At 46.6% G+C, this 71,843-nt stretch overlaps 1 protein-coding gene across 1 annotated transcript; it reads left to right on the top strand.

Moving 5' to 3' along the window:
* Nucleotides 1–16,537: 16,537 nt before the first annotated feature.
* Nucleotides 16,538–48,688, top strand: TBC1D21 (TBC1 domain family member 21). Its single transcript, XM_038419303.2, has 11 exons — nt 16,538–16,859; nt 20,294–20,401; nt 23,504–23,607; nt 25,773–25,867; nt 31,883–31,993; nt 33,405–33,505; nt 36,483–36,579; nt 37,651–37,748; nt 40,838–40,954; nt 48,468–48,557; nt 48,644–48,688. The coding sequence occupies exons 2-11, from the start codon at nt 20,297–20,299 to the stop codon at nt 48,686–48,688; spliced, it is 963 nt and encodes a 320-aa protein (XP_038275231.2). The 5' UTR covers nt 16,538–16,859; nt 20,294–20,296.
* The last annotated feature ends 23,155 nt before the right edge of the window (nt 48,689–71,843 follow it).

Raw genomic sequence — 71,843 nt, 5'->3', positions numbered from 1 at the left:
GTGGGGTGACATTAGAGATCAGATTTTCAAATGAGTATCAGATTAGATTTTCAAGGACTCAGCTGTTGTTTAATCACTTAAATAAGGGCCAGAGTTTCAATATTGCTGAGCACCCAGTAGCTCCCTTAGTGAGGCTCATGGCCAGATTTTCAAAGATCTCTGCACCCAATTTGCTCTGCTCATTTGAAAATCTGGCCACTTATTTGGAGCTGAAATTCCTTTGGAGGGATAAAGAATAATCTAGTTCCAGACTGGGACTCAGGAGACATTGGTTCAAGTCCCAGCTAAGCTACAGATATTTTACACAGTCCTGGACAAGCTGTAGACAGTATGTCAATGTTGCAGCTAAGAGCGAGCCTCCCAGTCCATATACACAGACTCATGCTACTGTGGTGCAAGCTAATGCACTTAACACTAGCAGTGTAGATGTGTGGCGCAGGCTCTCAAGCTATCCTGACCTCCTGGGCTCGAAATCATGAGCCTCAGCCTGAGCTGCAATGTCCACACTGCTAGTTTTAGTACACGAGCTCCAGCCATGCTAGTGCAAACCTGTCTGCCAGGACTGAGCAGCTCACCTTCACTTGCAGTGTAGACATACTCTTAGTGTAATGCTGACAGACCCCGGTTGTTGGCGGGCGGGCGGGCGGGCTGAAACCTGGGACCTCTGGAACTTAGTGCATGAGCCTCTCTCTCTCCCCCCCCTCACCCAGATGTGACAGAACACCACACCCAGGAGGTATGTGGGTTACATTAGCAGAAGAATTTTAAAGATCTTTAGGCACTTAATGCCCATTGATTTCAATGGGAGTCAAGTAACAAAATATCATTAAAAATCTCGCCCTTCATCTACCCTGTGCCTTAGCTCCCACTTTGTAAAACGGGGATTAACACTTCCCTACATCCCAGCAGGGCTGTGAGACTAACTTCTATTAATGATAATGAAGTTATGAAAATCCAAACCCTTATGATTAGGGATGTAAAATATTAAACAGTTAACCAGTAAGCATTAGTCTTACCGGTTAACCCACCCTAACCATTAGCCCCCAACCCTGGGCTGGCTAGCTGACCCTCGCCCCAGCCGTATCAGCTGTCCAGAGCAACCCCGACCCCAGCCCCGGACGGCCAGAGTGATCCCAGCCATGCACTGGCGGGAGCGACCCCAGACCTTATCCCTTTAATCGGTTAACCACTTAAATGATATAATTTTAATAACTGAACCAGTTAACCTTTTAAAGGATATTAACATCTGTACTTATGATTAATCAAAGGAAAATATTTGCCAACAATTCACAGGCTTAAAAATGGGTCATTAGTAAGGCTACGGTTTTGTCAAAGTGGTCGCGGAACTCATGAAATCCATGACTTCCAAAGACCTCCATGATTTCAGCCCCGCAGCTGGGAGCTTCAGTGTCCCACTGCCTCCAACAGTAGCAGGGAGCTGTGAGATACCCCCACCACATGAGGCAGCAGGATCCCCAAGCTCTGAGTTGCCATGGGCAGCAGGTGTACCCTGCAACTCTTGCTGTCGTGGCAGGGCAGGGGGCTGCGCAGCAGCTGGGGAACCCAGCAGCTCCGTGCCACTGCGGGCAGCAGGGGGACTCTGGAGCTCTGAACCCTTACAGGTGGCGGGGGCCCCTAGAGCTCCCAGACACCCCACAACTGCCCAGTCCCTTCCCATTTTATCATGGATATTTTTAGCAAAATCATGGGCTTCTGTGAATTTTTCTTTATTGTCCGTGACCTGTCCATGACTTTTACTAAAAATATCCATGACAAAATCTTAGCCTTACTCATTAGTGAATAATCTTGAAGACATTTTGATCAACATGCAAGAAGAAATATTCAGAATTAGAGCTCCTTGGATTATTTTTTTGCAAGAAAGCATTTTCTTGTTGGAAATAATGGTTTTGTTAGACAAGTATATTAGAAATTGTACTATGAGAAAGTGTGAGTAGCAGCACCTAATTTACCTTCTTTGTTCCATTCATTATTTTGCATACTTCGATCATGTCTTTTCTTATTCATCTAACCATCACTGGAGTGAAGTTCTGGAACAGCCTTCCAAGGGGAACAGTAGATGCAAAAACTACCTACCTGTGGGACGGCCTACAATGGCATGTGGCCCATCAGTGACTTCTAGTAGCAAATATCTCTAACAGACAGAGTTGGGGCACTAGATGGGGAGAGCACCACAATTTGGGGACCACTGGGTTAAAGGAAACCAATGGTACTTTCTTACCTTCCATGGATGTGATGTAACATGGTAGGCCAGACCTTCAGCTGGTGTACACCAGCATTGCTCCATTGAAGTGGATGAAACTACACTGATTTACACCAGCTGAAGGTCTTACTCTGTATGGGTAAAGTGCTTCGAGATCTCAAACAAAAAATGCTTCTGAAAAGGCTAGCATCATATACATTGAATGTATCATAATCTTGCTGGAAATGCTAGATTTATTTACATGTGTTTGTGAAAGGGGGAGAGAACAGTGACTGTATTACCATAAATTCATCACAGTACTGTTCCATTCCACTGCTGATGAGCCATGCAAACACTTGCCAATAAATCTTTGATTTCAAGTAGGCAAGGTGATGCTACTTTCCTTTATGCTCTGTAAATAAAATATAGCCCCTTTCAAGCATACGATTACCTATATTCACCATCTGTTGATTTTTATTTTGTTTTAACTTGGCCAAAAATGATATCTGCAAAATAGACATATCAGCTCTGAAGCCAGGCACCCTCCCTCCATGATTGCTCTGGCAGTTCATGCAGGGAAGCAAAAGACCAGCGATGATTAAGGGGCTAGTTCGGATTGCATCATGATTGTTGAAGAGCCGTGCTGTTTGACAGAAGGCAAATGGGTCCTGTTAGGTCTGTGTAGATGTCAGGCACAGGGAATGGATGGGGAAATCTCCCTAGGAGTATTTCACCGAGCTGCCTGAGAGATTGCACTTGTCATAGATCAACCTTTATAACAATGACAGCTTTATTAGAAAGACGAGGACAAAGGGTTGCAAAGTGCTTCCTCGCTTTTTTTTTCTCTGGCACTCTTTCTTTTCCACAAGACCCGTATCTTCACCAGGAAATTCATTTGAGATCAGGGCCCTATTGTTCCTGGTGATGCAGATTCTAATGAGAGACAGCCCTGACCCAGAAATGCTAACAGTAATAGACATGAGAGACAAAGAATATAGAGGCTCAGAGAGGTGGAGTGCATGGCCAGGGTCACCGTCAAAGCCTGGAACAGACCCCAGATCTCCTAATTTGTCGTCTAGTCCCTTGTTCACTCGATGATCCAGCCAACTCAATGTCTAGTGAACCACTTAATGGCATTATGCTGAATAAGGAAAGGTCATGCTCTGTATGCTAGCTAGTGATGGGTTATGCCTTCCAGGCCTAGGGTTTAACCACAGCTAGTTGGTGCCTTTCTGCACCTGAGATGTGCTTGTATACCATGGTCAGGCAGCCATCATCTCGGTCAGGTATGCTTGTGTACTATGGTCGGTTAGCCATGATCTGTGTCAGGTCACCTAGCTTGATGGTTAGAAACCAGGTTTAAAAATGGTTATGTTTCCTAGTCCAAACAAAGCCCTGGGATTTTCCACAGTTCAGTTCTACATATTGGGGGAGCGTTGCTTCAATTTGTCCCACCTAAGCACATGACTCCAAAATCAGGACCTTAAAGAAAAACACCAAATATTGCAAGAGCTGTGATAAAATCACAAGAGATGGCAACTATGGACTCTTAGCTTCTAACTGGTCTGTCCCCATATTAGACTTTCTTCAGAGACACCAGCACCTTGTGGGAGAAGTCTCTGAGTTTGGCTGGATAGAATCCATTATGTAGCCCCTCCGCTAGTTCTGGCACCATTGATTTCCAACCACCATCATCACACTGATTAATTAGAGGTCAGTGGGATGAGACAGTGATAGCCAGAGTGATGGGGTAATGCATAGTGGCATATTTCACCCTCACTGACTTGCAGTCTTTTCGTATCCTGTTTTTTCAGATGAGAAGCATCTGGTGTATCCTTTATTTTTCAGCTCTTTGGGACATGGTCTGACTTTTTGTTCTGTGGCTGTGTGGTGCCCAGCACAGTGGGCTCCCTGTCTATGACTATGGCTCCTAGGTGTTACCACAATGCCAGTAAATAATTTCATGGAGGGCCAGATTCTCATACCCTCATGCTTCATAAGAAATTCTATGGACTTCCTGTGAAAGAAGAGGTAATCAATATGTGTAAGGTTATCAAAATCCAGCCCAGACATAGCACTGTTCTCATCTCTCCTCCATTCCTCCTACTTGCCTTGCTGGAATGGTGACATGGTACATCACACTATGTGGCTAATGTGACTGAACCTTATTTAAATCTAACGTGACTGGAGCTTATTTTTTCAAGGCAGGGGGGATGCAACTTGATGATAAGGTAGCTGGAAAGTCCTAGGCTAGGACTACATTAGGAGCACTTCCCAGTATAGCTACACAGGTGTACTATCCCGTGAAGCACTCCTAGTGTGACTGCAGCTGATAATAGCTAAATGGTGCTTTTGCTGGAATCATTTATCCCAGTGCAGTTTTGCTGCTATAAGCAGTGTCTAAACTAGGGGGCTTTTGCATGCACAGCTATATCAAGGAGTACTTGTGGCACCTTAGAGACTAACAAATTTATTAGAGCATAAGCTTTCGTGAGCTACAGCTTATGCTCTAATAAATTTGTTAGTCTCTAAGGTGCCACAAGTACTCCTTTTCTTTTTGCTAATACAGACTAACACGGCTGCTACTCTGAAACAGCTATATCAGTTAGGGTTCCCATCTCTTCACACCTCTTACTGGAAAAGCTATACTGTAGACAGAGCTCTAGTCACCAGTGCAATCCAACTCTTCTATTGAGGTTGCAAGGGTCAAATCTATTTCAGGAGATTCCTGTCAAGAGTGAGGAATGCCAGAGCCTACTCTTGTGTAGATGGGTTGTGGAAGTGATGGCTGCTTTCAGTTTGTGTCATCGCTTGCCTTCAGCAGATAGACCCCCCAGTATAAGCTAAGGAAGATTGTCACTTTGTGGGGCAGTGTTACTGAGTTGTCAAATACTTGGGAAGCATCGCAGATGGCACTGAATGAAGTTCGAAAGCTGTATATCCTCATATAGTAGCAGCTGCTGGCATGTTTCAAGTACATAAAATATTGTTACAAGGAGGAGGGAGATAAATTGTTGTTCTTAACCTCTGAGGATAGGACAAGAATCAATGGACTTAAATTGCAGCCAGGGCAGTTTAGGTTGGACATTAGGAAAAAATTCCTAACTATCAGAGTGGTTAAGTACTGTAATAAATTGCCTAGGGAGGTTGTAGAATCTCCATCATTGGGGATTTTTAAGAGCAGGTTGGACAAACACCTGTCAGGGATGATCTCACATGGATGATCGGGGTGGGTAAACTTTTTGGCCTGAGGGCCACATCTGGGTGGGGAAATTGCATGTAGGGCCATGAATATAAGGCTGGGGCAGGGGATTGGGGTGTGGGAGGGAGTGCGGTGTGTGTGGGGGGGTGCGGTGTGCAGGAAGGGATTAATGTGCAGGAGGGATGCGGGGTGTATGAGGGGGTTCGGGGCAGGGGATTGGGAGCTCAGGGCAGGGGGTTGGAGTGCAGGAGGAGTGTGGCAGGATGTTGGGGTGCGAGGTGTAGGAGGGGTGGGGGCTCTGGCCCGGCGTTACTTACCTGGAGCAACTCCGGGTGGCAGCGGCATGCAGCAGGGCTAAGGCCGGCTCCCTGCATGCCCTGGCCTCGCGCCATGCAGCTCCTGGAAGCGGCTGGCACCACATTCCTGTGGCCCCTGGTGAAGGGGGGCAGAGGGCTCCGCGCACTGCCCTCGCCTGCACGCACCACCACCCGCAGCTCCCACTGGGCGCGGTTCCCCATTCCCGGCCAATGGGAGCTGTGGGGTGGTGTGCCTGCAGGTAAGGGCAGTGTGCGGAGCCCTTTGCCCCCCACCCCCAGGGGCTGCAAGGACATGGTGCTGGCCACTTCCGGGAGTAGTGCGGGGCCCACAGTGCCATGGGGGTGGCAGTCCTGCAGGCCGGTTCCAAAGCCCTGACAGGTCGGATCCAGCCTGCAGACCGTAGTTTGCCCAACCCTGGTCTAGATAATACTTAGTCCCACCTTGAGTGCAGGGATTTGGACTAGATGATCTCTTGAAGTCCTTTCCAGTTCTATGATTCTATGTTCAGTGCTCTCTGTGAAGACATGAGGGCATCAAGCATACTATGAACCTGTGGATCAAGAGAACTCCAGTTTTACCAACTCTGTGGCTCAGCAGTGAAACATGGGCACTGAGGAAGGATAATGAGCACTGGATTGATGTTTTCAATGCTCGGGGCCTTTGTCAACTGCTCCATATTAAGTGGCAGGATGAAATGAGCAATGAAGATATTCATAGCCTAATCCAGCAACCACCTCCATCATCATTACTTGTTTTAGACAGCTTTCTTGATATGTATATTTTATTAGGATGGAAGATCAGAGAATGTCACTTCATAGCCGGAAATCATATGGGCACCAAAAGCTTCAGTGGCATGATAAGATTGCCAGTGGTGGAGGTTGACTGAACATCCAGACTTCCTTAAGGACCTAGCTATAGATGGATCCTGGTGGTGCTAGATCTGCAAGGAGGCTACATCTTTTGGGATTTGCCAGGATGATGATTTAACTGAGTTGTATCCCTGCTTTAAATGGAAAACTCAACTCAACCTGCAACTGACCCTTCTATGACAAATGGCGCTTGTTTCAGTTCTCAGGGACTGTCTCTTCCATTGTGGAGACATAAGTTCACATCTCCCAGGCTTTACTTTAAGGGTCAGATCATCAGCGAGTAGATTGGCCTAGCTCCATTGTAGTCAATATGAAGCTCAGTTGTCTGCTAGAACTAGCTCCACTCAAGTCAAGAGAGTTATATTAGCAGAAAGTTTGGCCCGTCACTTTGTGGTGTGTGTGCAGCCCAGCAATGCTCAGAAGTCACAGTTTTGGGAGCCATCTCCCCAGCTTCACTTTTCTTTGTGAAATAGCTGGGAAAGTGCATCATTTTTTTCATTAAAAATTCATTTAGGAGCAGCTCTGTTTCACAACACATAATTAACTAAGCTCTCCTTCTCCATTAGTCATCCCCAGAGTTTGCAGGGATCTTGCTCATCTCTTTTCCTCTTCATTTCACTCTCTCTCAACCCTTTTGTAACTCGCTCTGGCATCTCTGGAGATGCAGGGGGCCGGAGCAGCAGCTGGTGCAACTCAGCTCCACTCTGCATAAGTCAGTAGAGCTGTGCTGATTTACACCAGCTGAGGATCTGGCTCAGATATTTCATCTGACAGCTGAAGGGGAGGGAAGAGATAGCTTCCCTTTCTCTCCTACTATTCTCCTGCCCCCAAGATGCACATTTCTCAGTTCTCCTCTGGAGGGATGGCCTCTAGGGGTGAGAAGGGTCAGCTGGACTCATGCCCCATACAGTCCTCTGCTCCTCTGTTTGGACTAGCTACAAGGGAGACAATTATTGATCCATCCATAGGCTATGTCTACTCTCCTCACTAGTGCTGGAGGTATGTAGGCAAGGGGTAGCTTACGGTGGACACTCACGTGTTCCCACAATACCAGACATTCCAGTACTTCAGGGAATGCTGTGGGCCCACCTCTGCTGGTGTGACTCTGCTGTGTGACCTCACATGCACTGTGCCTGCAAAGTTACATTGCTTGGGGGGGGGAGGAGCCATCTGTAAGAGTGCACTGTTCCACCCCTGTAGGTGTGACCTCACACGAACAGTACTTTTGAGGTCATGCTGAAAGGGGGAGGAGTGGCACGCTATTAAAAATGGTGTCCCCCAGGCAATATCAGACAAAATCAAGTCCAGTTTTGTCCCAGAGCCAGACAGGGGACAAACCACCCCAAAAGAGGATTGTCTGGGTCAACCAGACGAGTGGTATCCCTAGGGTAGCTACACGCCACAGTGAAAAGCAGGCTGTGTCCACACTTGTGGTGGGTAGCAACACATGTCAATGAAAGGCTCTGGCCAGGGGGAGGTAGTGGGGACAGGCTCTGGCAGTAGGGAGCTGGCAGAGCCTTTCTCTGCTACCAGAGTCTTTCCCTGTGTCAGACTCTAGCAGTGGGGCAGTAGCGAGACACTACACTGCTAAGAACATAAGAATGGCCATACTGGGTCAGACCAAAGGTCCATCCAGCCCAGTATCCTGTCTACCGACAGTGGCCAATGCCAGGTGCCCCAGAGGGAGTGAACCTAACAGGTAATGATCTAGTGATCTCTCTCCTGCCATCCATCTCCACCCTCTGACAAACAGAGGCTAGGGACACCATTCCTTACCCATCCTGGCTAATAGCCGTTAATGGACTTAACCTCCAAAAATTTATCCAGTTCTCTTTTAAACCCTGTTATAGTCCTAGCCTTCACAACCTCCTCAGGCAAGGAATTCAACAGGTTAACTGTGTGTTGAGTGAAGAAGAACTTCCTTTTATTTGTTTTAAACCTGCTATCTATTAATTTAATTTGGTGGCCCCTAGTTCTTACATTATGGGAACAAGAAAATAACTTTTCCTTATTCACTTTCTTCACATCACTCATGATTTTATATACCTCTTTCATATCCCCCCTTAGTCTCCTCTTTTCCAAGCCAGAAAGTCCTAGCCTCTTTAATCTCAGTTTAATGACCAAACTCAGGATAGCCTTCTAGGGGCACAAAGCTCTAAAGATATAGAGCAGGTTGCACAGAGGAGCCAAGAGGCCAGTGAAGAAGCTTGGCAACATGTGACCTCCAGAAGAGGTAAGCGGAATGTCCGGGTTCCAGTAACACAGACACAGGTAACTAACCGCTTTCATGTTCTCTCCACAGGTACCAATGCGGAGAATGGACCAGATGATATGTCTGGGGGGAGAAAGCAGAAGGAGACTCCGCTGGTTGGGAGGCATGAGATGCGATGTCCTGAGGTTGGGGGTTCCACGACCACCACTCCCAAGAGGAGAAGGCGGGTGGTGGTGGTCGGGGACTCTCTCCTCCGGGGGACTGAGTCATCTATCTGCCGCCCTGACCGGGAAAACCGAGAAGTCTGCTGCTTGCCAGGGGCTAAGATTCGTGACGTGACGGAGAGACTGCCGAGACTCATCAAGCCCTTGGATCGCTACCCCTTCCTGCTTCTCCACGTGGGCACCAATGATACTGCCAAGAATGACCTTGAGCGGATCACTGCGGACTACGTGGCTCTGGGAAGAAGGATAAAGGAGTTGGAGGCACAAGTGGTGTTCTCATCCATCCTCCCCGTGGAAGGAAAAGGCCTGGGTAGGGACCGTCGAATCGTGGAGGTCAACGAATGGCTACGCAGGTGGTGTCGGAGAGAAGGCTTTGGATTCTTTGACCATGGGATGGTGTTCCATGAAGGAGGAGTGCTGGGCAGAGACGGGCTCCATCTTACGAAGAGAGGGAAGAACATCTTTGCCAGCAGGCTGGCTAACCTAGTGAGGAGGGCTTTAAACTAGGTTCACCGGGGGAAGGAGACCAAAGCCCTGAGGTAAGTGGGAAAGCGGGATACCGGGAGGAAGCACAGGCAGGAATGTCTGTGAGGGGAGGGCTCCTGCCTCATACTGGGAATGAGGGGCGATCAACAGGTTATCTCAAGTGCTTATATACAAATGCACAAAGCCTTGGAAACAAGCAGGGAGAACTGGAGGTCCTGGTGATGTCAAGGAATTATGACGTGATTGGAATAACAGAGACTTGGTGGGATAACTCACATGACTGGAGTACAGTCATGGATGGTTATAAACTGTTCAGGAAGGACAGGCAGGGCAGAAAAGGTGGGGGAGTAGCACTGTATGTAAGGGAGCAGTATGACTGCTCAGAGCTCCGGTACGAAACTGTGGAAAAACCTGAGTGTCTCTGGATTAAGTTTAGAAGTGTGTGCAACAAGAGTGATGTCATGGTGGGAGTCTGCTATAGACCACCGGACCAGGGGGATGAGGTGGATGAGGCTTTCTTCCGGCAACTCACGGAAGCTACTAGATCGCATGCCCTGATTCTCATGGGTGACTTTAATTTTCCTGATATCTGCTGGGAGAGCAATACAGCGGTGCATAGACAATCCAGGAAGTTTTTGGAAAGCGTAGGGGACAATTTCCTGGTGCAAGTGCTAGGGGAGCCAACTAGGGGGAGCGCTTTTCTTGACCTGCTGCTCACAAACCGGGTAGAATTAGTGGGGGAAGCAAAAGTGGATGGGAATCTGGGAGGCAGTGACCATGAGTTGGTTGAGTTCAGGATCCTGACGCAGGGAAGAAAGGTAAGCAGCAGGATACGGACCCTGGACTTCAGGAAAGCAGACTTTGACTCCCTCAGGGAACAGATGGCCAGGATCCCCTGGGGGACTAACATGAAAGGGAAGGGAGTCCAGGAGAGCTGGCTGTATTTCAAGGAATCCCTGTTGAGGTTACAGGGACAAACCATCCCGATGAGTCGAAAGAATAGTAAATATGGCAGGCGACCAGCTTGGCTTAATGGTGAAATCCTAGCGGATCTTAAACATAAAAAAGAAGCTTACAAGAAGTGGAAGGTTGGACATATGACCAGGGAAGAGTATAAAAATATTGCTCGGGCATGTAGGAAAGATATCAGGAGGGCCAAATCGCACCTGGAGCTGCAGCTAGCAAGAGATGTCAAGAGTAACAAGAAGGGTTTCTTCAGGTATGTTGGCAACAAGAAGAAAGCCAAGGAAAGTGTGGGCCCCTTACTGAATGAGGGAGGCAAGCTAGTGACAGAGGATGTGGAAAAAGCTAATGTACTCAATGCTTTTTTTGCCTCTGTTTTCACTAACAAGGTCAGCTCCCAGACTGCTGTGCTGGGCATCACAAAATGGGGAAGAGATGGCCAGCCCTCTGTAGAGATAGAGGTGGTTAGGGACTATTTAGAAAAACTGGACGTGCACAAGTCCATGGGGCCGGACGAATTGCATCCGAGAGTGCTGAGGGAATTGGCGGCTGTGATTGCAGAGCCCTTGGCCATTATCTTTGAAAACTCGTGGCGAACGGGGGAAGTCCCGGATGACTGGAAAAAGGCTAATGTAGTGCCCATCTTTAAAAAAGGGAAGAAGGAGGATCCTGGGAACTACAGGCCGGTCAGCCTCACCTCAGTCCCTGGAAAAATCATGGAGCAGGTCCTCAAAGAATCAATCCTGAAGCACTTAGAGGAGAGGAAAGTGATCAGGAACAGTCAGCATGGATTCACCAAGGGAAGGTCATGCCTGACTAATCTAATCGCCTTTTATGATGAGATTACTGGTTCTGTGGATGAAGGGAAAGCAGTGGATGTATTGTTTCTTGACTTTAGCAAAGCTTTTGACACGGTCTCCCACAGCATTCTTGTCAGCAAGTTAAGGAAGTATGGGCTGGATGAATGCACTATAAGGTGGGTAGAAAGCTGGCTAGATTGTCGGGCTCAACGGGTAGTGATCAATGGCTCCATGTCTAGTTGGCAGCCGGTGTCAAGTGGAGTGCCCCAGGGGTCGGTCCTGGGGCCCGTTTTGTTCAATATCTTCATAAATGATCTGGAGGATGGTGTGGATTGCACTCTCAGCAAATTCGCGGATGATACTAAACTGGGAGGAGTGGTAGATACGCTGGAGGGGAGGGATAGGATACAGAAGGACCTAGACAAATTGGAAGATTGGGCCAAAAGAAATCTAATGAGGTTCAATAAGGATAAGTGCAGGGTCCTGCACTTAGGATGGAAGAATCCAATGCACCGCTACAGACTAGGGACCGAATGGCTCGGCAGCAGTTCTGCGGAAAAGGACCTAGGGGTGACAGTGGACGAGAAGCTGGATATGAGTCAGCAGTGTGCCCTTGTTGCCAAGAAGGCCAATGGCATTTTGGGATGTATAAGTAGGGGCATAGCGAGCAGATCGAGGGACGTGATCGTTCCCCTCTATTCGACACTGGTGAGGCCTCATCTGGAGTACTGTGTCCAGTTTTGGGCCCCACACTACAAGAAGGATGTGGATAAATTGGAAAGAGTACAGCGAAGGGCAACAAAAATGATTAGGGGTCTAGAGCACATGACTTATGAGGAGAGGCTGAGGGAGCTGGGATTGTTTAGTCTGCAGAAGAGAAGAATGAGGGGGGATTTGATAGCTGCTTTCAACTACCTGAAAGGGGGTTTCAAAGAGGATGGCTCTAGACTGTTCTCAATGGTAGCAGATGACAGAACGAGGAGTAATGGTCTCAAGTTGCAATGGGGGAGGTTTAGATTGGATATTAGGAAAAACTTTTTCACTAAGAGGGTGGTGAAACACTGGAATGCGTTACCTAGGGAGGTGGTAGAATCTCCTTCCTTAGAGGTTTTTAAGGTCAGGCTTGACAAAGCCCTGGCTAGGATGATTTAACTGGGACTTGGTCCTGCTTTGAGCAGGGGGTTGGACTAGATGACCTTCTGGGGTCCCTTCCAACCCTGATATTCTATGATTCTATGATTCTATGATCTCTCCTCATATGGGACCCGTTCCAAACCCCTAATCATTTTAATTGCCCTTTTCTGAACCTTTTCTAATGCCAGTATATCTTTTTTGAGATGAGGGGACTGCATCTGTATGCAGTATTCAAGATGTGGGCGTACCATGGATTTATATAAGAGCAATAAGATATTCTCTGTCTTATTCTCTATCCCTTTTTTAATGATTCCTAACATCCCCTTTGCTTTTTTGACTGCTGCTGCACAATGTGGTGGACATCTTCAGAGAATTATCCATGATGACTCCAAGATCTTTCTCCTGATTAGTTGTAGCTAAATTAGCCCCCATCATATTGTACGTATAGTTGGGGTTATTTTTTCCAATGTGCATTACTTTACATTTATCCACATTAAATTTCATTTGCCATTTTGTTGCCCAATCACTTAGTTTTGTGAGATTTTTTTGAAGTTCTTCACAGTCTGCTTTGGTCTTAACTATCTTGAGCAGTTTCGTATCACCTGCAAACTTTGTCACCTCTCTGTTTACCCCTTTCTCCAGATCATTTATGAATAGGTTGAATAGGATTGATCCTAGGACTGACCCTTGGGGAAAACCACTAGTTACCCCTCTCCATTCTGAAAATGTATCATTTATTCCTACCCTTTGATCTCTGTCTTTTAACCAGTTCTCAATCCATGAAAGGATCTTCCCTCTTATCCCATGACAACTTAATTTACATAAGAGCCTTTTATGAAAGGAGACTTAAGGAGCTTGGCTTGTTTAGCCTAACTAAAAGAAGGTTGAGGGGAGATATGATTGCTCTCTATAAATATATCAGAGAGATAAATACAGGAGAGGGAGAGGAATTATTTAAGCTCAGCACCAATGTGGACACAAGAACAAATGGGTATAAACTGGCCACCAGGAAGTTTAGACTTGAAATCAGATGAAGGTTTTTAACCATCAGAGGAGTGAAGTTTTGGAATAGCCTTCCAAGGGAAGCAGTGGGGGCAAAAGATCTATCTGGTTTTAAGTTTCTACTCGATAAGTTTATGGAGATGGTATGATGGGATAATGGGATTTTGATAAGTAATTGATCTTTAAATATTCAGGGTAAATAGGACTAATCCCCTGAGATGGGATATTAGATGGATGGGATCTGAGTTACCCAGGAAAGAATTTTCTGTAGTATCTGGCTGGTGAATCTTGCCCATATGCTCAGGGTTTAGCTGATTGCCATATTTGGGGTCGGGAAGGAATTTTCCTCCAGGGCAGATTGGAGAGGCCCTGGAAGTTTTTCACCTTCCTTTGTAGCATGGGGCATGGTTGACTTGAGGGAGGCTTCTCTGTTCCTTGAAGTCTTTAAACCATGATTTAAGGACTTCAATAGCTCAGACATAGGTGAGATTTTTCATAGGAGTGGGTGGGTGAGATTCTGTGGCCTGCGCTGTGCAGGAGGTCGGACTAGATGATCAGAATGGTCCCTTCTGACCTTAGTATCTATGAATCTAAAACCTTGTCAAAGGCTTTCTGGAAATCTAAGTACTCTATGTCCACTGGATCCCCCTTGTCCACATGTTTGTTGACCCCCTCAAAGAACTCTAATAGATTAGTAAGACATGATCTCCCTTTACAGAAACCATGTTGACTTTTGCACAACAATTTATGTTCTTCTATGTGTCTGACAATTTTATTCTTTATTATTGTTTCAACTAATTTGCCCGGTACTGATGTTAGACTTACTGGTCTGTAATTGCCAGGATCACCTCTGGAGCCCTTTTTAAATATTAGCGTTACATTAGCTATCTTCCAGTCATTGGGTACAGTAGCTGATTTAAAGGACAGGTTACAAACCATAGTTAATAGTTCCGCAATTTCACATTTGAGTTCTTTCAGAACTCTTTGGTGAATGCCATCTGGTCCCGGTGACTTGTTACTGTTAATTTTCTCAATTTATTCCAAAACCTACTTTAGTGTCACTTCAATCTGTGACAATTCCTCAGATTTGTCACCTACAAAAGATGGCTCAGGTTTGGGAATCTCCCTAATATCCTCAGCCGTGAAGACTGAAGTGAAGAATTCATTTAGTTACTCTGCAATGACTATCATCTTTAAGTGCTCCTTTTGTATCTCAATCGTCTAGGGGCCCCACTGGTTGTTTAGCAGAACAGCTAGCCAAACTCCCCCCCATCCCAAAAGTTTCCCCAGTTCCTAATAAATCTAGACCCCATCTCTCTACACCATCGTCTCATCCACGCATTGAGACTCTGAAGCTCTGCCTGCTTACCTGGCCCTGCACATGGAACTGGTAGCATTTCTGAGACTGCCACCATAGAAGTCCTGGATTTCAGTCTCTTTCCTACCAGCCTAAATTGGGCCTCCAGGATGTCTCTCCTACCCTTCCCTATGTCATTGGTACCTACATGTACCACGACTACTGGCTCCTCCCCAGCACTACACATAAGTCTATCTAGATGCCTCGAGAGATCTGCAACCTTCACACCAGGCAGGCAAGTCACCGTACGGTTCTCCCGGTCATCACAAACCCAGCTATCTATGTTTCTAATGATTGAATCTCCCATTACTAACACCTGTCTTTTCCTAATGACTGGAGTTCCTTCCCCCGGAGAGGTAACCCATGAGAGGATACCCCAACATTCATCTGGAAGAAGGATCCCAACTATCGGAAGGTTTCCCTCTGTTCCCATTGACTACTCTCCTTCTCTGGGCCTTTCATCCTCCTTAAGAGTGCAGTGGCGGGACAAATCTACAGTGCCCCGGAAAGCCTCATCAACATATCTCTTTGCCTCCCTTAGCTCCTCCAGTTTCATCACCCTGGCCTCCAAAGCCTGTACACGGTCTCTGAGGACCAGGAGCTCCTTGCACCGAATGCATACATATGCCACCCACCCACAGGGTGGGTAATCATACATGCTACACTGAGTGCAATAAACAGGATAGCCCCCACTCTGCTGCTGGGCTTCTGCCTGCATTTTCTCCTGCAGTTACCTAGGTTAATGATAGGGTTTTTGTTTAAATCAAGAAGTTTTGATTACAGTTTAGTGTAAAAGTTTTAAAGAATGGCAAGTGTACCTTGCCCCCTTCCAAACTCCCTCTTGAAACTCCCTGTTAGCGGCCCCTGTTCGCAAAGCTCCCTGGTCACTAAAAATAGTATGTAGACAGGGAGACATGGCTTGGAAAAGTAGAGATCCATGCAGGATACATACCCCCAGTCTTCAGGAGTGTCTTTACTCTGCTTGCCTAAGTCATGACTCACCATCTACATGGCTATTGATACCCACACTAGGTATTACTAGCTGGGTTGGTACTCTACATGCCACCGAAAGAAGCGTGCAGTGTAGACATACCTTAGATTCAAAGGCCAGAAGGAATGATTATGATCATCTAATCTTACCCACAGGTGACACAGGCCAGAGAGCTTCAGCCAGTGACTCCTGCCTCACCTCATCTTTCTATGCCTCCGTTTTCCCATCTGTCAAAGGAGGGTAATGATACTTACCACCCTCATAAAATATTCATGGGAAAAGGCCTACCTCCTGTAACAACTGTGTTCCTGCCCAGATGATCCACAGTCGAGCTTTGTCCTTTAAAATATCCCCAGCAGGTCTGTTAATACCCCAATGATAGGGCAGTTTGCACCTTTGAGATCAGGTTCAGGCTTCCTGCAGACTCAGGAAAACATCACTGCAAGGGTTTCTGTTCCTTTCACCTTTGGTAAGTAAGTTTTGTAACCATAAGTGTGGAGAGACTCAATTTTTTTCTTTCTAAATTTAAGGTTGATTCAGGTTTATTTTTTTAACAGAGAGCCTCGAACCCAACTGTGCAGTAAATTCAAGAAGAACAATTCTGCTGCAGTTCACACAGCCTCATAATCACATTATAGATGGAATATGGCCCAAGACTGACCCGATCCATTGTAAACAGGACATCAGCAACCCAACAGAGGATGATAAAGTTAGTCACCACTAAATCCTTGGCTGGGGTAAGATCTGAGCCAGTGTCTAGAGATGAGCTCTGTGATACATGAAGGGTGGGAGTAGCTCCGTTTTATGGACACCCACCCAGCCAATTATCTATAAAACCCTGTTAGTAGCTGTTCTCTACTTGCTTTACTTGTAAAGGTTAACAAGCCCACAGGTAAAAGGAAGGGAGTGGGCACCTGACCAAAAGAGCCAATGGGAGGGCTAGAACTTTTTAAAATTGGGAAAAAACTTCCCTTTGTCTGTGTGTTGTAGTTCTTGAGGAAAGAGGGGAAAAGGGAACAGTTATGCTATGAGAAGCTGAAAGCCAGGTATGAAAAACCATTAGATCATACCTAAAGATTGCTTATCTGAAATCCCAGAAATGTAAGTAAATTAGGAAATGTCTAGGAAGATATGATTATGGTTATTTCTGATTATTTCTTATTGGCTTGTGGACTCCTCTGTGCTAACCCCAAATGCTTTTTGTTTTACTTGTAACCTTTAAGCTGGACCTCAAGAAGGTTATTCTTGATGTTTTAATTTTGTAAGTGGGTTTTTTAAATCTAGCAAAAGCCTAAGTTCCAGATGTAATTCCTTTCTGTTTGTTTTTAATAAAATTTACCTTTTTTAAGAACATAAGAATGGCCCTACTAGGTCAAATCAAAGGTCCATCTAGCCCAGTATTCTGTTTTCCGACAGTGGCCAGTGCCAGGTGCCCCAGAGGGAATGAACAGAACAGGTAATCATCAAGTGATCGATCCCGTGTCGCTCATTCCCAGCTTCTGGCAAACAGAGACTAGGAACACCATTCCTGCCCATCCTGGCTAATAGCCGTTGATGGACTTAAGAACCTAAGAACAGTATTGGATTTTTGTTGTCCTAAGACGTTTGTGCACATGTTGTTTAATTAGCTGGTGGCAACAGCTGATTTTCTTTGTTTTTCTTTCTCAGCTCTTCCCCAGAGATGGGGTGAAAGGGCTTGAGGGTACCTCATAGGAAGGAATTCCCAAGTGCGCCTTTCTAGTTTCAAAAGGGTTTTCTGCACTTGGGTGGTGGCAGCATCTACCCATCCAAGGTCAGAGAGAAGCTGTAACCTTGGGAGTTTAATACAAGCCTGGAGTGGCCAGTATTAATTTTTAAAATCCTTGTGGTCCCCTACCTTCTGCACTTGAAGTGCCAGAGTGGGGAATCCGTCTTGACAAGCTGTTATAGAATGTCCTTTGTAGAAACCCTTTGTGATGAGTGACCTCATATTCCTATGACATCATGGTAACTATCAGCAACCAGCTCAGTCTGTTTCTGTTCCTGAGACAGGAAGCACCACCTCTACAGGACTCTTGGAGTGGGCAGAGACAGGACAACCTTTTTTAAAAAAAACCATACACTTAAAAAAACGTGCTACGAAACCCCCAACTTGTTTGGTTTGGTTTCATATGCTCATCTGTCTTGCAGGGCTCTGGTAGGAATTGCCAAGGGCAGCTGGAAAGGGCTATGGAAACCATCTCCCCACATGTGAGCGTCTCACTAATCAAATCTCTCACATCCCTGCTGGTAAGTGAATTCTTCCCTATTCAAGTGGACTTCCATCCCAGACCATAAATCCACAGCCCAGGAAGATCAATGGAAAGATTCCCTTTGACCTCAGTGGCAGTTGGAGCAAGCCCCAGAAAACCAGCCACGGTGCCTGTGACATTATTGACATGAACTGGGACCGTATAGAACATTATTGCAACCAAGGCCCTGTGGTGGCACCAAAACTTGTAGAAAGGGGGTCAAATAAGGTGTCCAAGACAAGGTTATGGTTTGCTGGTTATGATTATGTTATCTGTATGTATGTATCATTTTTGTATTTAAAGATATAAGTATTAGCTCTATACTGGCTGTATTTCAAACTTGTGCTTTGCTTCTGAGGGACAACCCAGACAAGTGGGTGTCAGCTCTACCTAGCCTGCTTGATGGCCCATTAAGGACCATCAGCTATACAAGTGACCCATTGAGAGAAGGCAGATACACCTTGTGACTCAGCAAAGTATTCAGGGACTTGCCCATGTGACTCCAAACTCCTTTTCGCTGTAATTTTGCATAGTAAGAACAAAGAGGTGTTCTTACACTTGGAAAAGACTATAAAAGGCTGATGCTTCATCTCCATCTTATCTTCAATCCTGCTTCATACCTCTGGATGAAGTTTGCTACACTGAAGCTTTGAACCAAGGACTGAAAGATCCACCCCAGCTGTGGATGTACTCCAGAGACTTGATTTGAACCTGCAGTTTATTCCATCACTGCTACAAGCCTGAATGAACCAAGAACTTTGCCATTACTGTGTGTAATTGATTCCATTTAACCAATTCTAGCTCTCATCTATATCTTCTTCCTTTTATGAATAAACCTTTAGATTTTCAATTCTAAAGGATTGGCAACAGTGTGATTTGTGAGTAAGATCTGATTTATATATTGGCCTGGGTCTGAGGCTTGGTCCTTTGGGATCAGGGGATCCTTTTTTCTTTTACTGGGGTATTGGTTTTCATAACCATTCATCCCCATAATGAGTGGCACTGGTGGAGATACTGGGAAACTGGAAAAAGAAAAGGAGTACTTGTGGCACCTTAGAGACTAACAAATTTATTAGAGCATAAGCTTTCGTGAGCTACAGCTCACTTCATCGGATGCATTTGGTGGAAAAAACAGAGGAGAGATTTATATACACACACACAGAGAACATGAAACAATGGGTTTATCATACACACTGTAAGGAGAGTGATCACTTAAGATAAGCCATCACTAGCAGCAGGGGGGGGAAAGGAGGAAAACCTTTCATGGTGACAAGCAAGGTAGGCTGAGCGTATAAGGGAATTGCTTGTGTGACTTGTGGTTAGCCAGTGGGGTAAGACCAAAGTCTGCTCTGTTTGGCTGGTTTGGTTTGTCTTAGAGACGGAAAAACCCCAGCCTTGGGCTCTAACTGCCCTGCTTGAAGCAATTTGTCCTGAACTGGCACTCTCAGTTGGCTCCCTCCAGAACCAGCATTGTTACAGTGCCTCTAATAAAGGTAGTTTAATAAAGACATATAAAGTCAAGGGGCTTCCTCCAGAGCAATGTTTGTCTCACCCTGAGACAAACAACTGCTTGCTTTGCCCTCGACTTCCTGTATCATCAAGACATTTGGACTCTCTATGCATCAGTTTCCTGTCTTGAAAATAGAGATCACAAAGCTATTATAAGGGGGACCATGGAAGAATTGAGATAGAATGTACTTTCATCACTAATATTCTCTATATGGAACCCCTTACCTCTTGATCTCAAAACATGAGTTTAAAGCTAACACGCTGGGGATTGAACCAGGGACCTCCAGAACTAAAAGCATAAATGGCTACAGCTGGAGCTAAGGCTATGTAGCTGGGGGCTGTAACAGACTCTCATCCTGAAGGCAGTCAGAAGACTTTATAAATTTTTGATGAGACGAGCTTTACAGTCACTTTACCTGCTACTAAAGTGCAGCCACATCTGGGGTGAAACATAGCAACTCTTTAACAGCACAGAGCAACAGTACGTAACAATTTAGGCCAGGACATGAAGGATAATAACTTTTCAGCTGAAGTACACAGGGAATGAGGTAAGTACAGTGAAATCGCCTAAGGGATAATTTGACCAGGATGCTGGGTACCAATTCTGGAATTTTCCCTGAGTTTTTAACATCCACAGCAGGAGGGACCTGGAGTCGATATCTCCCTGGCTTTCAGAGATTTTTAAGGACAAATGAGACCCGTGTGCTTACCTAATTCTTGATTTGAGTTAATTCTGAGCTCTCTTTCTGTCTCCAGGGGATGAAAAAGGTGCCTATCGACAAGGCCGAGTGGGAAGGGTATTTTGATGAGAGTGGCTACCTGGTGAAATCTTGGGATTTTATTTCATCCAACATCCTGGACAGGGTGAGCAGGGTCTGCTCTGAAATACGACAGTCAGCAGGGAGGACTATGCATGGTGGGCCTTGTATGCCCCAGACCTGAGGCAGGGTCTCCGGTTGCAGCAAAGAAACACTCAGGCTGGGCACAAAGGTGGCGTCAAAACTTCTGTATCCTCCCATAGTCCTGAAGCCATACTGGAGTCAGGCTGGACCCTTCCACCAGTGTAAGAGAGAGCAGTCTGCTGCCAATGCAATGCCCCTTCCACATACCTTTTCCCCAGGCCACAGCCTCTGCAGCTGGTGCAGGGAAGGATCATGTAGGAGCAGCTACACTGGCTCTTTGCCAGCCATGCTTCTCCCTAAGCAAGGAGCATCCTCCAGGGGGAGGCACGAACCTTCTCCTTCACAAGGAAGGATCTGGTGTTATTTCAGCAATGCCAAACTCTATAAAGGGATTAAGGCTCATTTCAGGACAGCTAATCCACCTGAAGGGTTGGTGACCTCACTGGCCATCAGACCTTAGAGGTACCACATGCTGAGGTTGCTATGATGATTTGGAAGCCAAGCATTTTTTAAAAGAAACGCATTGATCATTTCAAGTTTGTGCATAACTGGACAAAAAAATCACTGTGAAAAATATTATTTTTTCACTGGTTTCCCAGTAAAGCACAGGAATTTCTGGCCCACTCCAATACAGCCATTATGCTTATTTGGCTTTTGCATTTTGGAGTTTGTTTACAAATGACTCACTTTTGCCTAGTGAGAGAGAGCGTATTTTATTACAAAATAACTTTTTTTTTTAAAAAAAAGCACTAAAAATAGCTTTTAATTTTCATGAAAGCAGTCATGGAAATCTGAGCTGACTCCGGACAGCTTTTCAGAGAACTGTGACAATGTCCTGGTTCCCTTTTGGCTTTGCCAGTAGTGAGAAATCTTAGTGCTCAGCCTTAAATGCAGGTAGTTAGCTTTTGTGCTGGCTCCTGCAGACACTATCCTCCCTTGCACAACTCCACTGACCTCAGTTAACTTGCACAAAATCTGATGTCTGCATATTTTGTATTTTGTTCTCCTTGTGCCTGTGCTGCAAGATCTCACTTTGGGACTCAAAGATCACCATTGCAGTGCTCTGAGCTCCTGGCTATGCTGTGCCCAGAGAAGGGTTACAGCTAAGTCTGTCAATTAGTCACAGTTAACTCATGCAATTAACTCAAAAAACTTAATTGTGATTTAAAAAATTAATCACAATTAATTCCACTGTTAAAAAAATAGAATACCAATTGAAATTTATTAAATATTTTTGGATGTTTTTCTACATTTTCAAATATATTGATTTCTATTACAGCACAGAATACAAAGTGTATATGCCTCATGTTATATTATTATTTTTATTACAAATATTTGCACTGTAAAAATGATAAACAAAAGAAATAGTATTTTTAAATTCACCTCATACAAGTACTGTAGTGTGATCTCTTTATCATGAAAGTGTAACTTACAAATGTAGATTTTTTTTGTTACATAACTGAACTCAAAAACAAAACAATATAAAACTTAAGAGCCTAGTCCTACTCAGTCCTACTTCTTTTTCAGCCAGTCGCTAAGACAAACAAGTTTGTTTACATTTACGGGAGATACTGCTGCCTGATTCTTATTTACAATGTCACCTGAAAGTGAAAACAGATGTTCACCTGGCATTTTTGAAGCCAGTGTTGCAAGGTATTTACAGGCCAGATATGCTAAATATTCGTATACCCCTTCATGCCACCATTCCAGAGGGCATGATTCCATGCTAATAATGCTCATTAAAAAAATGCATTAATTAAATTTGTGACTTAACTCCTTGGGAAATAATTGTATGCCTCCTATTCTGTTTTACCTGCATTCTGCCATATATTTCATGTAAAAGTAGTCTCGGATGATGACCCAGCATACATTCGTTTTAAGAACACTTTCACAGCAGATTTGCCAAAATGCAAAGAAGGTACCAATGTGAGATTTCTAAAAATACCTGCAGCGCTCAACCCAAGGTTTAAGAATCTGAAGTGCCATCCACAATCTGAGAGGGATGAGGGGTGGAGCATGCTTTCAGAAGAGTTAAAAGAGCAACACTCCAATGCAGAAACTACAGAACCCAAATCACCAAAAATGAAAATCAACCTTCAGCTGGTGACATCTGACTCAGATGATGAAAATTAACATTCATCAATCCACTCTGCTTTGGATCATTATCAAGCAGAACTTGTCATCAGCATGGACGCATGTCCTCTGGAATGGTGGTTGAAGCATGAAGGGATATATGAATCTTTAGTGCATCTGGCACATAAATATCTTGCGATGCCAGCTACAACAGTGCCATGTGAATGCCTGTTCTCACTTTCAGGTGACATTGTAAACAAAAAGCGGGCAGCATTATCTCCTGCAAATTGTTACAAAACTTGTTTGTCTGAGTGATTGGCTAAAGTAGGACTGAGTGTACTCGGAGGCTCTAAAGTTTTACATTGTTTTATTTTGAATTCAGTTATTTTTTGTACATAATTCTACATTTTTAAGTTCAACTTTCATGATAAAGAGATTGCACTACAGTACTTGTATTAAGTGAATTGAAAAATACTATTTCTTTTATTTTTACAGTGCAAATATTTGTAACAAAAATAAATATAAAGTGAGCACTGTACACTTTGTATTCTGTGTTGTAATTGAATTCAATATATTTGAAAATGTAGAAAAACATCTAAAAGTATTTAAATAAATGGTATTCTATTATTGTTTAACAGTGCAATTAATCATGCAATTAATCACGATTAACTTTTTAAAATTGCTTGACAGCCCTAGTTATGGCTAGAGCTAATTGGAAAATGCCAATTATTTGTCTTGGGAAATTTTAAAAAGGATTTTTTTTGAAATTTCCTGTGAAAATGTTTCAGTTTTGTTGATGAAAGAAATGAGAGTAAAAACCAAGAAACTTTTGAGTTTTACACCACCATTTTCAGTAAGAATGATCAGTGACAACTTACCCAAGATTTTTGCTTGTATACCAAAGCCGTTTATCCCATCCCCCTCCCCATCCCCCTTAACTGTCCTTTGTGCCAATAAAAGCCCCCTGTATTCACCTTGCAATCCCTTTCAGGGTCTGGATCCAGCAGTGAGATCAGAGGCATGGAAGTTTCTCACTGGCTACTATTCCTGGAGGAGTTCACATGATGAGAGGCTGACCGTTGACAGTATGAGGAGGTATGGATTTATCTGTTTGCAGTGTCCTTCTATATCGGGCTCCACAAGGACGCAGATGCAGCTGGTGGTTTCACAGGCATCCCTGAAGATTTGATGATGATGATGATGCAGATTATGGTAGAATCTTGTGAACCCCAAACAAAGATCAAGGCCCCACTATGCTGGGAGCTCTGCAGACAGGAAGCAAAGAAGAGAGCTCACAGTCCACACGTCAGACAGCGCACCACAGGGAGAGAAGACAGACACTCCAGGGTGAATGGGTTAGGAGAAAGATATCATATAGTTGAGCAGAAACCCATCTGTCCCAGCTTGCCACTTGCCAACTGAATGTACCCCGATGAAGGCTAATCATCACGGTGGGTTCCATATAGGGATTTAACAGGGTAAGATGGTGGCTTTGCAGATATTGATGGGCCACACTTACATCAGCTTTGAATGCGGTAGAACAGATTTAATTAAAACAGGTTCTTAATCTGGTGACTGCATTCTCTCTGTGCATGGGGCCCCTGGAGATGAAACTCAGGACCCCTATTGTCCACAGGTATCAGCCCCAAGGTGTGATCCCATAGCAACTGTGCTGAGCTTCTCTTTTGGTTTCTTCCCTTCCAGCCTCAGGTCTGCCCTCTATTCGGTACTGGTGAGGCCTCATCTGGGGTACTGTGTCCAGTTTTGGGCCCCACACTACAAGAAGGATGTGGAAAAACTGGAAAGAGTCCAGCAAAGGACAACAATAATGATTAGGGGGCTGGAGCAGTTGACTTATGAGGAGAAGCTGAGGGAACTGGGATTATTTAGCCTGTAGAAGAGAAGAATGAGGGGGGATTTGATAGCTGCTTTCAACTACCTGAAAGGGGGTTCCAAAGAGGAGGGTTCTAGACTGTTCTCAGTGGTAGCAAATGATAGAACAAGGAGTAATGGTCTCAAGTTGCAGTAGGAGAAGTTTAGGTTTGATATTAGGAAAAAAATTTTCACTAGGAGGGTGGTGAAGCACTGGAATGTGTAACCTAGGGAGATGGTGGAATCTCCTTCCTTAGAGGTTTTTAAGGTCAGGCTTGACAGAGCCCTGGCTGGGATGATTTAGTTGGGGATTAGATCCTGCTTTGAGCAAGGGGTTGGACTAGATGACCTCCTGAGGTGCCTTCCAATCCTGATATTCTATATTCTAAGAAGGTGGGGAGGGGCTAGTGGCTTGGCTTCCTATGGTAACCCAACTTCAGGCCTAACACCCCTGAATGCTGCAGTTACTTTTAGAATTTCTATTTTGCAACATTTTCTTGAGCCTTCCCTTTTCCCTGTCAAACTGTAACTGCTACATGGAGAACCCTGGCCTTCCACCCAGGTTGCTAGGGTGCACGCCAGAGCACCTAGGAACTTCACAGTGACGGCTGACAGAGAGTCCAGCAGCCAATTTATCATCAGTGTAAAAATATGTATATAGTGCTATCATCCCTTTCTGCTGGGTGGCTGTACAAATGTAGATAAAAGACTATTCCTGACCAACAATCTACAATGTAAAAGACTGACTTTCCGCACACTATGCTGCTAGATACCAGCTGAGCATAAGGCCCCAGATCTTCTTGCTCCTAAAGCACAGCCTTTTATCTCTTGAGCTAATGGAGAATCTCTATCAGTTGTTAGCAGTACAGGGCTTAGGATGTGTAAACTATGCACTCTGTCCCGCTCTTGTGGTGGCTAGGTCAGCTGGTGATTGATGAGCCTGCCACAGTAGTGTCTAGAAGAGACAGCTCTTTTACCTCAGGATGTAGGGCTCATATATTAAGATCCACAGGTCACACGTTGAATCTCCACTGCCAATGACCTACACAATGCTGTCAGCATTACCAATATGAAGTTGGACATTACCAATATGAGGTTTGCAGAGGGTAGAGATGCACGCGCACATGCCAGTTTGTTGCAATATTACCTAGACAACCAAAATTAAAATCTTGGTAAAATTGCTCATTTTTGGCAACCTAGTTGCAAAACTGGTGGCAATTTCTAAATAAAACAGATCAACTGCTCTTTCCTACCCCCCTGATTTCCTTCATTTACTGTGAATCTTCATTTACCAGGCACTGATGGTACAAAACTCTTAACAAAGCCCTTATGAGTTATGCTCCATTCTTGCAGCATATTCTCAATAGCTACCTCCTGCATTCTTTCAGGAAAAGTTACGGGGCCTTGTGCAACATGTATGACAAGATCCAACCGTTACTAGAGACAGAGCACAGGGACTTCATGCAGGTCTGCAGCTTCATCAGTAAGTTGTCACAGGGTTGAGCTGGGTGTTTCTAGGGGTAACGGAGCAGGGAGGCAGCAGATAGATGAGTCAATGTGATTTGCCAGGTCGCTAGCCCCTTGTCACATGGATCTCCCTAAGCTCCAGTGATCTTCACTGGAGATTCTGACTCAAATGGCTCAAGTACTGTGATCTGTTTGCCTTTCAGAAGCCTAAGGACACCTGTAGTTTCATTTCATTCTTCTACCTGAGCACAAGCCTTACTCAGGAGAGGTCAGCTTAGCTTGGAGCATGATCATTTTCCATCTCATCAGTTAAGCAGTATTGGACATAACTTTATCTGGAGGCAGACCTCCAGGTGCAGCCAGGAATATTATTGCTATGATGCACTAGGTATCACTAAAAGAAAAGGAGTACTTGTGGCACCTTAGAGACTAACAAATTTATTTGAGCATAAGCTTTTGTGAGCTATAGCTCACTTCATTGGATGCATTCAGTGGAAAATACAGTGGGGAGATTTATATACATAGAGAACATGAAACAATGGGTGTTATCGCACACACTGTAAGAAGAGTGATCACTTAAGATGCGCTATTACCAGCAGGAGGTGGGGGAGGAAGAAACCCTTTTGTAGTTGTAATCAAGGTGGGCCATTTCCAGCAGTTGACAAGAACATCTGAGGAACAGTAGGAGGTGGAGGGGTGGGAATAACATGGGGAAATAGTTTTACTTTGTGTAATGACTCATCCACTCCCAGTCTCTATTCAAGCCTAAGTTAATTGTATCCAGTTTGCAAATTAATTCCAATTCAGCAGTCTCTCATTGGAGTCTGTTTTTGAAGTTTTTTTGTTGAAGTTTTGCCACTTTTAGGTCTGTAATCGAGTGACCAGAGAGACTGAAGTGTTCTCCAACTGGTTTTTGAATGTTATAATTCTTGACGTCTGATTTGTGTCCATTTATTCTTTAATGTAGAGACTGTCCAGTTTGACCAATGTACATGGCAGAGGGGCATTGCTGGCACATGATGGAATATATCACATTGGTAGAAGCACAGGTGAACGAGCCTCTGATAGTGTGGCTGATGTGATTAGGCCCTATGATGGTATCCCCTGAATAGATATGTGGACACAGTTGGCAACGGGCTTTGTTGCAAAGATAGGTTTGTGGGTTAGTGGTTCTGTTGTGTGGTGTGTGGTTGCTGGTGAGTATTTGCTTCAGGTTGGGGGGCTGTCTGTAAGGAAGGACTGGCCTGTCTCCCAAGATCTGTGAGAGTGATGGGCTGTCCTTCAGGATAGGTTGTAGATCCTTGATGATGCGTTGGAGAGGTTTTAGTTGGGGGCTGAAGGTGATGGCTAGTGGCGTTCTGTTATTTTCTTTGTTGGGCCTGTCCCGTAGTAGGTGACTTCTGGGTACTCTTCTGGCTCTGTCAATCTGTTTCTTCACTTCAGCAGGTGGATATTATAGTTGTAAGAATGCTTGATAGAGATCTTGTAGGTGTTTGTCTCTGTCTGAGGGGTCGGAGCAAATGCGGGTGTATCATAGAGCTTGGCTGTAGACAATGGATCATGTGTTGTGGTCTGGATGATAGCTAGAGGCAAGTAGATAGGAATAGCGGTCAGTAGAGTTCCGGTATAGGGTGGTGTTTATGTGACCATCATTTATTAGCACTGTAGTGCCCAGAAAGTGGATCTCTTGTGTGGACTGGTCCAGGCTGAGGTTGATGGTGGGATACAAATTTTGAAATCATGGTGGAATTCCTCAAGGGCTTCTTTTCCATGGGTCCAGATGATGAAGATGTCATCAATGTAGCACAAGTAGAGTAGGACCATTAGGGGACGAGAGCTGAGGAAGCATCGTTCTAAGTCAGCCATAAAAATATTGGCATACTGTGGGGCCATGCGGGCACCCATCGCAGTGCCGCTGATTTGAAGGTATACATTGTCCCCAAATGTGAAATAGTTATGGGTGAGGACAAAGTCACAAAGTTCTGCCACTAGGTTAGCTGTGACATTATCGGGGATACTGTTCCTGACGGCTTGTAGTCCATCTTTGTGTGGAATGTTGGTGTAGAGGGCTTCTACATCCATAGTGGCTAGGATGGTGTTTTTAGGAAGATCACCAAAGGATTGTAGTTTTCTCAGGAAGTCAGTGGTGTCTTGAAGATAGCTGGGAGTGCTGGTAATGTAGGGCCTGAGGAGGGAGTCTACATAGCCAGACAATCCTGCTGTCAGGATGCCAATGCCTGAGATGATGGGGCATCCAGGATTTCCAGGTTTATGGATCTTGTGCAGCAGATAGAATACCCCAGGTCGGGGTTCCAGGGGTGTGTCTGTGCGGATTTGTTCTTGTGCTTTTTAAGGGAGTTTCTTGAGCAAATGCTGTAGTTTCTTTTGGTAACCCTCAGTCGGATCAGAGGGTAATGGCTTTTAGAAAGTGTTGTTGGAGAGCTCCCTAGCAGCCTCTTGTTCATATTCAGACCTATTCATGATGACGACAGCACCTCCTTTGTCAGCCTTTTTGATTATAATGTCAGAGTTGTTTCTGAGTAGCAGCCGTGTTAGTCTGTATTCGCAAAAAGAAAAGGAGTACTTGTGGCACCTTAGAGACTAACAAATTTATTAGAGCATAAGCTTTCGTGAGCTACAGCTCACTTCATCGGATGCATTTGGTGGAAAAAACAGGAGAGATTTATATACACACACACAGAGAACATGAAACAATGGGTTTATCATACACACTGTAAGGAGAGTGATCACTTAAGATAAGCCATCACCCACAGCAGGGGGGGGAAAGGAGGAAAACCTTCCATGGTGACAAGCAGGTAGGCTAATTCCAGCAGTTAACAAGAATATCAGAGGAACGGTGGGGGGTGGGGTGGGGGGGAGAAATACCATGGGGAAATAGTTTTACTTTGTGTAATGACTCATCCATTCCCAGTCTCTATTCAAGCCTAAGTTAATTGTATCCAGTTTGCAAATTAATTCCAATTCAGCAGTCTCTCGTTGGAGTCTGTTTTTGAAGCTTTTTTGTTGAAGTATAGCCACTCTTAGGTCTGTGATCGAGTGACCGGAGAGATTGAAGTGTTCTCCAACTGGTTTTTGAATGTTATAATTCTTGATGTCTGATTTGTGTCCATTCATTCTTTTACGTAGAGACTGTCCAGTTTGGCCAATGTACATGGCAGAGGGGCATTGCTGGCACATGATGGCATATATCACATTGGTAGATGCGCAGGTGAACGAGCCTCTGATAGTGTGGCTGATGTGATTAGGCCCTATGATGGTATCCCCTGAATAGATATGTGGACAGAGTTGGCAACGGGCTTTGTTGCAAGGATAGGTTCCTGGGTTAGTGGTTCTGTTGTGTGGTGTGTGGTTGCTGGTGAGTATTTGCTTCAGATTGGGGGGCTGTCTGTAAGCAAGGACTGGTCTATCTCCCAAGATCTGAGAGAGCGATGGCTCGTCCTTCAGGATAGGTTGTAGATCCTTGATGATGCGTTGGAGAGGTTTTAGTTGGGGGCTGAAGGTGATGGCTAGTGGCGTTCTGTTGTTTTCTTTGTTGGGCCTGTCCTGTAGTAGGTGACTTCTGGGTACTCTTCTGGCTCTGTCAATCTGTTTCTTCACTTCAGCAGGTGGGTATTGTAGTTGTAGGAATGCATGATAGAGATCTTGTAGGTGTTTGTCTCTGTCTGAGGGGTTGGAGCAAATGCGGTTATATCGTAGCGCTTGGCTGTAGACAATGGATCGAGTGGTATGATCTGGATGAAAGCTAGAGGCATGTAGGTAGGAATAGCGGTCAGTAGGTTTCCGATATAGGGTGGTGTTTATGTGACCATCGCTTATTAGCACCGTAGTGTCCAGGAAGTGGATCTCTTGTGTGGACTGGTCCAGGCTGAGGTTGATGGTGGGATGGAAATTGTTGAAATCATGGTGGAATTCCTCAAGAGCTTCTTTTCCATGGGTCCAGATGATGAAGATGTCATCAATGTAGCGCAAGTAGAGTAGGGGCATTAGGGGACGAGAGCTGAGGAAGCGTTGTTCTAAGTCAGCCATAAAAATGTTGGCATACTGTGGGGCCATGCGGGTACCCATCGCAGTGCCGCTGATTTGAAGGTATACATTGTCACCAAATGTGAAATAGTTATGGGTCAGGACAAAGTCACAAAGTTCTGCCACCAGGTTAGCCGTGACAGTATCGGGGATACTGTTCCTGACGGCTTGTAGTCCATCTTTGTGTGGAATGTTGGTGTAGAGGGCTTCTACATCCATAGTGGCTAGGATGGTGTTTCTGAGGCTGTGGATGGCATTGTGTTCTGCGGCTGAGGCTATGGGGCAAGAGATGCTGCTTTTCCACAATTTCAGCCCATGCACGTCGGCGGAAACACTCTATGTGGAAGTCCAGTCTGTTGTTTCGACCTTCAGGAGGAGTCCACCCAGAATCCTTCTTTTTGTAGTCTTGGTAGGAAGCTCTCTGTGAGTTAGTATGTTGTTCAAAGGTGTGTTGGAAATATTCCTTGAGTCAGAGGCATCGAAAATAGGATTCTAGGTCACCACAGAACTGTATCGTGGTGGTAGAGGAACAGAAGGAGAGGCTCCGAGATAGGACAGATCTTCTGCTGGGCTAAGAGTATAGTTGGATAGATTAACAATATTGCTGGGTGGGTTAAGGGAACTACTGTTGTTTAAAGCCCTCCTCACTAGGTTAGCCAACCTGCTTGCAAAGATGCTCTTCCCTCTTTTCATTAGGTGGAGCCCGTCTCTGCGTAGCACTCCTCCTTCTTGGAACACCATCCAGGAAGGGGTAGTGATCCGAGGACTTGATGAGTCTCGGCAGGCTCTCCGTCACATTGTGAATCCTATCTCCTGACAAGCAGAAGACTTCTCGGTTTCCCCGGTTGGGGTGTCAGATAGATGACTCAGTCCCCCTGAGGAGAGAGTCCCCGACCATCGCCACCCGCCTCCTTCTCTTGAGAGCGGTGGTCGTGGAACCCCCATCCCTAGGACAGGGCATCTCATGCCTTCCAATTGGTGGAATCTCCTTCTGTTCCCTTCCCTCAGATGTATCATCTAGTCCACTCTCCGCATTAGTATCTGTGGAGAGAACATGAAAATGATTGCTTACCTCTATCTGTGTTGCTGGTACATGGACGCTCCCCTTTCTTCCACTGGAGGTCACATGCTGCCAAATTTCTTCACTGTCCTCCTCTCCCCACTGGGCAGCCTCCTCTGAATCTTCAGAACATTGTCTATAGAAGCATATCCTGACGTCTGTCCAGGAAATCTTCAGTTTCACTTATGCAACGCAGGGTCGATATTTGTTTCTTCAGACCTTCAACCTTCTCTTCCAATATGGAGACCAGCTTGCACTTTGTACAGACAAAGTCGCTTCTGTCCTGTGGAAGAAAGACAAACATGGCACATCCAGTGCAGGTCACAACAGCTGAACACTCCCCATCCATATTACCTTCCTTCTACGAGCTTCCTCAGGAGTTGTAGTAACTACTCAGAGAAGCTGACAAGATGTAAGCCTCAGTGGGTTCTCCCCAGGCAAACTCCCTCTGTTAGCCTCTCTGCTGTTCGCCGCTCAGCTGGTTCGCAGCTGACTGGCTTTTTATAAGTCAGGTCCACTCAAGGCTCACATGGAACAAAGCACTCCCAATTCACACTTTTCAAACAAACAACCAATCAAGCAGACGGTCAAACTGTCAAACTGTCCCTACAACAGACACTCAGATACTCACCAACACAGCCTCCCTAATGCAGGCCTTAGCGTACCTCCTCTCAGACAGATCCCAGGCAAACTCCCTCTGTTAGCCTCTCTGCTGTTCGCCGCTCAGCTGGTTCGCAGCTGACTGGCTTTTTATAACAGTCAAGCCTACTTAAGGCTCACCTTGAACAAAGCGCTCCCAATTCACACTTTTAGGAGTCTGTAAGTTCCCCTTCTCCTCAGGAGGGCTGCATGATCTGAACCAGTGATGCAGTTTGCTCCAGGCACCTTCCTCCCATAAGGGAAACAAGTCTCTTTCTTCCACAACAGATTCTGACCTGCAGAGACTGTACCTCCGAGATTCACAAGGCTATGCCATTGTGGACAAGAAACGGCTGGAGAAGATCCTTCTGCTAAGTTATGTATGCAACCTGGAGGCTGGTGAGTGTTGGGGCAGCAGCACACCTGGGCATCAACAAAGGATCCTTATGATGTCACTGAGGCCATACGTCCCATTTGGGCTGGGACAGTCCCTTTTTTAAGCCCTGTCCCAACTGTCCCAACTTTTTATTTGAAAGGTGGGTATTTGTCCTGTTTGCTCTTGCTGACTTGATCAGTTGGCAAAAGCAAATTGGTCAAATGCCCTCTTTTGTCACAAAAGTGGGGTGCAGTGCTGAGGGGGCAAGCGGAGATATCAGCATCCCGCAGGGGGGAGATAGGGCTTGTGGGAGGAAGCAGTGTAGAATTCCAGCATGCGAGGCCCCCTCTGTAGGGTTCCAGCTTCTGGCAATAGCATGGGGGGGGAGCTTCTGGTGAGCAGCTGCCGGTGTCCCGTTTTCTCTTTAGGAAATATGGTCACCCTACTGAGGCTCATTTCTGAAAGAGGGACATGCTGGTGCTTTCCACTGAGCGAGACGGCAGGATAGGCGAGAGGTGTGCAGAATGGCAGGGGGGAAATGACGTGTAGAAGAATAGGAGGTGGCAATTGGGCCAGGGAAATCATGGGAAGTGGGGTGACTAGGGGGCTGGGTGGTAGTGAAAGAGACATGTCTGTATCACTTTCAGGTTTCCTGTTCAAGCATAGCCAAAATCCCTCCTCCCAGACTCTCCCAAACCAACTGGTGACATGCCAGCCATGCCACAGAATGCACTCCCGGAACATGCCCAGACACCACAGTTATGGGCACATTACAAGGACCTGGTGAAACAGAACACAGCGCCCCCCACCCCGCTTGTGTGGTCCCTGTCCCTCAGGGACCAACTAAGCTCCCACAAGCTGTGTCAAAAGCACCTTTTCTTATTCTGTGCAAGGGCAAATCTCTCAGGGTGTTAGGGAACTGTGCATTGTGCACTCATGCAGGCTGTCTCACAAAGAGGCGAAGGCTCACATGAGTCACTGGAACTGAACTCCCCTGTCCCCACTCCCAGCCAGACCCCTCCCAGAGACCCCTACCAGCCAGAGCTGCGACCCAGGGATGGAGTAGGGGAGGGGCTAGCAATGGCACTACCCAAACTATGGATAAATAAAGGACTTTGATCTCCACTACTGCCCATGTGACAGGGCAGTGAGCCCCTGGGTTAGACCCTGTGACCTGTACCCCATGCCTGTGTTTCAGTCCCTTCTGACCTGTTCATTTCCGGAATTTATTGCCCCTCCTTCACTTAAGAGCATGGGGCCTTTCATTGTCTTGGTGAGCTCCGTCCACAAATCCCCATTATTGAGTGGGAGGAGAGCTTCCATGAGCATGTTAACCTAATCCCCAGGGGCATGCTGTTTCATAGCATGTTTCTGGACTGCTGCAGTAGTCTGTTTGCACATCTGAGTGTGTCTGTGTGTTCTCTCTCCTGGCAGAGTACCAGCAGGGGTTCCACGAGATGCTCCTGCTATTCCAATTGCTGGTGGAGAAGGAACATGAGGTCTACTGGCTGTTTCACTTCTTCCTCCAGAAAACAGTAGGTCAGAGGGTTTGTAGGGCCCCGGCTTTGTGCCCTCACTGGGCCATCCAGTTGATCAGCATGCAGCAATGCTCCCTGGAGGCAATCTGCCTGACCTGACCACCCACACCCAGCTGTGGCAGACACCCCAGAGAGAAGAGGGCCAGCCTGACTCCCTCCTGGTTTGCAAGCCTGCCCACACTTCGCCAGTGATAAGTCACCCAACTCAACTTTTCTTCCCAGCCACCCTGCTCCACCCCCTGTATGACAAATGGCATGACTTGACCCATGCCCCGCCTGCCAAGCCACACTGAGGAGGGAGATAGAGCCAGCCTTGCAGGACATGCCCAGGCTGCTGGTGGAAGCCGGATAGTTAGGGAGGTGGTTACATCACCAGAAGACCTGGAACAGCAATTTGGCAAAACATCCCCATCAGTCAGAATGAGGCGTAGGAGGGGAGTCGACTCTTTCCTAGCTCCTAATAACCCAATAGACCAAACTCACCAGAACTGAAGTAAAGAGGCTCCTGGGTTTTGTAGTTTTGCACATTCTTGGATAAAACCACCCCAGGAAAACTGCAAACAAACGTCCAGTAAGACATCCTCACCTTGACTTCTCACCATGCTTCCCAGGGCATTGCATCCCTCCAAGTTGGCAAACTAGAGGCAGTGCCCCCTAGCTGTCTCAGAAAGACAGACCATCTTGGACACCACACAGGCCAGGTGTCTATGAGCATCATGCAAGCAGAGGTTATACCTAATGTATGTTTAACTCTAGACATATTAGTACATGCTTACAGAAACAGAGAAACATAAGCAACAGTGTGCACTGATTTCAGAGTAGCAGCTGTGTTAGTCTGTATTTGCAAAAAGAAAAGGAGTATTTGTGGCACCTTAGAGACTAACAAATATATTTGAGCATAAGCTTTTGTGAGCTACAGCTCACTTCATCGGATGCATTCAGTGGAAAATACAGTGGGGAGATTTATATACACACACAGAGAACATGAAACAATGGGTTTTATCATACACACTGTAACGAGAGTGATCACTTAAGATGAGCCATCACCAGCAGCAGGGGGGGTGAAAGGAGGAAAACCTTTCATGGTGACAAGCAAGGTAGGCCATTTCCAGCAGTTAACAAGAACATCTGAGGAACAGTGGGGGGTGGGGTGGGGGGGAGAAAAACATGGGGAAATAGTTTTACTTTGTGTAATGACTCATCCATTCCCAGTCTCTATTCAAGCCTAAATTAATTGTATCCAGTTTGCAAATTAATTCCAATTCAGCAGTCTCTCGTTGGAGTCTGTTTTTGAAGTTTTTTTGTTGAAGGATAGCCACCCTCAGTCTGTAATCGAGTGACCGGAGAGATTGAAGTGTTCTCCGACTGGTGTTTGAATGTTATAATTCTTGACGTCTGATTTGTGTCCATTCATTCTTTTACGTAGAGACTGTCTGGTTTGACCAATGTACATGGCAGAGGGGAATTGCTGGCACATGATGGCATATATCACATTGGTAGATGCGCAGGTGAATGAGCCTCTGATAGTGTGGCTGATGTGATTAGGCCCTATGATGGTGTCCCCTGAATAGATATGTGGACACAGTTGGCAACAGGCTTTGTTGCAAGGATAGGTTCGTGGGTTAGTGGTTCTGTTGTGTGGTGTGTGGTTGCTGGTGAGTATTTGCTTCAGATTGGGGGGCTGTCTGTAAGGAAGGACTGGCCTGTCTCCCAAGATCTGTGAGAGTGATGGGTCGTCCTTCAGGATAGGTTGTAGATCCTTGATGATGCGTTGGAGAGGTTTTAGTTGGGGGCTGAAGGTGATGGCTAGTGGCGTTCTGTTATTTTCTTTGTTGGGCCTGTCCCATAGTAGGTGACTTCTGGGTACTCTTCTGGCTCTGTCAATCTGTTTCTTCACTTCAGCAGGTGGGTATTGTAGTTGTAAGAATGCTTGATAGAGATCTTATAGGTGTTTGCCTCTGTCTGAGGGGTTTGGAGCAAATGTGGTTGTATCGTAGAGCTTGGCTGTAGACAATGGATCGTGTGGTGTGATCTGGGTGAAAGCTGGAGGCCTGTAGGTAGGAATAGCGGTCAGTAGGTTTCTGGTATAGGGTGGGGTTTATGTGACCATCGCTTATTAGCACCGTAGTGTCCAGGAAGTGGATCTCTTGTGTGGACTGGTCCAGGCTGAGGTTGATGGTGGGATACAAATTGTTGAAATCATGGTGGAATTCCTCAAGGACTTCTTTTCCATGAGTCCAGCTGAATTGGAATTAATTTGCAAACTGGATACTGTTAACTTAGGCTTGAATAGAGACTGGGAGTGGATGGGTCATTACACAAAGTAAAACTATTTCCCCATGTTATTTCCCCCCACCCTCCTCCACCCCACTGTTCCTCAGATGATCTTGTCAACTGCTGAAATGGCCCACCTTGATTACAACTACAAAAGGTTTTCTTCCTCCCCCCCTCCTCCTGCTGGTAATAGCTCATCGTAAGTGATCACACTCCTTACAGTGTGTATCATAACACCCATTGTTTCATGTTCTCTGTGTATATAAATCTCCCCATTGTATTTTCCACTGAATGCATCCGATGAAGTGAGCTGTAGCTCACGAAAGCTTATGCTCAAATAAATTTGTTAGTCTCTAAGGTGCCACAAGTACTCCTTTTCTTTTAGTGTGCACTGAGTTTGTGTCTAGTGGCTGGTCCACTGCTGCTACCAGCTACTGGGAGTGTACCTTTTGTTTAAGCATAGCGATCTATAATACAATTCAGAAGGTCCCAGTTTGAAACCCAGTTGGTGACTCATGCAGGGGCTTGTTTCACATAGATCTTGGTAGTGTAAACCCTGGCCAGATTCATTCCTGGGGTAAGGCCAATGGAGTTATGAGAAGGATGAATTTGGCTTCATGGATTTAACAGGAGGCTATAGCCAACCTGGGCCATCTGATCTCTTCCTGTCCTTCAAGCCTTCCTGAATTGTCTCTTCCAGGAGCACAGCTGTGTTGTGAACATTGGGGTCGGGAAAAATCTGATAATGCTGAAAGCCGTGATAGCATTTATGGATCCCGTCTTTGCAAAGCACTTGGGTAAGTCCTGCTACTCTACCTCCCCACCCAGAAAACAACAAAGCAAATGCTACTGGAGCTCAGATAATTTCCAGGCGTTGGAAGCAAAACAAAGGACCCATTTGCACAGTGACAGGTTTTACCTAGGTCTGCCATATTTTGTGTGCATGGAGGCTGAGGCCCTAAGCAGGGGTCCCACATCCTGGGTTTCCTGGCATTGGAGCAGGATGGTGAATCTCCACCCTCCCCATCCACTTTTTCTGTCTTTCTCTATCACTATCTTGTGAATTTCACATGGATGGGTAGGGGGAGTGGTCCTCTGGCATTCCATAGAATCACTGAGCTGTGGGGATGGAAGGGACCATGCAAAGTCATCAAGTCAAGCCCCCTGTGCTATGGCAGAACCAAGTAAACCAAGACCATCCCTGACAGGAGTTTATCTTTTAAGGCTCCTTTCCTGCACTAAGCTGTCCTTTCCTTAGACTAGAAAGGCCAGACCTGGCTTCCTTAGGGATCTATTGATGTCACCATGGTGGAAAATCCAAGCTCTTCCTTCCCCTCTAGGTCCTACACTGTACCTCCGTGGCACTCCCTGGGACATTACATAGATTTAACTAGGAGGCTTGAGAATGATTAAGGTTGCCAACACATCCCAGTTTTCATGGGAGAGTTCCAATATTGAATATTACACATTCTACAAGTCACGGGGATGGGCCGTCAGAGTCTCGGTATCTTTTGGGGCCTGTGCAATATCCTCTTGTTATGACATAGCATGGAGTTGCCATGATAATGCCTTGACATTGCACGGCAATGTAACAGCATCCCATTCTGTGACAATGTCACTATGTGCTGATGCTGCATTGCCTGATGATGATGAGATCTGGCAACATGGTGATGCAATGTCCAGGCGTTGCAACAGGATGTTTGCTCTGAAGAACCAACTTTTAAAGGTGGCAACCTAACATGTATTGCAGCAAATAAAGCAACTGAAAAGAGAGTCCCAATATGAGACTTTCTGATTTACACCTACACAGACTGGATGGTAAGGTGTGTCTCGGTCCCTGACCTGAGCTTGCTTTTCTCATCCTCTAGAAGGGAAGGGCAGAGTTGTGCAGTCGCTGTTCCCCTGGTTTTGCCTCTTCTTCCAGCGAGTCTTCAAATCCTTTGACGATGTCTGGAGACTGTGGGAGGTGAGAGCTTTCTGACATTCTGTGGCTTTCCTGGCACCTGGAGGCATGACGGATACCCAACATTTGTAACTTTCCTTTCCCCCTACAAAGTGCAAAGAGTCTCAGCCAGAGATGCTGCCTAAGTGACTTCAGGGCAATGAACTAATCATCCCTTGTAGCATTTCTGTGATTGAGGACCGATGACTTGGCCCACTCCAGAGTGGGACTGGAAACTAAGGCTGGTCACAAATGTTCCCTCTAAATTGTTTTTTGATTTTTTTTTTGATAGAAAAAAATCTTCATAAGAAGTGGCTGCTTTCCTTGGGAAATTTTGAATTTTTGTTGTTATTTTTGAAAAACCAATATCCTGAAAGCTGAAATATTTCATAGATTCCAAGGCCAGAATGTACCATTGCGATCCAGTCTGACCTCCCTCCAGAGAACTTCCCCAAAACAATTCCTAGAGCAGTTTGATTTGGTAATACTGTCCTAGTGTCTCATGGGAGTTGTAGTTCTAATGCCTCTTGTACCCATTCTTCTTTAGGAACCTCTATGGGTCTACATCTCTCATAATGCACCATATCCAGGGATTCCCATTATGCACTACTTTTTCTCTTCAAGAGGGGAGACTGTGATGCATCATGGGATATGAAGTCTGCCTAGGAAGCCTGGCCTATAGAAAACTGTGGACTTTGACTTTGGAGTCCCGGGTTCTATTTTAGTCTTTTTCACTAGCCTGCTGGGTGACCTTGGGCCCCTTCCTGTGCCTCAGTTTCCCCATCTGTAAAATGGGAGTAGGATATTGCCCTCATTTGTAAAGCACTTTGAGACATGCTGATGAAAAGCACTTAGATAAAATCTAGGAATGTTTATGGTGATTTTTGAGACTGGGAGAATGAGGCAGCTGGCTTCCATAAGGCATCTGCAGCAGCATTTCCAAATAGAAATATTTTGGGTTTTGGCTGAAAAGTTTCAGTTTTGTGAACATTTTCTGTAAAATGAAACCCCATGTCCTGACCAGTTGTGTTGAAAACTCCAGGTGGTGGAAGGCTAGAGGGCTGAGCTATGCAAAATTCTCATAAGAAGAGGTTTTGTTATAAACCTGACACATGGGCTGAGAAATGTGTGATCCTTCAGGTGAGCTTAGGCTGGGCTTTGATGGGACCTGAGTTGACTTATTTTCATAGCTCCAGGAGGAGCCATTGTGGTCATCTGGTTTGACCTCCTGAATCACACTGGCTAGAAAACCTTGCCCAGTGAGTCCAGCATCAGTATGGAATGATCCTAGTCTGCTTTTGCTCCCACAGCTGCAAGAGGCAGTTTCTTCTGGTATCTTCCAGCCAGACTGGGAGATGGGAATAATGGAAACCTCACTAGACAGCATAGCATCTTGGGAGGTCCCTGATTCAATTTTGCAGGCCAGAGAGGTAGAGCCCTGCAAGGATACAAAATGTGGATCTGCATCCATCAGGATCAACCCGCGATCAGACCCGCAATCCGCTAGCCAACTTTTACCTGTATCTGCCTTACATCTGCAGCAGCAAGCTGTCTCACAAGGGCTAGCGATGAGGGGGAGGGGCAGAGAGTGGGCAGTGCGGAGTCTTGCAGGGAAGAGGCAGCACGATGGTGGTGACTGGGGATAAGGGGCAGTGTGGGGGTGGGGTCTTGAGAAGGGTAGGGTTGCCTGACATCTGGTTTTCAACTGGAACATCCTTTCGAAAAGGGACCCTGGTGGCTCCAGTCAGCACTGCTGACCAGGCTGCTAAAAGTCAGATTGGCGGCACAGCAGGGCTAAGGCAGGCTCCCTGCCTCCCCGGCTCTACACTGCTCCCAGAAGCAACTGGCATGTCCCTGTGGCCCCTAGGCACAGGTGTGATCAGGGAAGCTCTGCGCACTGCCCCAGGGAACTGCGGCCAATGGGAGCTGTGGGGTCAGCGCCTGCGGGTGCGGACAGTGCACACCGTGTATGTGTCCAAGTTCCAAGGTGAAGGGAGGATTGCTGCAGCAACAGGATTCTTGCCACCAAACCAAAGCGCTCACTTAGTGTCCTCATTTCCCAGCCCTCTCCCTGGTGGTTTTCATATCTCAATTGGTATTTGCACATAGCTCCCTCTCCATGCTCGCCTTTCCTGCTGAGGTCTCAGGGCTGTGTCATGGCAGGGGAAACTCTGTCTGGGGTGGGGAGGAGGGTGTCTGAACAGCCTGCACAGAAAATGCTGGAAGTGAGATCATTTGGCCAAGTGAGTCTCCAAAAAAATATCAAAAGCCACTTTGCCCTTGGGCAAAACCTAGAATCAGTTCACCCAGCAGCAAATGCAGCTCAGACCAAGTAGATGAGTTCATTGCAAGATGAACAACCAATATTGGTATATGGTTAATTTGCACTTGCTTAATATATTGGAGTCTGTATGGACCCAGCAAGTCAAGGGGCTCTGTGCTATTGGAGGTGCCATGTTTTGGCTGAGATGTCAAGTCAAGGGTCTCGGCACTTGTTTTTGATAAAGAGCCCCTACTACTTATTTTGCAAGAGGAGTAGCATTAGCTGCAGTGTTATCAGCCAAGATCAGGGCCCTATTGTGCTAGGCGCTGTCCATACAGCAGAAGACAGGACCTACCCCCTAAGTGTGTATCCTCTAAATTGATCCCTGCTTTACATTCAGGTGGGAAGCTGAGGGTCAAAGAGGATAAGGGAATCTGTGGCAGAGGTGGGAATTGAAGCCAGCTCTTCTCAGTCCCATTCTTGTACCTAAACCACAAGCCCAACCTTCCAAATAGATACAGTCCCCCTCCCTAAAATTACTCCTGTAATTTCATGTGCAGCAACTGTTTCTCCATTTCCCCTATTTATTTGTGTAGTGTTGCTGCATGCTCTGAAATAGCTGCCTTGTTCCACCATACAAGAGGCTGCATTTCAATGGCAGATGACTCAGTGATCTCAAAGATATAGTCTACGAAAAGCTTTGGGATCCTCCAGCATAAAAGGTGCTATAGTCTGCTAGTACATTTTGTTCCTGAGACAAAAGGTTCAGAATCTGCTGGGTTTGGGTGGAGCATGGGAATCACCTCTGATGTTTTTCACTGATTCTGGTCCATGGTCTGTTTCTTCCAAGGTATTCCTGATGGGGATGCCCTGCAGAAATTTCCAAGTGATCGTGGCCTACACTATGCTGCAGAATGTCAGAGACCAAATCCTCCAGGAAAATATGGGTGGAGATGACATTTTAATGGTGAGCCAGCCAGCAGGGAGCCTGGTGTGTAACACAGTCCCTCCTCCCCCAGGAAATCAGTAGATAAGGAGGGGAATGGGATGCACTGCATCATCCTCTAGGAGAGGGATTCAGTTCAAGCCCTTCTCAATAGCAATAGAGGGTTGTTGCTATCAGGCTGCTGTTTGGTGCTCCGACTGAGATGTGTTGGTGGGTCTCAGGCCAGGTCCTAGTGGACAGCTAACTATATCACCAGACACACATTTCTGCTTGATATGGATCAGCCCCCTTGTTGGCAGAGAGGCCAAGCAATGAATGTGATTAAAAGGACACGCTCACCCGCTGAGATGGGCCTCCCCACTCAAGGATGGGACATATTGGCAGGGAACACTGAGGGAAGCATGCACTTCCACAGCATGAGCTCTGCCTGTCCTGGGTGCCATTCTCCAAGGTACTCAAGTGGCACTTTTCTCAGGCACTCAGTTGCCTTTAACAAATGTGAGTTCAGTGTTTTTAATGGACATGAGCCCAAATATGAACACAGGATCCTAAACTCCCTGAACTTTGGAGATGTTCAGACCGGGAACCAGATCCAAAGTCTGCAACTTGGTCCTATCCTGATATGCAGAACTTGAAGGAAGCTTGGCATCAGATCTGATTCCTGGCCTGACCTTTGTGAAGAGGTCCCATTTCAATTTTTCAAGCTGTAATCTCTGAGAATGAATGGGGAAGGACAAAGAGGGGGAATTTTCAAATTAAAAAAAAATGGAATTAAGAATCTAGATCCCTGGTTCCTTCCTAATGCAGCAGATTAGTTCTTCAAGAGGATTTATGAGGAAGATTTATTATAGGCAGAGCTAGTATTGCTGCCTGGAGTTAAGGTTATCCAACACTTTCTTTTATATGGCCATTTTTACACTTGCTCATTCCTTTGCCAAACTGTAACTATTCTGGCTGAAATTTCCCATGCGAGTTGTCAGCCTCAGGCTGATTATTTTTGGAAAGTTTCAGCAAAAGCATTTCAGACATTTCTGAGAATAAGATTAGGGAAAGATACATTGTTTTGCCCATGTTAAAAATTCTCACAACCATTTTGTTGAAGCTCTCCCCTCCTCTCCCCTCGTGCTTTGGGACTAGAACTTGAAATCTTACTAAAAGAGGCAGGGGTCCTGTGGAAAAGATAGCAGGTGATCATGTAATTAAAGACTGTATCATAATGCATACACACAAGGGGGGGCCAATTCAGGGTGCTCAGAAACCTTAATTCTGGCCCATCCTAATGTTTGAGTAACAGTCTTAGTATTCTTTTAACGTAGGTTTGCATGTGTAATATAGGATAGGTTCCATGAAGGAAATGTGGGGGAGGGACAGGAGTGATGGCTGTGTTCAGCATTTAAAGATCTGAAATACCAATAAAGGAAAAGGATTGTTTGGATGATCAAAAGAGAAATAAATAGGAGTGAAATGAAATTAGATTAAAATCAGATGAAAGCCAACAAAGGAAAATGTCAGAGTGACTCTCCTGACAGTCAGATCTGTGAGGCTGTGGAGTAGCCTCCTTTGGGAAATGGTAGGTCTTCCAGCACTAGAGCCATTTGAAACTGGGATGCATAGTAAAGTGGTGGTGAACTTTCCTCTAGGGTACAATCTTGTGCCAACAGGGGCATGGACAAGATGTTACCTAACAGCTCTTTCCTGCCTCTCATGTCTAAGATTCCCTGATATGACCTTTTCATGATTGCCACTTCTCTTGACCCCCCCTCTAGTTTTGCAGTTGGCACCCCTAAAATTTGCAGATGGTGTAAAAGATGAGGTGGTTCAGTTCAGAACCCATGAACATGGATGGTTGTCTAAACCTCCTCCAGACTGACCTGAACTCACTGGCTCTCCAAGCATCTTCACTGACTAGCATGTCCTGTTGAATGTGCAGTTCTTTTCATTAATATTACAGTGGGAACACTAGAGATTGGGGTCCTGTTGTGCTAGGCACAATAAGAGATACTCCCTGCCCAACAATCTAAACAGGCAAGAGCTAGGAGGGGAAACAGAGGGACAGGGACTTGCCCAAGGTCACCCCGCAGTCAATGGCAAAGGTGGCATAGAGGCCCAGGATTTTCATACAAAAATGCTGAGTTTTCTAAACTGAAGCGTTTGCAGCAAAGGGCCAGTTTCCACTGGACACTCGGTGGGAAGGTTTCTAAGGTCCAGGATGGGATTTCTGGTCAAAACCACGGGGAGCAAGTGACCCACTTCAGACCACTCATAGAATCATAGAATATCAGGGTTGGAAGGGACCTCAGGACGTCATCTAGTCCAACCCCCTGCTTAAAGCAGGACCAATCTCCAACTAAATCATCCTAGCCAGGGCTTTGTCAAGCCTGACATTAAAAACCTCTAAGGAAGGAGATTCCACCACCTCCCTAGGTAAGGCATTCCAGTGCTTTACCACCCTCCTAGTGAAAATTTTTTTCCTAATATCCAACCTAAACCTCCCCCATTGCAACCTGAGACCATTACTCCTTGTTCTGTCATCTGCTACCATTGAGAACAGTCTAGATCCATCCTCTTGGGAACCCCCTTCAGGTAGTTGAAAGCAGCTATCAAATTCCCCCTCATTCTTCTCTTCCGCAGACTAAACAATCCCAGCTCCCTCAGCCTCTCCTCATAAGTCATGTGTTCCAGTCCCCTGATCATTTTTGTTGCCCTCCTCTGGACGCTTTCCAATTTTTTCACATCCTTCTTGTAGTGTGGGGCCCAAAACTAGACACAGAACTCCAGATGAGGCCTCACCAATGTCAAATAGAGGGGACCGATCATGTCCCTCGATCTGCTGGCAGTGCCCCTACTTGTAAAGCCCAAAATGCCATTGCCCTTCTTGACAAGATGAAGTGAGCTGTAGCTCACGAAAGCTTATGCTCTAATAAATTGCTTAGTCTCTAAGGTGCCACAAGTACTCCTTTTCTTTTTGCGGATACAGACTATCACGGCTGCTACTCTGAAAAACGGCACACAGTTGACTCATAACCAGCTTCTTGTCCACTGTAACCCCTAGGTCCTTTTCTGCAGAACTGCTGCCTAGCCATTCGGTCCCTAGTCTGTAGCGGTGCAGGGATTTTTCCATCCTAAGTGCAGGACTCTGCACTTCTCCTTGTTGAACCTCATCAGATTTCTTTTGGCCCAATCCTCTAATTTGTCTAGGTCCCTCTGTATCCTATCCCTACCCTCCAGAGTATCTACCACTCCTCCCAGTTTAGTGTCATTTGCAAACTTGCTGAGGGTGCAATCCACGCCATCCTCCAAATCATTAATGAATATATTGAACAGAACCGGCCTCAGGACCAACCCTTGGGGCACTCCGCTTGATACTGGTTGACAACAAGACATGGAGCCATTGATCACTACCCATTGAGCCCGACAATCTAGCCAGCTTTCTATCCTCCTTATAATCCATTCATCCAGCCCACACTTCTTTAACTTGCTGGCAAGAATACTGTGGGAGACCGTGTCAAAAGCTTTGCTAAAGTCAAGGAGCAACACGTCCACTGCTTTCCCCTTATCCACAGAGCCAGTTATTTCATCATAGAAGGCAATTAGATTAGTCAGGCATGACTTGCCCTTGGTGAATCCATGCTGACTGTTCCCGATCACTTTCCTCTCCCCTAAGGGCTTCAGAATTGATTCCTTCAGGACCTGCTCCATGATTTTTCCAGGGACTGAGGTGAGGCTGACTGGCCTGTAGTACCCCAGATCCTCCTTCTTCCCTTTTTTAAAGATGGGCACTACATTGGCCTTTTTCCAGTCATCCAGGACCTCCCCTGATCACCATGAGTTTTCAAAGATAATGGCCAATGGCTCTGCAATCACATCTGCCTACTCCTTTAGCATTCTCGGATGCAGCGCATCCGGCCCCATGGACTTGTGCTCCTCCAACTTTTCTAAATAGTCCCGAACCACTTCTTTCTCCACAGAGGGCTGGTCACCTCCTCCCCATGCTGTGCTGCCCAGTGCAGCAGTCTGGGAGCTGACCTTGTTCGTGAAGACAGAGGCAAAAAAAGCATTGAGTTCCTTAGCATTTTCCACATCCTCTATCACTAGGTTGCCTCTCTCATTCAGTAAGGGGCCCACACTTTCCTTGACTTCCTTCTTGTTGCTAACGTACCTGAAGAAACCCTTCTTGTTACTCTTACCATCTCTTGCTAGCTGCAACTCCAGGTGTGATTTGGCCTTCCTGATTTTACTCCGGCATGCCCGAGCAATATTTTTATACTCTTCCCTGGTCATTTGTCCAATCTTTCACTTCTTGTAAGCTTCTTTTTTGTGTTTAAGATCAGCAAGGATTTCACTGTTAAGCCAAGCTGGTCGCCTGCCATATTTACTATTCTTTCTACACATGGGGATGGTTTGTCCCTGTAACCTCAATAAGGATTCTTTAAAATACAGCCAGCTCTCCTGGACTCCTTTCCTCCTCATGTTATTCTCCCAGGGGATCCTGCCCATCCATTCCCTGAGGTTGTCAAAGTCTGCTTTTCTGAAGTCCAGGGTCCATATTCTGCTGCTCTCTTTTCTTCCTTGTGTCAGGATCCTGAACTCGACCATCTCATGGTCAATGCCTCCCAGGTTCCCATCCACTCTTGCTTCCCCTACTAATTCTTCCCAGTTTGTGAGCAGCAGGTCAAGTAGAGCTCTGCCCCTAGTTGGTTTCTCCAGCACTTGCACCAGGAAATTGTCCCCTACACTTTCCAAAAACTTCCTGGATTGTCTGTGCACCGCTGTATTGCTCTCCCAGCAGATATCAGGGTGATTGAAGTCTCCCATGATAACTAGGTCCTGCAATCTAGTAACTTCCGTGAGTTGCCGGAAGAAAACCTTGTCCACCTCATCCACCTGGTCTGGTGGTCTATAGCAGACTCCCACCACAACATCACCCTTCTTGCTCACACTTCTAAACTTAATCCAGAGACTCTCAGGTTTTTCTGCAGTTTCATACTGGAGCTCTGAGCAGTCATACTGCTCTCTTACATACAATGCAACTCCCCCACCTTTTCTGCCCTGCCTGTCCTTCCTGAACCATTTATATCCATCCATGACAGTACTCCAGTCATGTGAGTTATCCCACCAAGTCTCTGTTATTCCAATCACATCATAATTCCTTGACTGTGCCAGGACTTCCAGTTCTCCCTGCTTGTTTCCCAGGCTTCTTGCATTTGTGTATAGGCACTTGAGATAACTTGCTGTTTGTCCTGCTTTCTTAGTATGAGGCATGAGCCCTTCCCTCTTGCATTCTCCTGTTCATGCTTCCTCCCATTTTCCCACGTCCCCACTTACCTCAGGGCTTTGGTCTCCTTCCCCCAGTGAACCTAGTTTAAAGCCCTCCTCACTAGGTTAGCCAGCCTGCTTGCGAAGATGCTCTTCCCTCTGTTCGTTAGGTGGAGCCCGTCTCTGCCTAGCACTCCTCCTTCTTGGAACACCATCCCATGGTCAAAGAATCCAAAGCCTTCTCTCCAACACCACCTGCGTAGCCATTCATTGACTTCCACAATTCGATGGTCTCTACCCAGGCCTTTTCCTTCCACGGGGAGGATGGACGAGAACACCACTTGCGCCTCAAACTCCTTTATCCTTCTTCCCAGAGCCATGTAGTCTGCAGTGATCCACTCAAGGTCATTCTTGGCAGTATCATTGGTGGCCATGTGGAGAAGCAGGAAGGAGTAGCGATTTGAGGGCTTGATGAGTCTCTCCGTCACATCGTGAATCCTAACTCCTGGCAAGCAGCAGACTTCTCGATTTTCCCGGTCGGGGCGGCAGATAGATGACTCAGTCCCCCTGAGGAGAGAGTCCCCAATCACCACCACCTGCCTCCTTCTCTTGGGAGTGGTGGTCGTGGAACCCCCATCCCTAGGACAGTTCATCTCATGCCTTCCAGTCAATAGCCTAGTGATCAAAGCACTCACTTGGGACACAGCAAAGCAGGGATTGAAACCGCAGTCTGTCACATCCCAGGGGAATAGCCCCTGAGCTATTCTGGGGTGGGGGTCTGTCTCTCTGGTTCATCCTGATGCGGGATGAGATTTTTTTTTTATTATTTCAAAATTTTTCACAGAACAGGAAAACTGTTTCCTACTCAGCTCTACTCCTTAGGTCTTAGAAAGGCCTTAACCTCCACGGGGCCAGGTGACCTCTCCCCATTGTAGAATGTGCCAAAGATCTGCAGGGCAGAGTGGAAAGGAGACTGCTGCCTTTGGGCTGTATATCTTATCAAAGCAGAATCTCTCATGAGATTCCCAACCCCTGTCAGGGATGATCTAGGTTTACCTGGTCCTGTCTTAGTGCAGGGAGTTAGACTAGATGTCCCATCAAGGTCTCTTCCAGCCCTGCATTGCTATGATTGTAATCCCTGGTGGGAAGTAGGAGTGGATGAAATTATGAAGAGGAAATGTGAGAATAAAAAAGTGAAGCAAATGTCAAAAATGCATAGTGTTCAGGCTTGGATGAAGATACAGGTAGCTCCTGGTAGCTGGGTCACCCAGTCGTAGCTGCCACATTAGATACCCCCTGCCCTTGTTAGAACATTTAGCAGGCACACAATGGCAGCAGAGCCAGGTTTTGAGCAGTGGCGGGGTTGGGGGGTGATGGTGCCAGCCAGGGGTGAAAGTAATGGAGGCCACTTATGGGGCGGGGTGGCTCTGGCCCCCGGAAGGAGCAGGGCCTCGGGTGGAAGGGGCGGGGCTGGGGGTCAGCATCCCCCAGCCAGCCCTTCCAGTCCAGCTGGCCCGCACTGCCCAGGGCTCCCATGTTGATTTAAAGGGCCTGGGGCTCTGGACGCTGCTGCTGCCGTAGCAGCAGCGGCGTCCAGAGCCCCAAGGCCTTTTAAATCGCCAGCTCCAGGGCAGCTGCTCCCTTTGTCCATCGGCGGCCGGAGGGGCCAAAAGGGGCAGGAACATTAAAGCGCCGCAGGGTCCTTTGCCGCGGCCCCGCCAACAGGGGGTGCGCAGCAACATTAAGGCACCACAGTGGCAAAGGATCATCCTTAAAGCGCTGCTGCAGCAGCGCTTTAATGTCCCTGCCCCTTTTGCCTTCTCTGTCGGCGGCCCTGCTAGGACGGACCCTACTGGCAGGGCCACCGGCATGGGGAAGGGGCAGTGACGTTAAAGCACTGCCGCAGCAACACTTTAAGGACAGTCCTTTGCCGTGGCAGCGCTTTAACATTGCTGCCCCTTCCCCCCCCCAATCAGTGGCCCTGCCGATATGGATCCTACCAGCAGGGCACCAACAGGGGAGGCAAAAGGGGCAGGGACATTAAAGCGCTGCCGCGGCAACGCTTTACTGTGGGCTGGGTATGGGCCAGTGTGGTTCTTACTGGTACGCAGTACCGGCCCCTACCGGCTCGTTTTCACTCCTGGTGCCAGCTTCAGTGATACCTATTGGCTTGAAAAGGCACTGCACATACAGCTAACGGATACCAGGGGAGCAGCCTCCTGCCCCCTATTTGCTCTACCCTGGTTGGTGGTGTCTCTGCTCTCCTTTCCCCGCGTAGGTCTGTGGGAACATCATAGACCTGGATGCAGATGAGCTGATCTCCAAAGCCTGCTCCACGTACAAACTGCTCATGGAACACAAGGAAAAGGTAATGGACAGAGGCTTGTGCTGGCGGGATGGGAGCGCTGGGAGAATCATCTCGTCAATGTCTCACCCAGACCCTTTTCTCCACAGGTTCCAGATGAGCTGAAGGAGTTCTTCCTTAAGGGAGACTCATAGAGACAGAAGAGTTAGCAATAAATGTGTGTGTGACCCGGAATGGGCATCAGAGTTTGGCCCTGGCTGCTGCACCACCCTGGCAATATAAACAGACTCCACCCTTGCCCCCGGAGTTCTATCAGTTCGGGGGTGGGGCAGGACTGACATAGGTAACGCCGCTGGAGAGGAAAGGGCTGCAGCTGGAGTTCACTGGCATTTGGAGGGAAGCCCGCAACAGGAGCTGCTCTGCTGTACACCCACAGGGCTACCAGCCCTAGACCAGCTCCGAATCCTGGAGGTGCGAGAGTGGCATAAAGCCACCATAGTAATCCCTGGGGCTCCTCGGGCCATGCCCACTCCTTGGTGTGTCCGCCCATGTGGCATCAGGCAGAATTGAGCCTGCAGTTCACCTTGTCTCTCATGCCATGAGCCAAAGCCCCCTGGTATGAAGAGGACTTCCATAGGCTGCAGCAGGCTATGGGTGGCTCCGTGCTTTGCGAATGCCCCAGCTGAGCAGACAGCTCGTGGCACGAGAAGGTGACCAATTCTACTATCCCCAGGTGCTGTTAGTAACCCAGGCAAACCAGGTGGTGGGCACCTCTATTAGAGCCCTGCCACTTGCCCTGAACCAGACGGGACTTAACTATGAGTCAGTTCCGGTCAGGGGGAACAGCTGGACCTTCTTGGGCTTGGGTCGATGTGGCAGCCCATTGCAGAGACAGCATGCCAAGGTGTGGCGGGACGCTCAGCACAGTGAGGCGGTGGCCAGCAGGAGCAGGCTACGTGGCTACTACCATGCAGGCACATGGCTACTACCACCAGCTAACCCAATGCACAGGAGGAGCAGAGATGTTCCAGGGCAGAAGGCAGTGGCAGTGCTGACTCAGGTTCAGGGAGAAGGATCAGGGTCAGGTAGGGTGGACTTGTGTCCAGTTTGGGTCTGGATCAGGCCTATAAATTAGGCCCAAGCAGCTCTCTAACTTGTACTGCGTAAACAGGCAACTTGTAACCTTGCAAGGGTCCCTTCAAAGATCAGGGCCTTCCAGCCCCCCAATCCCATTTCTTCCACCTGTTTGGGCAGCTTTCCTTCACCCTGGGGCACCACTGGGATCCTGTGCTGTTTGCACTGGGTTCCCAGCAGGACACAGCAGCTTTTCTGGGTGTGCAGCCTTCTCCCGACTGGGCATATAATCCTAGCCAAACTCCCTACTGTAGTGTCTGGGAAGGGAGGGGGCTAGTTGAAGGTAGTTGAAGGGTGCTATCAAATACCCCCCTCACTTTTCTCTTCTGCAGACTAAATAAGCGCAGTTCCCTCAGCCTCTCCTCGTAAGTCATGTGCCCCAGCCCCCTAATCATTTTTGTTGCCCTCCTCTGGACTCACTCTTATTTTTCAGATAGTCTGGTCTTGGGCAGCAGCACCTGCCCTTGCCCCCCGTTCTTCCAGGATTGGGCCCCCACAGCTCTGCCAGTGCACCTGAGTCCTACCCAGTGGCTTGCTCTTTGTACTGTGGTTCTGAGCCTCTGCTGAACTACAGCAGTGCTCCTTGTAGGCCCTGGGACCAAGCACTGGATGCACCAATCCTGCCTCCTGCCAAACTAGTCCACATGCAGGCTTTGTCTTGCCTCAGTTTCCCCTTCCCAGCTCTGCTACTATTTCTCAGTCACAGCCTGCCCTCCAACACCCGCTGCTAGAGCCCATGGTAGGCAATGGAAAGACCCTGGTTGACTTCAATGGGCTCTGGATCAGGCCATTAGTCCAGTGCCAGGACTCTCAGACCATTCCATCAGTTCTGATCGTACTTGTTGGGGCCATTTTGACTACAGTGAATCCTAGTCCCCCGGGGCAGCCCTAGTATGCCGGGTGGAGGGGGGAACCTAGGTACAAAAAGCCACAGTGCTGCCTAACACCCGCTCACATTTGGTTGGGAATCTTAACGCATGTCAAAGCTGGTTCTGATCTGCCCATGTCACTTTAATATCCAGCCTGCTGCAGACACTTTATTGAGAGTCACCCATGTTCATTTAAGGGGTTGACAGAAAGTCAAGAGCACCCTGCAGAGCTTCTACTTTCCGCAGCCATTCCAACCCCACTGCTCTGCTCTCTTTGCCTTGCTGCTTCACATGCCGTGGGGAGAGCAGATGGCAGGTTCTCAGGTGCCTCCCTGTACCAACAAAATAAACAAAGCCCGGGAAGGAGCACTGTAACTGCAATGGAGCAGGGCTGCCCACTGATCTGCAGTGTGTTCTAAGTGACATGCCAGGCACCTGCGCCCTGCAGGAGACTCTCCTCACAAGGGACAGGGATGGACAGGAGATGCTTTTGGAGTGACTCAGGATGCTGGAAAGCCACTAGAGCCCCAGCCAGGTGGCACAGCAGATCGATCCTGTGAAATGGGCTTGGTCGCCTTCCCCTGGCATCCATCCCACAAGGTGCTTGGTGGCTTAATGGGAGGCCTGGGGGCACTGAAGTCAGTAGGGGATTTCCCCTTCCAGAGGGCTAACCCTATTGGTTGGGCTCCAATTCCGTCTCCTTCTGGAAAACTCCTCTGGAACCAGGCAGGCATGAAACCTGTAGGGGTTCTGCAGAAAGGAGGCAGTGCACTCTGACAGGCCTATGTGTCCCCAGGCTTGCAGCAGGCTCACTCCTAGGAGGTGCTCACACCTCCTTGAAGCCTTCCACCATCTCTCCTTCCCCTTCACCTCAACTTAGACCTTGTGTAAGGCTGCGTTGTCACATACAGGGATTGAACCCACAAGCTGTTCAGTGAAAGAGTAACAGCCTCCACCCTCTGAGCAAAAAAGCCAGCTATGGTAGAGCAGGGGCAGACTCATAAACTTATATGCATGGTCTGGCCACTAGAGTGGGACAACAAGCCACAATGCATTCGCCTGGGGCACATTTGCATCAACCCTCATGTGAGATACATGCTCTGCTTCGCCTCTTTCACTCCCTGACTAAACAGATTGTCCCCAGCTTAGGCTCTGCTTCCTTTATGCTTCACCTCTTCTCTTCCCACACCCTCCCATCCCTCTGAGCTCTGGCTGGCTGGGTTGTTCCCAGCTATGCATTGGGCATAGCATGGGCAATGCGTGCCCTGAAGTGCCGATGAGCTAAATAGGCAAAGGGAAGATCATTACCCCATAGTGAACTGAGGCATACTGACTTCTCCAGGATCCCAGAGGATGACCTGAGCCCAGCTTAACCACATCATCACTTGTGGCTACCACAAGACCAGCCTTCACCTCCTAATAAAACACTGGTGGAAATAAAACCACCAACCACTAGCATGGGAGGGGTAATCCCCTAGCCACCATCCCCTGGCTGTCTTCCATGCCTTTCTCTTCATACTGCTCCATCTCCAGCCAGACATCATGTGCCAGCGAACGTCACCCGTCTGGCATATTGTTGCTGCTAACTATCTTTTCATGCTTCTCAGCTTCAAGGGGCATGTATCAACATCAAAACAACTTTTGAGTCGACAGGTCAGCATTTTGGCTTGCACTGGAAGGTGTTCCAAATGTTCTGCTGAATCTGGTGTGCAATGATCACACCGGTACTGGTGTGAGAGTGCATGTTGGTTCATGGCTTTTGCCATGTTTCTTTGGTGTGCAGCAGGGAAGCATTCTCACCCTGGAACTATTCTGTTGAGTTATCGACTGGATATTAGCACATGCCACTCCACACACTGGAATCAAGGTTGGTCAAGCAATGTTCACCAACCATTAACAATGCTGCCCTGCTTGTGGAAAAGTCAGAGAATTTCATCCCTGCCCTCCAAAGTCTCCAAGATGTCACCCAGGCTCTGGGGTTGAACATTTCCTGGCAGAACACCAAGATCCAGAAGTTTAGAGTTGGGCACCAGAACCCCCAGTGCAGGTTGGTGGCGAGTACCATGGAGAATGTTGATGAATTCATCTGCCTAGGCTGCAAGGAGAATTCAAACATTCACAGCAAACTGAACATTCTTTGATGAGTAGGTCTCGCCACCTCCTGCATGATGTCCAGGTCTCACCTATGGACATAAAAATGTCTTTCTTTGAGACCAAGTTGAGGATCTATCAAACGTATGAATTGCCTGTATTGCTAGATGGATCAGAAGCCCAGACCCTTTCACAGGCAGACTTGGAGCAGCTAGAGTCATTCCAGATGTGCGGTCAGTGCCAAATCCTGAGAATAAAGTGGTATGACTTTGTGCTCAATGTCACAATTTCGAGAAGATCTGGCCTTCCTACCATTGCTCACTGTATTCAGAAGCAGTGTTGTGTGCTATTTGGCCATGTTGTGATGATGGACAAAAACAGCCCAGCACAGCGTGCTCTCAAATTCTCCACCAACACACGAAGGGATGCACATCTTGGCCTACCTGGTTCCACACACAGGGCCACCACAAAGATTTGTGGATTAGTAGAAGTGAACAAAATCTGGGAACTTCCCTACATGATGCCTAGTGTGACGCCATCAACCGTGGTAACTGTGATAAAATGCAACTCTGTGTTAATATTCATTGGATACCTCTGGAACATATTAGGGGCTCTGAATATGATATCGGCAGATTTTCTGCTCCACCTGCCAACCTGAGCATTTCCAACTCTGGCTGGCGTCTCTTTCTTCATCTTAAACTCTCACTTTGTTTTACAGCTGGTCTGTCTTCATGGGGAATGACAAAAGCCCCCAAACCTGGGGCACAAATGAAGTGCGTCTCTCTGTTTTTAAACAAAGTATCTCTCTTTCCTTCACAATAATAGAAGCCTGCGCTCCTGCAACATTTGTCTTTAATAATCACAGCCTACTAATCATAGAATATCAGGGTTGGAAGAGACCTCAGGAGGTCATCTAGTCCAACCCCCTGCTCAAAGCAGGACCAATACCTACTAAATCATCCCAGCCAGGCCTTTGTCAAGCCTGACCTTAAAAACCTCAAGGGAAGGAGATTCCACCACCTCCCTAGATAACGCATTCCAGTGCTTCACCACCCTCCTAGTAAAAAAGTTTTTCCTAATATCCAACCTAAACCTCCCCCACTGCAACTTGAGACCATTACTCCTTGTTCTGTCATCTGCTACCACTGAGAACAGTCTAGATCCATCCTCTTGGGAATCCCCGTTCAGGTAGTTGAAAGCAGCTATCAAATCCCCCCTCATTCTTCGTTTCCGCAGACTAAACAATCCCAGTTCCCTCAGCCTCTCCTCATAAGTCAGGGGAGGGGACTGAGTTAGAGACTCACTTAAAGCCACCCTGATACAAGCAGGGTGGAAAAGCTATAGCAGAGATACTTGAGTGAAAGGGACAATAGAGCTACTGTGTGTGGAGGCCTTTTTGGTGGAAGGTAGGTGTACCTTCCCTGGGTGTACTCCAGACTTGTTGCTCTCACTGAAGGGCATTGATAAGCAACCAAGGGGAATCCAGGCCCTAATGAGCCAGACCCTGCAAAACCAGCAGCAACAGTAGGAGATACAAAGAGACCTGCAGGAAGGCCTGAGGTTTAGTGGAAGAGCAGCATTATTTGCTTCAAGATCCTCCAGGAGTGGAACAGGTGCCAGAGAGTCTGGGGTAAGAAGTGAGGCCTCAAGGTCAGGAGGGCAGAAGCCCGAGCAGGGCAGTGTTACACCTGTGGGTGGAGGGGACACTTTAAGAGAGAGTACCCTTGCTGGGATGGGGGACAGAAGCCTTACACAAAGAGCGGGAAAGAGCAAGAACCCAAGAGAGTCCCACCTGTGAGGCAATCAGGGAGGGAACAGGCGTGCTGGGCCTGTGGGTGACAGAGGCACCTATGGCGGGAGCGCCCTGACCTGAGCTGTAAAGGCTAGCCCCGGGAAAGGGGCTGAGCAAGGGAAAGACCATGGGAGGCCCATAGCCAAAGGGAAGTGAAGGGTTTCCTGTCAGTGCCATGAGGAGGGCCGTATAAGAAGACATTATCTCCTTAGGAGAAGGCAGGATAGAAAAGGGCTGCCCAGAAACCAGACTAGGTCAGGGACTGCCCCAAGGTATGTGGTAGTGATGACCAGACATGGAGCCATCTCCCACACTCAGACTGAACATACAAAAGGGATTGCTCCAAGTAGAGCTGAGCTGCAGCTCTAAGACTGCTCCTGCTTGCTGAAGGGGGTTGACTGGACTCAAAGGGGCCCTAGGAGTGGGAAGGCATATTGCCCTGAGTAGCTAAGCCCGCTCAGTCAGACCAGAGGAATGTGCCCATTGATGTCAGCAGAGTTACTCCAGAATGGCCTGGGTGCTGACAAGATCAGAATCTGGCCCCTCGTCCAATGAGATTGCATGGGCAAGTCCTAGAGAACTGAATGGAAGGGCTCATCTGTCTCCAGACTTTGGGAACCAACCTACGGAATGCAGGAGAGAAGCCTGTGCTGCTATAGAGTGCTACAGAAGGGATCAGATTCTCAAGTAACCTCTCCAGGTTTAGAGAGTTGTTTCTATAGGTTGGTTTCTTCCTTATTAAATTCTATTGGACATTGTAGTAAGGCAGAGCAGCCTCCCACTGAGCCAAAGGGACCACTCTGTGAACCCTGGTGAGTGAAGTCAGGCCAGGCTTGCCCCTCCCACTGGGGGTCAGAGGGATGAACAGGAAGTATAAAGGGTGGGTCCTGGGGCTCATAGAATATCAGGGTTGGAAGGGACCTCAGGAGATCATCTAGTCCAACCCCCTGCTCAAAGCAGGACCAATCCCCAATTTTGCCCCAGATTCCTAAATGGCCCCCTCGAGGATTGAACTCACAACCCTGGGTTTAGCAGGCCAATGCTCAAACCACTGAGCTATCCCTCCCCCACTGAGCTAGCCCTCCCCTCAGTTGGGCTGGAACTGCTGAAGGAGACAGACACCTCCTGCCCGCTCCCAAGCTGGGAGTCTGCAGCGGATCCCCAGTGAACTGAGGACTGGCCAGAGCTGCTGGAGCCAACTGTTGACCCAGGTACTGAGGAGCCACTGGGACTGCCACTGGCCTTCTACCCAGATGAATCAGAGGACCCCCCTATGGATCCAGGTACCCCCTGAGGGGAGGAGAGGAAATGGCCCAGGGGCAGCCGACTCTAGTCTGGCTCCATTGCTGCCAGAGACCCCGTCAGCATGTTGCAGCTGGATACCCCACTGACCCAGTGGTGGAAAACTCTGCCACTGTTAGGGCCCTGGGCTGGGAGGCAGTGGATTTGGGTGGGCTTACGTCACTCTACTGCTGCCACTTCATCCCTGGAGTGGCAGTTCCCCCTCTCTAGGCCAAGGAGCCTGTGAATGTCAGCCATCCGCCAGAGCTAGGATGCAGGACCCTCTTGCTGCTCGGTCTTGAATACAGACCTGAGCCATAGACTCTTGGCTGCCCTGCCCTGCCAAAGGACTTGGACTTGCAGCTGTTTGCTCCTTTGCCTGGATTGCAGGCTGGAGACCCTAACCAACTACCCCTCTGCCCGGACTGCTTGCCAGAGCCACAGGCTGTGGGTTGCCCAGCTAAATCCCTAACTGTACTAACCCAGGGGGGAGGGACCACTGCTAATCCGCTACAGACATGTCTAAACCTATCAATATCTTCCCATTTAAGATAGAGATGTAGGCCACCGACTTTATCGCAACCTATCCAAGGGCCTGATCCAGTGCCCAGTCAAAGCCTTCCAGAGAGTTCAATTGGTTTCAGATCAGGCTCAAATTGTGGCCCAAATATCAGAACATTTCATACTTTATTCTCTGGGTACAAGCTAAACCAAACACCCTCTTTGGTCCACTAATCTATTGAGTATGAGAATGCCAGCTAGCTTCTATATAAAACTTAACACAACAGGAAATCCTACCTCATTCATTGTTTCATTACATAGCACACAGTGGGTGTCCCAAGTGCAAGACAATGGGCTGTGTTCCCCATATTGGGTCTCCTGTTTTTAATCACCCAATTATGAGTACAACAAAGCTGGTGTATCTATCAATGTAGCTCATATCTCATAGAGATCTATGTATCTGGAAGTTAACATAACTAACCAAGTTGTGATGTGAGAATGTCTTGAAGATATTGTAATATTTACTGTATGCCTGAGAGCTTTGAGATATAGTATTTAAAAATGCTATATAAGAGCTAGGTATTATTATTAATGATTCCATCTGGTGGGTTGGGGCAGAGTTAAGGCTGTTTTTGAGGCTTTAGATGGAGAATGCTAATGGAATTAGATATTCCTAAGTGTCTCTAGCTGGAAGTCCCCAAGCATTTCCAGCTTTAAGCATAAGGTTCCTTTCCAGTTGTTCTGTGTCAGTGAGGAATAATTTTAGCTCACCAGGGAGCTTTTTTCAATTTGGTGCTCTTGGTGGTCTAGAGAGACAAAGAACAAAAATAAACCCTAATTGTTACAAAACTTGCCATATAAAAATAGCACTGAGGAGCACAATGGGGTTCTGAATGGTGTGTTTGAAAAGAATTTGCTCATGTTTTCCTCTCTGCATCAGCTCTGTAAAATAATGGCTCAGCGTAGTGTTCCTCAATCCCACCTCTGGCCATCACGTCTCCAGAGCTGCTCATTAATCTCTGTGAAGTGCCGTGGGCCCGCATACTTATTGCTCCCACTAACAAAAACATTCTCTCATTACACAGAAGATTATGTTCCTGACAGCTTTGGCTCCCATTACTCACAATTCAATATCTTCTTGTCTTGCCCTTAGCTTGCTTATCAAGGAGATCTGCAGGCAGAGGGAAGCAGAATGAAGCTGGAAATGTCCATATGGTGGGGTTTAGAAAATCCTAGCACTAAAGCTGCCACCCTATCCTCCTTCAAGTTGCTCCTTAAAACTCATCTCTACCAAAATGCACATGGAAGATTGCCATCTGACCTCAGAGAGGCAGGTAGTGAGTTTGTAGTGCTGCTCCCGATTGGTGAAAAACTAGACTCATAGCAATGTGGGGCTAGAAGGGACCTCGAGAGGTCATCTAATCCATCCCTCCACGCTGACGCAGGATGAAACATGCCTAGACCATGCCTGATAGGGGTTAGTCTAACTGCATCTGTGCTACAACATGACACTAGTTCTGTTGTTTCTCGCCGCTCTCTGTTATGCCTTACCTCCAGGGCCCCAAATCAGGAAGGGTGCTTAAGCATATCCTTAACTTGAAAAATATGTTTAAATTGCATCGAATTGAATGGAAATTAAGCATATGCTGCATGGGCAGCCGGTGACCCATCCATTGGGGGAGGCCAGCTCCTGCCCCTCCCCTTGTGCCTAAGGCCCTTCTCCCACCCCTTCTGCCCCCCCATGTCCACAGAAGCCCAGAGCACTCCCTCTGCAGTGGCTCAGTATGAGTCCCCGTGGCAGGCTGGCCAGCCCCAACCCCAGCTAGCCTGGGCCATGGCAGAGCATATGGAACTACAAGAGAGGGCGTGGTGGCAGAGCGTGGGTGGGTCCATGCCAGGCTGTTTGGGGAGGCACAGCCTCCCTCAGCCTATGATACCCACAACCCATTATGCTTAAGGTCAAGCCTGGGAATCAAAGCTGAGTTCCCCATACAGCACTTTCCTGCCGTTACTCCCACATCCATGGTCATCTTGAATAAAGCCAGTGTTGTTTTTTATTGTGAATAATGCGGATTGCAAGTTTAGCCCTACGGAATGGCTTGTGAACCAGTCTTAACTTCTACCACATACCCACCTATGCCAAATGGAATATGTGTAAAGCGAACAAATGTTAGCATGTGATTGATCAGCTAAGTCATGTGGTATTGGTCAGCTAAGTCATGTGGTTGGGCAACTGTAAGATTGTAAAGACAAGTATGATGACTACTGAATAACATATTTTTGTTCATACTTGAAGCAAAAATTATAATTGTATATTCACTTGCAATATATTATTCAGTCACTAGATGTCTCTGTGGCTCACAGAGCACTAGGCACCCCCCTACCCACCCACCCCCGGGGAAACAAGGGAGAGAATGTTGGAATTCTTAGTTTGTGTCCATAGTTTCAGGTTTCAGAGTAGCAGCCGTGTTAGTCTGTATTCGCAAAAAGAAAAGAAGTACTTGTGGCACCTTAGAGACTAACAAATTTATTAGAGCATAAGCTTTCGAGTGAGCTGTAGCTCACGAAAGCTTATGCTCTAATAAATTTGTTAGTCTCTAAGGTGCCACAAGTACTTCTTTTCTTTGTCCATAGTTTGTAATTGTTTTAAGTCTCCTGTTTAAGATAGACAGTGCCCCAAACATCCATGCAAACATCCATGCAAACAAAAAATAGCTTGCGTAAATGTTGCGTAAAAGAGGCATCAACATAATCAGCATAGCTAGTGGTTTAGCTGTCAAACAAATGTTTTAAAAGAGGCAGTTCAAACATTCAAAAATACTTTGGAGAATAATTTCCTTCAAAAGGAACATTTTTCATTAAAATTTTCATTAAAATATTTGTTTTGGGATGTGACATTTTTAAATAAAACCAATTTTTGAAAATGTTTATTTTAGTTGGGGAAAATACTTTTTCTCCTTTTTTTCCCCCTTTTCTTTCTTTCTTTTCTTTCTTTTTTTTAGTGGAAGTATTTTTCCTCCAAATTATTTTTTCCAAAAATTTCAAAAAATCAGTATTTTTGCTTTAAATTTTTATATCAACTATCCAAATGTATCAAAGAAATCAAACTGGGTTCATGAAGCATTGTGCTTTCTCTGAAATAGAGTTTATGCAAAATTTAGCTTTGACATAAACATTTCCACTAGCTCTGTTTATTAACAGTGTCTTGCAGAATTTGCCCTCCTCAGGTGTATAGATTTTATTAGTATTTTATTATATTTTTGTACCGCAGTAATGTGTAGGAGCCCCAGGCATGGACCACAAACTCATTTTGCAAGACTCTTTACAAACACAGCAAAGGCAAATAATTATTATAATTGTGGAGTTATATTTTTGTATTGTGTGGCATGGACTGGGCCTCCATTGCAGTAGGCACTATACAAATACAGAACAATCAAATTATGAATCATAAATAACCGGCATTGACAGTTTAGCTTCTTCCCCCCTCTTTCTGTCCCCCCATCCATTATTTGTTCACAAACTCATCTAATTTATACAAATCCAGGACAAAAGGATGGTCTCTGCCCCACAACACTTACAATCTAATAAGAAGCTATATCCCCTCCACAGTATCAACTGCATGTTCCCTAGTCAGTGCAATACACATCTTAGCAGTCTCTTGAGAAAGGCAAGGATTTATTGTGCTTGGAAAGTCCCTGTGTTAATTGCACTTTGTATCCACCACAATATCACTGGAGAAATATGGGATTGATTTTTTTATCTCCCTCTTTGTGATGATGAAATGAGCTGTGTGACAGCTGCTGATTTATTCTGAGGTGAATGAAGGACTGTTCTGAAATGAATTTGTTAGTATTAATTATGTTCCATCCCTGCTGACATTTTTAACAAGATTATTCCTTCCAAGTGGGGTTGCTTCGCTTATGCTTTTTTTTTTTAATTTCAGAGCACATTGTGGGTTTATTTGTTTTGTTTAATGAAGTTGGTAGAGAAGAGTGAACTGGGTTTCTGTCTCTGACAAGTTGTAGCAAAACCAGGGAGTGCTGTGGTTCCATCAAGGCTGAAATATGAGCAGGTGTGGGACTGCCTGGGAAATCTGTCTTCTTCATGACTGAAATCTGACCTTTGTGGATTCATTTGAAGTGCTCATAAAAGTGACAGACTGCACGAGCTTTGCGCAGCACTCTCTTGCAATCTGGCCCTTCCACCCTAACTCTGCCAGTGTGTCTTAGGGTACGTCTACACTGCAGACAGAACCCTGGGGCCGGGAGTGTCAGAGCCTGGATCAGTTGACTTGGGCTTGTCTACAGGGCCAAAAATAGCAGTGTGGACATTCGGTATCAGGCTGGCACCAGGGCTCTGAAACCTGGTTAGGGGCACGAGTCTCAGTGTGTTGGCTCCAGACTGAGCCTCAACCTCTCCTGTGCTACTTTTAGCCCCATAATGTAAGTCCCGTGAACTGGAGTAAGTTGAGCCAAGCTCTGAGACTCAGTACCGCAGGTCTTTTTTGCAGTGTAATCATACCCTTTCTCCTGATTTGCAACTCACCTATTATCCCAGCTCTGCCCTCTCCCCGCTCACTCTGCCAAGGCACCCCAATCCTGACCCCCTCTTTCGTGCCTGGCCCCCACTTAACTCTGCCAGCATAGCTCACGCCTAACCTGAAACACTGCCTGCCACTCCAGTTTGTGGCCCTCATATCCCTCTGCTAATGCATATCAATCCTGATCCATTGCAGACACTGCTACTCCAGTCTTGCACTTCAGTCCTGACCTGCATTCCCCTGCTGTTCCAGGCTCGAGTCCTCCATCCCATAATCTCTGACCATACATCTCAGTTCTGCTTTGCAAGAACCATACTCTTCCTATTCTGGGACATGCACCACACTTTACAAAGTATCTCAGCCTGGAACTGCTTCCAGGTTTGGCTGTGCATGTTACCGACCCAGCAAACCAACAGATTGGTAGAGGGGATAGTGAGCTGTAAGGCTAGCTCCTTTGAGTTCCATATAGTCAGCAGTCAGCAGTAATGGAGCAGCAATCTCTCCAAGACATCCATCAGAGAGTGACATAGCTACAAGCAAGAACAGCTACTAGGCACCAGTGGCACACAACACATGCAGTCACTTATGATGGCTGCTTGCTTGTGGCTTGACTGTGGCAATCAAGTCACTCTTGCTGTTGTGTGCAGCAACATTCAGATACATTTTCTTCTTCAAGTGGATTGTGCTCTGTCTTGTACACCATTGAGAAAACTCCCAGTCCAGTGCTGATTCCAGCTTCAATAGTGCTGGAGGTGATCCCCACATGGAAAGCACAGACCTGCATTCTCAGCTAATGTGCCAGTGCCAATCATCAGTTCTTGCCTCTGCCCTGCAGGCATGTGTGGTTCACATATCTACAAAGCTGGAGTTTTGTTTCCTGGGTAGTGCATCTTTAAATGTCTAACAGCTCTCTTGGCCTGTCTCTGGCCTGCTCCCAGAGCTTTTGTAGCCTGTGATGGAGAGAGGACATACACACACAGTGTACTCTCTCTTGTTGGGGACTTTACTTTTATTCATTCTTAACCTATATGCAGGAGATAGCTTCAGAGCCCAGGTATCATATGGGTGTGACAGTTCCCTTGGGTGCAACCTGAAACTGGTGTACCACTGAGCCCTCTGGATTACCAATCAGGGTACCCTTTTACACTGTGATGCTGTGACAAGCTCCAAACCTCTCCAGGTATTGCAGTTACACAAACATCCACAGGCAGGGACACACCCAACTGAGTTACAAGAAGGCTTTTGCCAGCCACTCATGAGCCAACAATAGAGAGGCTCCAGCCAATTCCCCCCAACTCCCCGGCCTTGCACCCCAGAGCTACACCATCTTGCCCTGGTCAGAAGTCTGATCAGTGTAAGTTTATAACCCTGTCCTCCACTTCCACAAAAGAAAGTGGACATGCACCAGCCCTTGCAACCTGAGCAGATTTTCCAAGCACTTCAACCAAAACACACTGTTTATTAGCTACAGAAAGATAGATTGTAAGTGATTATAAGTAATAAGCATACAAATCAAAGTTGGTTACCTAAGAAATAAAAGTAAAATTGCAATCTGAGTTCTATAAACTAGACAGGATTTGAATCACCCTGATAGATAGTACAAGCAGGTTACAGATCTTCCACACGCAGGCTGGAACTCTCCTTCAGCCTGGGACCACCTGTCAAAACCCAATGACCCCCTCCCTCAGAGGGTCCCCTGGGGAAGCAGATCGGCATTGTATGTTGCTATGGTGTTTCAGACATTGCAAGGCATTTTGGGAAGGGTTAAAGCTGTGAGTGTGGAGTGAAATATTCCTTTGCAGGTTGTGAGAGGCCGAAGGGGGAGGAAGAGAGAGACAGGAATGGGTGAACTCGACGATCCAGCTAGGTCCAAAGATGACCACGGCCGCCCAAGGCCAATGCACCCAAGCAGACTTTCTGATGCCAAGAAAGACAGGGGCCTGGATTCCAACCCCAACCAGCTGTGAGAACAGAGCAGTAAACTGAACAAGACTGCAGGGGATTGCAAAAACCAGTGAGAATGCAAAGGTCAGCGAATGGGAACATAACAACCCTGAAGCCGATATGGTTTGGGGAATCCAAGGAAGCCATGGAAGGCCAGTTTGGACTGGTACAGAGAGCACGGGGGACAAAGGTCCCTGGACAAAACGCCCCCAGAAGAACTCAGGACTTAAAACCCTCCCGAGAGCTGAAGCAAGTCAGAGATCAACAGTGGATCCTGGATGACCTGTGCACAGGACAGAACTCCCATCCACCTGTTCCTCCATCTTCTTCATACGTTACACCCGGGCTTGGCCAGCCTCGGGTAGTGTGTGTGTGTGTGTGTGTGTGTGAAAGTGGGTTAGGGCTTGGACCACTAATGCTTCCTACCTTCCTCTGAGTGATGTGGGGAACCCCCAGTACTCTCCGCTGTTGTTTTACTTTATTTTAAGCTTTATTAGTAAAGCTTTAAACTCTGTCATTTGGTATGCTCCGTCATTTCCTCCCCTAATGATCCTGCAGCCTCAGCCTCATCACCTGATGCCTCAGGCAGATTAGTAACTTAAATCTGTCACAGTTTTGGTGGAGAATTGTGGAGTGGGGGTGGGGGGCATGGAGCACACCAACTGTTCTGCCCTTGGTATTTCATGTTTGCTCTGTCCAGCACTCTTGGTATTTCATGTTGAGGATTTTATAATTAAAGGTGTGCCCACCCTCAGCAGTAGTATGCCTGAGAACCGGAGAGAGGTTTAGCATTTCTCTCTCCACCCCGGTTGGCGGGGGAATGGTGCAGGTGAGTATACCCCTGTTTGTAGAAGTCCCAGGTATTAGGAGGAGGACTTAGTGATTCTCGTTCCAAGCAAACAGTCCTCTGTGCATACACCCTCAGCTGTAGCATGCCTGAGTTGAAGAGGAGAACTTAGGGTGTCTCGCTCTGCTCGGGAAGGGTTTTATTTGGTGTATGGACCCGCTGTGGTATTAGACTGAGTAATACAGAGGGAGACTTAGTGTCCCTCTCTCCAGCCCGGGAGGGGTGAACATTGTAAGCCCCAGTATCAGCGTGGGCAACGTGAAATTTCAAGTGACTAGAAAGACCTTAAGAGCTGTACTAATGGATTGTAATGGAAGAGTTATAAAGGTAAAAGAGATTCATAAAGAAATATGTTCAGGTGGTATATTCTATGTGAGACCCAACTCTGAAAGATATAGGAGTGTGGGCAAATAGTGGTAGCACCTGTGTAGGAAATATTTAAAAGAAAACAATCCAAATATGATACTTTGTTCAAAAGATTACTCCTTTTAAACAGATCTTGCTCTGTTAAACCAAACTCTGAAGGAAATAGGAGTTTGGGCAGTGTAGTATTTCTTGTGAGTGATAGTGTGGTGATTTCACAATTTTGAAAGAAATGTTTAAGGAAAGGGACCAGGAGGGGTGGTAGCTAATTAAGGAGCCCACCCTCTCCTTGCTAAATTGGTAGTGGAACAAAGCCTGTGTCCATGAAAAGGGACTGTTCAGTGAGGAAAACAGGATTGGGCCCAGACAAGCAGGCAGGCAACAGATAAAGAAATTGGAAAACAGGCTGGAAGCCCTGAGGGCATAGTGGCAGGAGTAAGGAAAGGAGTAAGTGCAAACATGGTTAATTTAGATCCCTGAAAGTATTTGGAATGGTGAAATCTGAGTTGATTAAGGTGTCATTTTGGAAGATAAGCAAGAGATTTAAGGAGAGAGTGAGAAGTTAACTCTGCAGAGGCTGGAGGGAATTAAGCAGTTAAACATTGTAAAAGTGTTAAAAAGGAAAAGTGTTATAAAAAAGAAAATTCTTGGTTTCTTTGCAGCCATTCTGAAGGAAAAATGGGCCCTTTTCCAAAGGAATGTCTATAAATAATCCAGGCAAAGAGGCTATCTAATTGAAATCATTTGACTACAGACAATTTAGTCAAATTTGCTAAAAGACTATAAGGGGGTTTTATTGGAACTTAACTGCCCCAAATATATAAAGGGAATGTAATCTATATACAGCTATGTAAAAATGGAGCAGTGTAAAGGAAATGTGCAGTGTATATTGTAGAAGGGGTAAAAAACCCACAAACATACCATACTACTTAATTAAAATCCTATTAGGGGCTCCAAAGGGAGCCACAATAGGTTGTGTTTTCTTTTGCAGATTTTTGTATGTTTTAAAAACAGGAGTTGAAAATGAAAAGTAATCAAAACTCTGGTGAAAATTGATTGTGTTCCTTTTAAGACAGCGTCTTTGAGCTGCTAATGGCTTTGGATCCAAAGGCAAACCAGAAAGCATCTGTGTTAATGCAAATTACCTAACTGATAAAGGTAGAATACATTGAAACCTGGCCTGCCTATAGAACAAACACAGAAACATAGAAAATATGGGAGTAATTCCTCTGTTTTGCCTGTAATCAGCAAGGGTATTTGTAAAAGAGAGGAATATTTTAAGCAATAATTTGCCACCCCCAAAGGGGTAGAAACATGTTATTTTTGTCTTTCACAAAATCAGGAAAAGCTGACACCAACTGAAGAGCAACCCAAAATTCCATGAATCTTCTGTCACAATAGAAATTGTGTTCTCTGTTCAAAGTTTTGTCTTGTGTTGTTTGTCTTGTTGCTAGCACTGTTGTGTATTAAAAAAAAACTGCAGGGAAACCTCCTCAGGTAGTAGGAACCATATTAGGGGGAACTGGTTTTGGAGCAGGGATTATAAATACAGTAAACATGGAGGTAATTAAAAATAAATTAGTTTCAGAGTAGCAGCTGTGTTAGTCTGTATTCACAAAAAGAAAAGGAGTACTTGTGGCACCTTAGACTAATAAATTTATTTGAGCATAAGCTTTCGTGAGCTACAGCTCACTTCATCAGATGCATTTGGTGGAAAATACAGAGGGGAGATTTATATACATACACACAGAGAACATGAAACAATGGGTTTTATCATACACACTGTAAGGACAGTGATCACTTAAGATGAGCCATCACCAGCAGTGAGGGGGGGTGGAGGGGAAGGAGGAAAACCTTTCATGGTTACAAGCAAGGTAGGCTATTTCCAGCAGTTAACAAGAACATCTGAGGAACAGTGGGGGGTGGGGTGGGGTGGGAGGGGAGAAATAACATGGGGAAATAGTTTTACTTTGTGTAATGACTCATCCATTCCCAGTCTCTATTCAAGCAGAAGTTAATTGTATCCAGTTTGCAAATTAATTCCAATTCAGCAGTCTCTCGTTGGAGTCTGTTTTTGAAGCTTTTTTGTTGAAGGATAGCCACCCTCAGGTCTGTAATCGAGTGACCGGAGAGATTGAAGTGTTCTCCGACTGGTTTTTGAATGTTATAATTCTTGACATCTGATTTGTGTCCATTTATTCTTTTACGTAGAGACTGTCCAGTTTGACCAATGTACATGGCAGAGGGGCATTGCTGGCACATGATGGCATATATCACATTGGTAGATGCGCAGATGAACGAGCCTCTGATAGTGTGGCTGATGTGATTAGGCCCTATGATGGTGTCCCCTGAATAGATATGTGGACAGAGTCGGCAACGGGCTTTGTTGCAAGGATAGATTCGTGAGTTAGTGGTTCTGTTGTGTGGTGTGTGGTTGCTGGTGAGTATTTGCTTCAGATTGGGGGGCTGTCTGTAAGCAAGGACTGGCCTGTCTCCCAAGATCTGTGAGAGTGATGGGTCGTCCTTCAGGATAGGTTGTAGATCCTTGATGATGCGTTGGAGAGGTTTTAGTTGGGGGCTGAAGGTGATGGCTAGTGGCGTTCTGTTACTTTCTTTGTTGGGCCTGTCCTGTAGTAGGTAACTTCTGGGTACTCTTCTGGCTCTGTCAATCTGTTTCTGCACTTCAGCAGGTGGGTATTGTAGTTGTAGGAATGCATGATAGAGATCTTGAAGGTGTTTGTCTCTGTCTGAGGGGTTGGAGCAAATGCGGTTATATCGTAGAGCTTGGCTCTAGACAATGGATCGTGTGGTATGATCTGGATGAAAGCTAGAGGTATGTAGGTAGGAATAGCGGTCATTAGGTTTCCGATATAGGGTGGTGTTTATGTGATCGTCACTTATTAGCACCGTAGTGTCCAGGAAGTGGATCTCTTGTGTGGACTGGTCCAGGCTGAGGTTGATGGTGGGATGGAAATTGTTGAAATCATGGTGGAATTCCTCAAGGGCTTCTTTTCCATGGGTCCAGATGATGATGTCATCAATGTACCGCAAGTAGAGTAGGGGCATTAGGAGACGAGAGCTGAGGAAGCATTGTTCTAAGTCAGCCATAAAAATGTTGTCATACTGTGGGGCCATGTGGGTACCCATCGCAGTGCCGCTGATTTGAAGGTATACATTGTCCTCAAATGTGAAATAGTTATGGGTGAGGACAAAGTCACAAAGTTCAGCCACCAGGTTAGTCGTGACATTATCGGGGATACTGTTCCTGACGGCTTGTAGTCCATCTTTGTGTGGAATGTTGGTGTAGAGGGCTTCTACATCCATAGTGGGTAGGATGGTGTTTTTAGGAAGATCACCAATGGATTGTAGTTTCCTCAGGAAGTCAGTGGTGTCTGGAAGATAGTTGGGAGTGCTGGTAACGTAGGGCCTGAGGAGGGAGTCTACATAGCCAGACAATCCTGCTGTCAGGGTGCCAATGCCTGAGATGATGGGGCGTCCAGGATTTCCAGGTTTATGGATCTTGGGTAGCAGATAGAATACCCCAGGTCGGGGTTCTAGGGGTGTGTCTGTGCAGATTTGTTCTTGTGCTTTTTCAGGGAGTTTCTTGAGCAAATGCTGTAGTTTCTTTTGGTAACTCTCAGTGGGATCAGAGGGTAATGGCTTGTAGAAAGTGGTGTTGGAGAGCTGCCTAGTAGCCTCTAGTTCATACTCCAACCTATTCATGATGACGACAGCACTTCCTTTGTCAGCCTTTTTGATTATGATGTCAGAGTTTTTTCTGAGACTGTGGATGGCATTGTGTTCTGCACGGCTGAGGTTATGGGGCAAGTGATGCTGCTTTTCCATAATTTCAGCTCGTGCACGTCGGCGGAGGCACTCTATGTAGAAGTCCAGTCTGCTGTTTCGACCTTCAGGAGGAGTACACCCAGAATCCTTCTTTTTGTAGTGTTGGTAGGAAGGTCCCTGTGGGTTAATATGTTGGTCAGAGGTGTGTTGGAAATATTCCTTGAGTCGGAGACATCGAAAATAGGATTCTAGGTCACCACAGAACTCTATCATGTTCGTGGGGGTGGAGGGGCAAAAGGAGAGGCCCCGAGATAGGACAGATTCTTCTGCTGAGTTAAGAGTATAGTTGGATAGATTAACAATATTGCTGGGTGGGTTACAGGAACCACTGTTGTGGCCCCTTGTGGCAAGTAGTAGTTTAGATAGCTTAGTGTCCTTTTTCTTTTGTAGAGAAGCAAAGTGAGTGTTGTAAATGGCTTGTCTAGTTTTTCTAAAGTCCAGCCACGAGGAAGTTTGTGTGGAAGGTTGTTTCTTTATGAGAGTATCCAGCTTTCATCCAGATCATACCACACGCTCCATTGTCTACAGCCAAGCTCTACGATATAACCGCATTTGCTCCAACCCCTCAGACAGAGACAAACACCTACTAGATCTCTATCATTCATTCCTACAACTACAATACCCACTTGCTGAAGTGAAGAAACAGATGGACAGAGCCAGAAGAGTACCCAGAAGTCACCTACTACAGGACAGGCCCAACAAAGAAAATAACAGAACGCCACTAGCCATCACCTTCAGCCCCCAACTAAAACCTCTCCAACGCAACATCAAGGAGCTACAACCTATCCTGAAGGACGACCCATCACTCTCACAGATCTTGGGAGACAGGCCAGTCCTTGCATACAGACAGCCCCCCACTCTGAAGCAAATACTCACCAGCAACCACACAACAGAACCACTAACCCAGAAACCTATCCTTGCAACAAAGCCAGTTGCCAACTGTGTCCACATATCTATTCAGGGGACACCATCATAGGGCCTAATCACATCAGCCACACTATCAGAGGCTCGTTCACCTGCACATCTACCAATGTTATATGTGCCATCATGTGCCAGCAATGCCCCTCTGCCATGTACATTGGTCAAACTGGACAGTCTCTATGTAAAAGAATAAATGGACACAAATCAGACATCAAGAATTATAACATTGAAAAACCAGTCAGAGAACACTTCAGTCTCTCCGGTCACTTGATTACAGACCTGAGGGTGGCTATCCTTCAACAAAAAAACTTCAAAAACAGACTCCAATGAGAGACTGCTGAATTGGAATTAATTTGCAAACTGGATACAATTAACTTAGGCTTGAATAGAGACTGGGAATGGATGAGTCATTACACAAAGTAAAACTATTTCCCCATGTTATTTCTCCCCCCCCCACCACACCCCCCACTGTTCCTCAGATGTTCTTGTTAACTGCTGGAAATAGCCTACCTTGCTTCTCACCATGTAAGGTTTTCCTCCTTTCCCCCCCTCCCCGCTGCTGGTGATGGCTCATCTTAAGTGATCACTGTCCTTACAGTGTGTATGATAAAACCCATTGTTTCATATTCTCTGTGTGTGTATATAAATCTCCCCTCTGTATTTTCTACCAAAAGCATCGAATGAAGTGAGCTGTACCTTACGAAAGCTTATGCTCAAATAAATTTGTTAGTCTCTAAGGTGCCACAAGTACTCCTTTTCTTTTTAAAAATAAATTAACCTCTCTGTCCTAGCTACAGGACAGCCTAATACAGAAACAAATGGAAATGAAAAACCATACTGCTATAGCTATAGGATGTACTGAAATGCAGATAGTTGCTTTGTCCACCTTGGAACACAAAATGTTTTAAGTAATATCAGGAAACACTAAGGTTTTGATACACTTGCTAAAGCAAAGCAAAAGATCACTGTTTGATACTTATCAATATGAATGGATGCAGTAGGTTTCTAGCATAGTAAAGCCAGGCCTTTTAATTGGGGAAATTGTTGTTAAAAACTCACACCAACAAGTTCCAGAAGCAAAGATATGAAAGGCTATCCCACTCTTCATATGGCACATGGAATCCTTCTGGCTACCCAGACCTCGAGCCAGTGGGTTGGGGAGAGAGGGAAGCTATTGGACACCAGAGGTTGTACCGCATGGACTCCTCAAAAGTGGATGTGTTTGTCCTTGCCTGTTGCTCCAGAGCCCTGTATAATGGGCAATGTGTATGTGTTAATTCCTGGAAAGAAGTGTTTTGGGAGAATGGAAGTGTTAGCAACCCGCTAGTAGACAAATGTAATGTAAGTACTGCGTTTACCAATAATCACATTTACCATTTGCCACAACCAGAAAAGTTTCAGCTTTGCCCAGTGGAGGGAGGAGCATGTAAAAACCTGCAAAACCATAGAGGCCCCTTTAGATAAGGAAAAGGCCAAGCGTAAGGGGATCGTCATTAAAGACATCCGAGGATGGCAAATTGGAGACAAGGTAATGTTGCAAAAGCTGGGGAAGGCAACCCACACTCTGGACACCAAGTGGGTGGGTCCATACTCCACTGTGAATCACATCTCCCCAGTAGTGTACCAGCTTCAGCTATCCAGTAAATTAAAATGGGTGCATGCCAATCAACTCAAAACATACGTTTCACCCTAGGTTTCTGGTCATGGTGTCATGGGCCTCAGTTGTGGACTAGCCACCTGCCTGGACCATCTGGGTCTCCATCTGTCCATGGGATTATTTGAATGATTATAATTATGAGGAGAGAAAATACCTCCAGAAGCTCTCCATGGTTTGAGCTAATGATGGGGCCCAAGCCACAGTGTGGCACAAGGCTGGAGGGGAAGAGCTGTGGGGGCAATGCATAGTCCGGATGGACACCGTAGGGCCACAGCAAAATACCTGGTGGGTGGCCCCAGACCTTCCATGTGTCACACCCCAAGGTCTCCTTCCTTCAGTGAGTTTCCGGGGCGGGCAGATCAGCCTTGTATGTGGCTAACACTGTTGCAAGCATCACAAAGCATGCTGGGAAGGGGTAATGGTGTGAGTGAGGAGTGAAAGTTTCCTTTGTAGGTTACAAGAGGCCAAGAAGGGGGGAAGAAGAAGAAAAGAGCAGAGAACGAGTTAACTCAACCCTGGAGCTAGCTCAGTGTGAAGATAAAATGCTGGCCCCAACCCAAGGACACTGCTCACAGCCAAAACTTGGCCGTGAAAGACAGGGGCTTTAATGTGCCCAAGCAGCCGTGAGAAAGAAAAATCCAACTGCACAGACCTGAAAGACAGCAAGGCCAGCAAAGAAGAAAACAAGGTCCAAGACTGCAGAGATGGAAAACACCGGCGAGACGACAGGGGGAGCAGAGCATCACGTCCCTGGAGCCATTGTGTTTTGGGAAAGTGAAGAAGACCACATCAAGCCAGTTTGGACTGGCACAAAGAGCACCAGGAACAGAGGTCACGGAATGGAACACCCCAAAGGAGCCCAGGACTTAAAACCCTCCTGAGAGCTGCAGCAATTCGGAGATCACAGCAGACCCTGGACGACCTGTGCGCACTGGACAGAACTCCTATCCACCCATCCCCCCTTCTTCTTCTTATGTTACACTCAGGCCTGGCCAGCCTCGGGTACTGACTGTGTGAGTATGAAAGTGGGTTAGGACTTGGGGCACTAACGCTTTCTTCCTTCCTCTGAGTGATGTGGGGAGCACCCATCACTCTCCACTGTTTTATTATTTTATCAATAAAGCTTTAAAATTTAGACACTTGGTGTGTTTCGTCATCTCCTCCCCAAATGATCCTGTGGCTTCAGCCTGATCACCTGACGCCTCAGGCAGATTGGTAGCAGAAATCTGTCACAGTTTTGGTGGACAATTGCGGCAGGGGGAGCCCTGCAGAGTGCACCAACTGTTCTGCTCTTGATAGTTCATGTTTGCTCGGCCTGGCACTGTTGGTGTTTCATGTTGAGGATTTTATGATTAAAGGTGTGTCCACCCTCAGCAGTAGTATGCCTGAGAACCAGGCACCGGGGGAAGGATGCAGGTGGGTACACCCCCAGTTGTAGAAGTCCCAGGTGTTAGAAGGGAGGAGAATATAGAGATTCTCGCTCCAAGGAAATAATCCTCGGTTCATTCACCCTCAGCCATAGTGTGCCTGAGCATAAGAGGAGAATGTAAGGTGTCTCGCTGT

The sequence above is a fragment of the Dermochelys coriacea genome, chromosome 10 (assembly GCF_009764565.3).
Source record: "Dermochelys coriacea isolate rDerCor1 chromosome 10, rDerCor1.pri.v4, whole genome shotgun sequence".
Classification (NCBI taxonomy): Eukaryota; Metazoa; Chordata; order Testudines; family Dermochelyidae; genus Dermochelys; species Dermochelys coriacea.
Note: the sequence above shows the minus strand (reverse complement) of the source record. Positions and strands in the feature narration are given on the sequence as shown.

Bases quoted from the DNA above. Each gene is read 5' to 3' on its own strand.
- TBC1D21 (XM_038419303.2), top strand. From the start codon at position 20,297: ATGAAAAAGGTGCCTATCGACAAGGCCGAGTGGGAAGGGTATTTTGAT. The intron at 31,994-33,404 runs GTGAGTGTTGGG...CTCTCCTGGCAG, and splicing joins TGTATGCAACCTGGAGGCTG to AGTACCAGCAGGGGTTCCAC. The intron at 36,580-37,650 runs GTAAGTCCTGCT...CTCATCCTCTAG, and splicing joins CGTCTTTGCAAAGCACTTGG to AAGGGAAGGGCAGAGTTGTG.